Source organism: Primulina tabacum, chromosome 1 (assembly GCF_025594145.1).
Source record: "Primulina tabacum isolate GXHZ01 chromosome 1, ASM2559414v2, whole genome shotgun sequence".
In the NCBI taxonomy this organism is placed as follows: Eukaryota; Viridiplantae; Streptophyta; class Magnoliopsida; order Lamiales; family Gesneriaceae; genus Primulina; species Primulina tabacum.
The window spans coordinates 27,147,774-27,219,862 of record NC_134550.1 but is presented as its reverse complement, the minus strand read 5'-3'; the positions used below and the strand labels follow the sequence as shown (position 1 = coordinate 27,219,862).

Sequence of the window (72,089 nt, the reverse complement as noted above, 5' to 3'; positions counted from 1 at the left end):
TGTATATATTGTTTATATTTGGAATAAATTTCTCACCGGGTTATCCGGCTGTTGTTGTGTTTGTATGTGTGCATGACAACAGGTGGGACTGGATCAAGGTCAAGAAGAGCTTGAGAGATAGAGATTAGAGTGGAGATCCGGGCCTAGAAGTAGAATTGACTTTCAGCACTTGATATATAGTGGATGAACATTAGTTTGTTATGACTTTCTTTTGTACAAGACTTGTACTTTAGATCTTGTTGTAGATATTAAACTTGATCTTGTAATTTGAATGAGATGAGACCTAATTTATTTTAGATATTTGTACACTGGTTTATAAGGTGTTCAACATTTAAAAAAAAATTACGACGCAGATTATTTAAATTGATCCATTTAATCCTAATAATGATTGGAAGAATGAATTAGCGTTCGGGTCCCCACAGAATTAATTCACTAAAGGTAAATATTTTAACGTCATATGAATGTTTATTTATAAAACTATACGAGTGTCCAAATACATCTTGAATGTCAAGATCTAAAATTTTTTAAAACTTCCGTTGTGTTTGGATACGAGAAAATCGAGATCCAATTGAATAAATCATCTGTCTCATGATGAATCTGCAGGGATCCAGCTAGGATAACACTATACCGCATTTTCGTTGAATAAATGGTGAAACTGCAGACAAAAAAACTAGGTATAACATTACCCTTGCATTAAACTTTTGCAGCTTTATTCAGATGGAAGAGGGCCTACATGCATGCGTCTATCAACGTAACATCCATACCTTCATTCAGTCATTGGGACTATGTCGTACCATTCGATCGGATGCTCAATTAGTAGGACATGCATGTCAGCATGTGTTCGTTTTATAAGAAATTATTTACTAGTGCGTGATTTATAAATCATACCACTCTCTAGTCTTCCATTGAAAAGCCTAGCTAGTTACATGTATAGATACATTGGGACTCTCCGTTTAAACATGATTATGCACGAATCCCTTCATATATATTGGTATCCATGCTTGTGATTTATCATCAACGCGACGTCCACAACGTCAACACATGAATATGTAATGCGTTCTTCGATTTAAACTTTCCGTCTATAGATAAAAATACGGTAGAATACGAAGAACAAGAGAATCTTTCAACGCGGACGAACTAGCTGGGTTATCAACTTAGAGTTATACTATAGAACTGGGATCATTTTGAATAGCTGCATTAGTGTTAAAACAAATTCATTGATAGAAGCAAGGTAGGCTAAAATTAAACCACCATTTTCTATATATGCAAGTAAATAAACCCTTTTATAAGTAGCCCAGCCCAATTAGTACGGATCTTAAAATGGAAAAATAATCCAGCATCGTCTAGTTAATTATGTTAATTTTCAGCACATATATCAAAGGGATACTAATCGTCGGGCATAAAATTAAATACTTCGATGGCCTCCCACAAATTTGATCAGGCTTTGTAATCCTTTTATCACTTGATAAAAGAAAAGAGGAAGATTTTCACAACTAAAATTTCTTTCTTTATATATATAATTTTGATATAATGCATACCAACCGCGCACACTTATATGAATACCAATGATGTGTCACTCACTAATTAGATGTACAATTTTGATATGTTTTTATTACATCCATCATATGAGTCTAACCTCATCATGCTCATATAAATGTAATCGGTGGATGTATTGAGTTGACACTTACTTATTGGATGTGTTGAAGCATATCAAAGTTGTAGGTCCAATAAGTGAGTGACATCTTAATGATGCGCACAAAGATGAACACTGTTGGTGGACGACAACATAGAAAAATTGTGTATATATCAATAATGTTACCTTGCACAATAGTGTGTAGGGTAACATGACTAGTGTGCTAACATGACCATTGTGCAGGGTAACATGGGCGCTAGCTCGGTGTAAATATTTTTAGTAACTTTTTTTAAAAAAAATGTGAGATCCAAGTCTCACATTGCCATTTCACGATCTGAAGAGAATTGTGTAACGTACCGTATTTTTAAATTATTTTAAAATTTACGGAAAAAAATTTCTTAAATAAATAATAAACCTTCAAAATGCGTTAAAATAATATGCTCATCTAAAAGTATTTGAAATAAAAACAATTACAATCGAAGTTTGCAAAAAGGTAAACGTTTAAACATCATAAACAATCTCGTAAAAATCCGAATATTAGAATCAACATTCATAAATTCTTATAACATAGGGAGTCCTCGGGTTTAGCCTCCTGCGCAGTACAAGCCGGCTCATTGGTCTCCACCCCTCGTCTCCTCATACTCGTCCTCACCTGCATCGATCAAGTCTAGTGAGTCTAAAGACCCAACATGTATAAACTGGAAGTAAAAAGTAATACGTAATAAAACCACATGCATATTTAAAGTAGAACGTACATTCTTAAACTTGAACGTGATAACATAAACTTAGACGTGCCATCAACATAAAACTTTTTGTAAACATACTTGCATCTTACATACTTGAACATGCATAAATTCATCATTTTGCGTAGAGATATGTTTCAAAGCAAGTGACCCATACATAAATGTGTCTTATCAGACTAAATCAGAGTACTAGGCTGGCAGGGAAAATCCACTACCACATACATGAGATCTCAGGTCATGCTTCACCGGGTGGATTGGTCTTTGATCATGTTTTACCCCTTTCCAATCCTGATATAAACCTGGTCATGCTTTATCGGGGTGGAGAGGTCATCGGCCACGTTCACCGACTTCCAAACTCGTTCAATTGGTCACAAGACATTTAGCATACCTCAAAACATAAAATATTTTCTTTTGCACGTCGAACATACTTACATGGCGTTGAGAGATTCATTGAGTCTCGCTTGGGGCCACTGCTGCACATACTAACATGATTACATGAACTTAATTATTCCATAGCTTAGACGTAATACTCGTGCTCACCACCGAAAAGACAAATTACTTATGACGTTCTAAATCACTCGGGACTTGACCTCGTTTAATCAACATACTAAACCATGAAATCAACCTCCGAAACAAATCCTAAAATGATGTGTGAACATTTTCCAAAACATAGAAGACATGGGCCTAAAAGAGTGATTTAAAAGTCATGGACAAGCGCCTAGGCGTTAGGCACTAGCGTCGCGGAGGGAGCCATGCCGCAGGCCTAGTGCTGGTGCCGCAACGCTAGACTTGCACAGAACGGGCACTGCGGCGCTAACTCTGCGCAAACTCGACCCCAAAGAACAAAATTTGATGCAAACACTATGCCACATCCAATCGACTTAGACAAACACTTCAAGACTCATCCTAAGACACCGTGGCAATGATTCAACTCACACAAACGCCCCGAAACAATGAAACACGACCTGCAATGCAACACAACTAATGAACACGGCATTTTAACACCAAAACATTTCCTATGACTTCTAATGCAACCCAGTGCCAACCGACACGAAACGAAGCACCAAAAATCACCTCAACCTCATACTCAATATACTTAATCGCAAGAGTGATCACCCAAAGTTCCCCAATGAAGCCTGCAACAAATAAACTTCAAAAACACGTCAAGAACACACACTACTACAAATTTTCTATTCAACAACACACATACGTCAACGATTTTTCGCTAAAAACGTTGTTTTTTATTTTTTACAATGGTTTTTTTGAAAACCGTTGTTTTATGACATTTTTTAAAGCAAAATACAACGGTTTTTAGAAAACTGTTGTCTTTCTAGGGTCAAAGACAACGATTTTCTCTTTGAGCATTTTTTTATGGTCAACGACAACAGTTCTATTAACTGTTTTCGATTAGCGTGTTTTTTTGTACAACCGAAAACTGTTTTTAGAAAACCGTTGTCTTTGAGCATTTTTTTAGGGTCAACGACAATGATTTTTTAAACTGTTATCTAATAGCGTGTTTTTTTGGACAATCAACAACGGTTTTAGAAAACTATTCTCCATTAGCGTGTTTTTTGGACAAAGCACAACAGTTTTGTTAGAATTAAATTTGTTGTGGAGATGCTAGTAAAAACCAGTAGATGCTGGCTTAGTACAAAACCAGTAGATGTAAAATAGCAGAAAAACAGAAGCACTTGTATCGAGCTAAAGACCAGTAGCAGCACTTGTCAAGTACTGCTTCTTAACTAAAATCATAACTAGAAGGGATACAAAACTCGAAATATACACTAACAGAATTTTGCGTATCTCAAAGTCTTTAAATATTACCGTTTATCTATTAACGTGATACTAGCATTTATTGCTTCATTAAATGTCATTAAATGTTGTACGAAAACATTTAAGATGGTTTACCATTTTTAGTATGAACTGAGACTGATTGCTTTAATGTATTCTGCAGGGTCCATTTTCGGCAATAAAGCTGAACCACTGAAAAGTCAAAAAGAGCCGTTCAGATTTTAACGTTGGATAAAGTCTATATATATGGAGACGAAGCACTTTTCAAAAAAAATGAAGTGAAACGAATCTAAATCAAAGAATATCATTTGAGCATTGCTAGAACTTTCAGTCATCCCAAAAGCTCAACACTGAAAAAGCAGCACACGCTTCATTGCATACTCTTGATCATTGAGATCATATTGTGCTAGCTATTTTCGTTATATCTTCTCAAGCTATTCACTTCACTCTTTCATTGATAGAAGAATTTGTAACTGGAAAAGAGTCTTTTCCAGAACTTAAGATCATTCAAGAAGTTGAGTTGTAAAGCTAAGAGTTTCAATAGGCGAAGGGTAAGTCCTATTGAAGTGGGTGTGTACAATTGTTGTGCTGTATTCACCAAAGTCCTTTAGTGACACCTTCTGGAAACAGAAGAAGGGGAGACGTAGAAGATTCATCTTCGAACTTCCAGAAACAAACCTTGTGTTATCTACTGCTTTTCGGCTTTATCATTTTTCACCCACAAACCAACAGATCGTTTTCCGCACATTATCTTGTGATCTGCTAGTCTTTATACTTGAACAAGAATCGTTAAAATCTCTAACAGGATTTTAGCACATCATCCGAAAGAATTTAATAAGTTGGCCGTTGAGTTTATTCAACCCCCCCTTCTAAACTCAACCTGATCCTCAACAAGTGGTATCAGAGCAGAGTTATTCTTGTTCTGAAAAATATTTAATAGACATGGCTCATTTCAGCAAAGTTCCAATGTTCTCAAAAGAAGATTTCGATGATTGGAAAATCAGAATGCACGCTCATCTTGCGGCTCAAGATGATGACATGTGGTATGTCATCACTGATAGTCCATTAAAGATCTTAAAGCCAAATCCAGCTATTGCTATCACCAAAGGTGCACCTCAGATGCTTGAAAAACCAAGATATGAATGGACAAGTGAGGACAAGAAGAAAGCCAATCTTGACAACGTTGCGAAGGACATTTATACAAGACACTTTACAAAATACCTTCAGCAAAATCAAGATGTGCCATACTGCCAAGGAAATCTGGGAAAAATTAATTCAGATCTGTGAAGGAAACGAAAAAACAAAGGAAAACAAACTGTCTGTAGCCATGCAGAAGTTTGAGAATATGAAGATGAGGGCTGGAGAAACTATGAATAAATTTGATGAACAATTCAGCAGCCTCGTCAATGAACTCTCAGCTCTTGGGAAAGACTTTTGCAATTGAGAAATTGCATTAAAGGTAATGAGAGGCCTACCCAGAGAATGGGACGTCAAAACAATGGCAATGAGAGCTTCCAAGGATCTCAACAAGTTAGAACTACACGACTTGTTCTTGGATTTAAAGGCATATGAGTTTGAACTTGAAGTTCGAAGTGGAGAAGAGCCCTTAGCAAATCCACCAACCAAAGCTCTCGCAGCTACTGTTAACTCTACTACTATAGTTGCTCCAAGCTCATCTTCTGCTACTGCTTTAGAGAACACATCTGAGAGAAGTGCTGAACAAATAAGCAATGACGCAATGTCATTATTTGTTAAGAAGTTTTCCAGATTCATGAGAAAGAATCATAGAACATTTCAAAGTCTCAACCGCAATTTCAAAAAGGAATCATCACCTAGTGATATGGCATGCTTTAACTGTGGAAAAGTTGGACATTTTATTGCTGATTGTCCAAAACCAAAGAAGGATGACCAGAAGAAGAAGGGTGTCAAACGCAATGATAAAAAGACCAGAAGAGACAGAAAGGCAATGATTGCAGAAGAAAGTAAGTCCAAATGGGCAGACTCAAGTTCTGAATCTTCTGATTCTGAAAGCCATTCAAGTGAAAGTGATGAAGATGAGATCGAATGTCTGATGGCAAATACTGAGTCAACCTCGACATCCGGAGAGGTATTTGACTTTGACTCTGATGAATTTACACGCAATGATTTAGTCAAAGCATTACACGACATGGTAGAAGAGTATTCTAGACTTTCTCAATCATTCTAGGAAGTTAAAATTGAAAATCAGAACTTAAGAGATCAGAACAGTAAGTTAACTTGCTTGCAAGTAAACAGCTATAATGATCTACAAGTTGAGATGAGTAAATTAAAAACTGAGAATGAAAGAGTAATAGCAAATTACCAGACGATGCTTTCAGAAAATCAGAAGCTATCGCTACTGGTGAATGCTTGGAACAAGTCCTCTATTTCACTCGAAAAGATGCAAGAGTTACAAAAACAATCTGGAGACAGGAGTGGTCTCGGATTTTGTAATAATGAAGGCACTTCTGAAACGAATACTAAGCCAAAACTGGATATGTGCAAAGGGAAGTACATTCACTTTGTGAAATCCAGTGTGGTACAGAAACCAGAAGTACCTACTGCTTCAATTGAGAGGACTGTAAATCAGATGAACAACAGGATGCATTATGGTCTAGGTTATGTTAAACCTAAGGAAAGAGTTGACCAGAGTTCTGGATCCAGTAGAGGATTCAACCCAGGAAGAAAATTTTCTATGAAGGTTAACAGCTACCAGTACTACAATTCTAGACCTGTTCAAAAGAGATACAGGACAGACAATAGAAACAGAAGGGAAGAACAACTTTTTAAGATGCATAATGTGAGAAATAACATACCATTTTTTGCACACACCTCCATGTATACCCGAAGTACAAGAATTGTACAAATGTGGGTTCCAAAGGGACTAATAAGGCTTGGACCCAAATAGATTGGGTACCAGATAATAAAATTTGTGTTTGTAGGTACAGGTAAAGAAAACCAAGATCAGTAGCTCAACATGGTATTTGGACAGTGGATGTTCCAGACATATGACTGGACAGAAAAGTCTACTATCAGAAATAGTGAGTTGTGCTGGTCCAGAAATAACCTTTGAGGACAACTCAAAAGGTAGAACCATGGGTAAGGGTAAGATTATCCATGGTAACATCACTATTAAGGATGTGCTCTTAGTTGAAAATCTTTGTTATAACTTGATCAGTATTAGTCAATTATGTGATAGTGGTTTTTCAGTAGCATTCCAGAAGCACACTTGCACAGTCAAAAATGCTGATGACTTTACTGTTCTAACCGGAGTTAGAAAAGGCAACACCTATAAAATTTCATGGAACATAGATCATATCATTGCTCCTACATGTTTAGTTGCATCTCTAAGTGATAGACACTGGCTGTGGCACAAGAGATTGAATCATCTGAATTTCAAGTCTATCAACAATCTCAAAAAGCAGAACTTAGTCGACGGATTGCCAGACATAAAATTTGTTAAGAATCATGTATGTTCTGCATGTCAACTTGGTAAGCAAGTAAGATCTAGCTTCAAAAATAAAGGCAGCAAATCATCCTCAAGATGTTTAGAATTATTACATATGGACTTATTTGGTCCAATCCCTATCATAAGCTTAGGGGGAATGAGATACACCCTTATTGTTGTTGATGATTTCTCTAGATTTACTTGGGTAATTTTTCTTGCTGGAAAAGATCGAACCAGTAACCTCCTGATCAAACTTCTGAAAAAGATTCAAAATGAAAAATCAGTTTCTGTCATTAGAATCAGAAGTGATCGAGGTACTGAATTTACTAACAAGATTCTTGAGATATATCTAGATGAACAGGGCATTCATCATGAATATTCAGCTGCTAGGACGCCTCAACAAAATGGAGTAGCTGAGAGGAGAATAGAACACTTAAAGAAGCTGCTAGAACAATGCTAGTAGATGCAGACATCTCTCAGCGCTTCTGGGCAGAAGCTATTAATGCAGCTTGCTACACACAAAACAGAACGATGATCAACAACAGAAACAATCAGACTCCGTATGAAATATGGAAAGGAAGTAAACCGAACGTATCTTACTTTCATGTTTTCGGTTGTAGATGCTTTGTGCACAATAATGGCAAAAATCATTTAGCTGCTTTTGATTCAAAATCTGACACTGGTTTATTTCTTGGATATTCAGCAATTAGTAAGGCTTTTAGAATTTTCAATAATAAAACTCTTAATGTTGGAGAATCTATTCATGTTGTCTTTGATGAAGACAGCAGTGTTCCCGAGATTACTAACATATCTAATTTAAGTAAAAGATTAGACAGGGTTTATCTGGAATTAGACAGTGAAGATGATGCAGAAGCAAGTGTCAAGGATATTCAAAATCCAGAACCAGACATTCACATTCAAGAACCAGCAGCTGATACTCCAGAACCAGCAGCTGATACTCCAAAACAAGCAGCTGACATTCCAGAACCAGCAGTCGATACTCCAAAACAATCTACTGCCTTATATGAAGACAATCTAAATCCTTTTATTTGGAGAAAATCTCATCCTCCATCTTTGGTAATTGGAAATCCAGCAGCTCCACTAAGGACTAGAAGACAGATGATAAATGAATACATGCATGCTGCTTTTATTTCTCAAGATGAACCAAAGAAGATTCAAGAAGCTCTTCTGGATCCCAGTTGGATAGAAGCTATGCAAGAAGAGCTGAATCAATTTGAGAGGAATAAAGTTTGGTTTCTAGTACCTAGACCTTCTCACCAAGCTGTCATTGGAACTCGGTGGGTATTCAGAAACAAACTAAATGAGGAAGGAACAGTTGTAAGAAACAAAGCAAGACTGGTTGCACAAGGATTCAGACAAAAAGAAGGAATAGACTATGATGAAACCTTCGTACCAGTATCTAGGCTCGAAGCTATCAGAATATTCTTAGCCTTTGCTGCTTTCAAAAACTTCAAAGTATATCAAATGGATGTAAAAAGTGCGTTTCTTAATGGTCTACTACAAGAGGAAGTCTATGTTGAACAGCCTCCAGGTTTTTCTAATCATTTGTTACCAAATCATGTTTTTAAATTATATAAAGCATTGTATGGTCTGAAACAAGCACCTAGGGCTTGGTACGACACACTTTCACAATTTCTCATTAATCATGGTTTCACCGTTGGTACTGTAGATAAGACTTTGTTTACCTTAGCCAAAAACAAACAGATATTGTTAGTTCAGATTTATGTTGATGATATCATATTTGGGTCAACTAACCCCAAATTATGTGCAAAGTTTGCTAAGGTAATGCAGGACCAGTTCGAGATGAGCATGATGGGAGAATTAACATTTTTCTTAGGACTTCAAATCAAGCAACTTGATACTGGAATCTTCATAAACCAAACTAAGTATACAAAGGAACTACTGAAAAAGTTTGGGATGGAAACATGTTCTGCTGCTTCCACTCCTATGAGATCATCTACTAAACTTGATAAAGATGAAGGGAGAATTTCAGTAGAGGTAACTCAGTATCATGGTTTGATTGGTTCATTGTTATACCTTACTGCCAGTAGACCAGATATCATGTTTGCTGTTTGCATTTGTGCTAGATTTCAATCAAACCCTAAACAATCACATTGCATTGCTGGTAAAAGAATTTTAAAATATCTTAAGGGTACTCAAAATTTAGGCCTCTAGTATCCCAAGGACTCGTCGTTTAATCTTATTGGATACTCAGATGCTGATTATGCAGGATGTAAACTGGATAGAAAAAGCACAAGTGGTTTTTGTCAATTTCTTGGTGATAGGTTGATCTCCTGGTTTAGCAAAAAGCAGACTTCCATAGCCACGTCTACTGCAGAAGCTGAATATCTTGCTGCTGGAAGCTGTTGTTCTCAAATACTTTGGATACAGCAACAACTCAAAGACTATGGAGTTCAAGCCTCTGAATCACCAATATTTTGTGACAATACCAGTGCAATTGCTATATCACATAATCCAGTACTCTATTCCAGAACTAAGCACATTGATATCAGACATCATTTTATCAGAGATCATGTGCAAAAGAAGAACATTCGTCTGGAATACATTCTTACTGATCAGCAAGCAGCAGACATTTTTACAAAACCTCAGCCTGAGAATAAGTTTTCTTACTTTCGAAATACACTTGTATTAATAGATTTAACTTGATTATTTATCATCATCTGATATTATGGCTTAACTTTTCCTCTGTGATTATTCTGTTTTTAATTTTGCAGAAGATAAAAGCTGAACGATATAGATAATCAGTAGACATAAAATTTCATTAAAAATAATAGAAGCGGGGGCGTACATTTCTCACTTCTGTTTTAACGTAAACTCTCCAGAATGCCAACCAAGTGGTTAGCTCTCCAGTAGAGGTACGTAGAAACTCCTCTGAAAAAGCAATCTTTTTCAGAGTCTTTTGCTCCTTTAAGAGTATGAGAAGGTAGACGCCACCATCAGAGACGACGTCTGCACTATCAGCACTATGGCGACGTCGATAATATTTGTTCATCATTAACAACTCCTTGGTGGAAGATGCTCGCCCACTCTCGAAGGAGGACTTAAGCTCCTGGATTTTAGTCCAGGTAGCAAGTGTCTTCTTCAGCATTTCGTCTTCTATTGCTTTCTTTCTTGCAGCGGTCACCTCCCTCATAAACTCATCAGCCAAATCAGGACTATTATCTCTTGCCATTTCTCTTAAAGAATGATTATCTGGTTTACCACATGTTCATATTTATAGATGAAAATCAGGCACCGAAGCTCGAGAAAGTCTTGAGTACAGTAGATATATATATGAAACATCCCATATCAAGCTATCATCGGTTCAGTTACCAAGTATTTTCATTTAATAATTGCACTAATTTAGGTAGAACTTTATTCTGATCTTCTGTGATTTTGTGTCAGATGCAGAAGGTATTTTGTCTCATTAACAAAACAAGGCTTTCTTCAGTTTCTAGTAGAAGCTATCATAAGACGACTTACTTCCATCTGAACTTAATCATTTATTCATTTTATTCTTCTAACATTGAGTTGTTTGCAGAAAGGAATAAAGGAACATCAAGTACTTCAACTGAAATTTTATTAGAAATTTTCCAGTACATTAAACAAAGCGAAAGTTACAGAAATCTCAAGACAATCGAAACGTCTTAAGCTTATGTCTTCAGTAATATCAGCAGCTTGTAGTATTTTTTGCAAAGTACTTCAGCAGAAGAAGGAGAGTCTTTTTCGAAAAGAATCCAGCAAGCTTAGGTCTTGCAAAGAATCTAGCAAGCTTGGGTCTTGTCAGCACTAATGTATAATCAGATACTTTACATGGCATTATAGATGATATTAGCATTATCGATCCACCAGCACTCTCTTATTGCATTAGCATGCTTCTGGAAGGGATCGATGCTACATATCAATCTCAATGAAAGCAAACAATCTTTTTGATTGTTAATATTACAACTCCAGGAGTATGATCCAAGGATCATTATGTGCAGAATGACTTTTTCCAACATCTTCTTAGAAATCGCAGCAAGCTGTCTTCTGAACATTCTTGCTTCTGCTTCCGGATCAGTTGTTACCTCTTCTTTCATTTGATTTTTATGTTTACTTAACCTTGTTTAACCCTTGCAGGTATTTATAGTGATATTCAAAGGAGATAAGGATCCTTGCGACTGTTCAAATTCAACGGTTTAAATTGAAAGATTGCCAAGAATCGTTTAGTATTTAATATCCATTACTACTGCATTAATTGAGGGGGAACATCTTTATGGCATCTATATTAGAAACTGATTTGTCCTTTCGATAAAATAGTATACCTACCAGAAGTTGTTGAAGTGCTGCATTTGTTTCAGCATCTTATCCACTTCCAGTAGATATTATCATAAAATGACAAATCAGCTTTTGTTTATTTAGCAACCGCCTCGGACAGCCCGCCAATTTTTAAAATATTTTAAAATGAGTAGAGTAACTGACACTTTTGCCTCTCTCTCTTCTAACATATCGACACGTGTCCCTATGTTCACTGACGGCTGTATATTTTGCTTTAACCGTTCATTTTTTTTTACTACGCTTTACGAACTCAGATTATTTCCTTGTCTCTACTGCTTTTTCACATCTACTGCTAACATACTTCTATTCTCTTTCAAATTTAGAAACGGCCGCAGCATATACGTTGAATGCTTATCAGGTGAATTTTGCTTCTGTTCTCACTATTAAGGATGAGAATCTTGTCAAGATGTTCAAATCATTGGAAAAGTCTGGGCTTCGAATATTCTTGGAATCGCCTGCTGTTATCTACAAGTCTGTTCTTCTCGATTTCTATGCCAAAGCAGAAGTTGTGGAAGACAAGATTACCTATACACAGGGAGATGCATCGATCTCTATTGATGCTGCACTTCTGGGTTCCACTTTCTTCCTACCAATTTCTGGCCTTTCCGAGCTTTCGGATATCACAAAGGAAGAAATGTCTACTGCTTTAACCATCTTTTCAGCTACTGGTGAAGAGCTCTCACCTTCCTGCTTCAAGAAGCTACTGAAAATTGAGTACCAGGTACTCGCTGATATCGTGGCAAAAGCCTTGTTGGTTAAGGCTGGAACATTCGACAAACTGACCAAAGAAAAGGTTCAAGTGTTGGTGGCATCACTTCAGAAAAGAAAGTGGATTGGAGTCGCTTTCTGTTTCGAATTATGAAGGATATGATTCTAAGGAAAGGTACTGGATTTGCTGTGAAAATCAGTAAGATGTTGAAAGATGCTGGCTTTCCTGGCACAACAGAAGAGGATGGCTCTTCGGTCACCATGACTTATGCTGATAATGTGTTTGCCTTAAGGCCAAAGCCAACAGTTGGTGAATTTGTGGCCATAAAGAAGGAGATTGGGGAATCTCAGACTGAGGGGCAGAAGAAAATCAAAAGAAAAAGAGCTGTGGTTTTGTCTGATTCTGACAAAACGGAATCTGGAGAATCAGCAGCACCCACTCAACAAGCTTCACAGCCTCCCACCCTATCCAAGAAGAAGCCTCGCACCACCATCCGCATCAAGAAAATAGCAGCTCTTGCTGAATTAGAGAATGTTCCTCTTCGACAAGTTTTTCCACCGGTTGTCCCATCCACCAAAGCTAAAGCCGTTGAATCAGGGCCTTCAACTGCTCCAAGTTTCAGACCAACTTCTGGTGTGGTCATTAGAGAATCTGCTACTGGTTCTTCTGCTTTTAAACCAGTAGTCCCTGCTACTTCTGAAAAAGGGAAAGAAAAAATTACTGAGTTGTCTCAGTCACCGGTGGCAACATCAACCATTCAAACCGCAATTGATCTTCATCTGGAAGAAATTGATAATTCAACCAGAGAAGACATGAAATTCTTTGATGATTGGCTCAAGGTAAGAGTCTACCATCCAATCACTTTTTTGAAAACTACTAGTGTTTATACTCAAACTGTGAAAAATGAGAAAAAGGTTTTTGCTGTTGCCAACACACAAAATGTGATAGAAGCCATCAATCGCAGAAGCTACATTTTGGATAAAATCAAACAGCAGAAGATAGACACTATTCTAACAACGTTGAAGTCAAATTTTGACTCTATTGGTCCTACTGCTTTTCATGATCAGAATGTCATTCAAATTTTGTCGGAGCAGCTGACAATTCAATCTGAGCAAATTGTTACTAAGGAAAAGGCTTTTTCTCAGCCTCCAAAATTCAGTGTCACCACTGTCCCCACCATTTTAAAGACTCAGTCAGTTGAGGAACCGGCCAAAGCTTCTTCTGAAGTCAAGGTCTCTAGTACTCCTGCACCTCAAGAAGTTCCTACTCAATCATCCTCTCTGATTTTTGTTCATGATCTGGCATCGGTTGATGAGGTGATCAAATCGATTGTGCAGACACAAAGCAGCACAGGATGACACAATGCCCGTTACTTCTACATCTGCTGATCATCCTCCAGTCCAATCCATTCCAGAATCTGCTACTGCTACTGCAATTGCTGCTTCCAGTGCTACTGTTATAACTACTGCTTCATCGTCTCTTCCAGCACTTGAGCATTTATCAGAAGCTCACCAAGCTGAAATGGCAACTTTGTTGCATACTTCACCATCTACTGTTGAGCCACAAGCCATACCTGAACCTGCTGCTGATTTGCAGCAACCAGAAGAAAGGCCAACAGATCAATCTACTGCTTCAGAAGGACCTTCTGCTGAACCAGAACCAGCTGTTATCACTCAAGCAGAAGTTGCACAATCTACTGCTCTTATTATTCCTTCTCTGCAGTCTCCTGAGCGCATCGCCAGAATGAAAGACATTAAGCAACGATTGCTTGCAAGAACCCCTTCACCAGTTGTGGAACCATTTGATTTAGAGTTTCAGATCGATAATCTACAAAAGGAGCTACAGAATCTTTCTGATATAGTCAAGCGGCTATCTCGTGAGAATGCCGTAGAAATCAATGGTGCTCAGTTTTTCCGAGACCATATGTCCAAGGAAATACATAAAACGGCGGAATCTATGCATAAAATGAATGCTGAAATCATTGTTTTCGACAAGCTATATCCAGAAGTTCCAGTCAGCTCATGATTGCTCAATCTGACATACTTACCCGGTTCACCGAGCATTATGGCTTTTTTCGCTCAATCTCCACCACCATGGACCTAATGGATGCCAAGATCGATTCTCAATCTCAATCTCTCACCGCTCTAAATGATCGAGTTTCTAATCAGGCTCCATATCTGGAGATGTTGACTAATGGCATTCACAACTTATCTGGGCAAATGGATTACTTAATTGCTAGGGTCAGTGCCGATGATGCCAAAAAGGGGGAAGAAGATAGAACTGGAGATAGAACTGGAGCGAGTAGCAGCAGACCTCATTCTTCTGGAAGGGATCAAAATCCAGATGAAGCTACTTTCAGAGATATTGGAACAAATTAGTTTTATTTTCTTGTCTTAACTAATTTGTGCTTTACGTGATTTTTCTGGATAATAACTGTTTTTATCTGCTTCGTAATCTGTTTTATATATTCATCTTAACGTCTAAGGAACATCTAGGTTTTGGCATCACCACAAAGGGGGAAATTGTTAGACTTAAATTTGTTGTGGAGATGCTAATAAAGTGGAGATGCTAGTAAAAACCAGTAGATGCTGGCTTAGTACAAAACCAGTAGATGTAAAATAGCAGAAAAACAGAAGCACTTGTATCGAGCTAAAGACCAGTAGCAGCACTTGTCAAGTACTGCTTCTTAGCTAAAATCATAACTAGAAGGGATACAAAACTCAAAATATACACTAACAGAATTTTGCGTATCTCAAAGTCTTTAAATATTACCGTTTATCTATTAACGTGATACTAGCATTTATTGCTTCATTAAATGTCATTAAATGTTGTACGAAAACATTTAAGACGGTTTACCATTTTTAGTATGAACTGAGACTGATTGCTTTAATATATTCTGCAGGGTCCATTTTCGGAAATAAAGGTGAACCACTGAAAAGTCAAAAAGAGCCGTTCAGATTTTAACGTTGGATAAAGTCAATATATATGGAGACGAAGCACTTTTAAAAAAAAATGAAGTGAAACGAATCTAAATCAAAGAATATCATTTGAGCATTGCTAGAACTTTCAGTCATCCCAAAAGCTCAACACTGAAAAAGCAGCACACGCTTCATTGCATACTCTTGATCATTGAGATCATATTGTGCTAGCTATTTTCGTTATATCTTCTCAAGCTATTCACTTCACTATTTCATTGATAGAAGAATTTGTAACTGGAAAAGAGTCTTTTCCAGAACTTAAGATCATTCAAGAAGTTGAGTTGTAAAACTAAGAGTTTCAATAGGCGAAGGGTAAGTCCTATTGAAGTGGGTGTGTATAATTGTTGTGCTGTATTCACCAAAGTCCTTTAGTGATACCTTCTGGAAACAGAAGAAGGGGAGACGTAGAAGATTAATCTTCGAACTTCCAGAAACAAACCTTGTGCTATCTACTGCTTTTCGGCTTTATCATTTTTCACCCACTAACCAACAGATCGTTTTCCGCACATTATCTTGTGATCTGCTGGTCTTTATACCTGAACAAGAATCGTTAAAATGTCTAACAGGATTTTAGCACATCATCATTCGAAAGAATTTAATAAGTTGGCCGTTGAGTTTATTCAACCCCCCCTTCTAAACTCAACCCGATCCTCAACAAGTTTTATTAAACTCTTGCTAGATTTCGCGACGGTTTCTTAAAACCGTCGCATTGCTTAAATTTAACGACGGTTTTTTCAAAACCGTCACTAGCGACGGTTTTAAGCTAAACCGTCTCATATTTTAAATTAGCGACGGTTTATCCAAAACCGGATGAACCGTCGCTATAAAATTTAAATTAGTGACGGTTTATTAATAACCGTCGCTAAAAGCGACACTTTTTAATTAACTGTGGCTATTAGCGACAGTGTATGAATTATCGACAGTTTATAAAATTACCTTTGCTTAATCAAAAAGCTTCGCAACTTCTCTATAAATACCAACTTTCCCACTCCATTTTCTTCACATCACTTCACAACACTTGAAATTTTTCTCTTACACGATTTTAATTTCGATTTAGGGTAAATCTTTTTACTTCGCTTTATTGTAAATTTCTAAGTGTTAGTAAAGATCATGAATGTTGCTAGATTTATTAAATTATTAAAAGTAATTTTTTTATTTTACTGAACCAATTAGCGACATACATCATTACAAACTGTCGCTAAATTAGCGACTGACTTTATGGAAAATCCGTCGCTAATTTTAGCGACGGTTAAATCCGTCGCTAATGTAAAAAATCCGTCGCAAATGTTAGCAACGACAACGGATAAACGCACTTTCAACAACACCCTCAGTTACAACAGTTTTTGAATTGCCCACGACAACGGATTAAAAAATGTACCTTTTGAGAAAATCACAGTTTGAGCAGTCTCACAAAAACGATAATAACTCACTCATTCCTTATCCAAAAATTACAAATTTACTGTCAAATCGAAAGTATCGAAAAGTACTACGTTTTATTTGTTGAATTTTTTTCAGAAAATCAATTGATTTTTCACAGAAATCGAAATGACAGCAAACACGTTTTGAGATCTAAATTTTTTTATCTAAAAATCATTTCAAACGTTTTTACCCAAACTTTTCACAACATACATAATAAACATTACAACACATAATATAAAGACATCGATGCAGAAACAATAGAAAATAAATGCTTTTGCGTCTACACGCTCGAAGATTGCGAATACCGGCGCAGTGGAATACGGGGAACAATCGGGTGATGTTTGCTGCGCGATTTCTTGAAGAAAATTGACCGAAAATCTACTGAGAATTCGTAGGGGAAGGGGATGAGGTGGTGGCTGCTGAAGAATCAAAAGAACCCTAGCTCTCCCTCAAAGAAATGAGTGTGTGTGTGTAGTGTGTGCTGAGTGTGTGTATAATGTAAGGGGTGTGTGTGTTAATTAGGAGAAATTGTTTAATTAAATAATTAATCATGTTAATTAAAATGTTAAACTAATTACAAGTTAATAAAAATTATAATCCAATATTAACTCTTCTAAAATCCCCTAATTTAAATAAATACTCAAGAAACAAATCTTTAAAAGTTTAAAATCTTCAACTAGTCAATTTAGCATTTTGAAAGCCTTAAAATCTTAAAACCACCTAACAATTATTAGGCTCTAAAAATGCTAAAAACTAAATAAATCATTTAAAATACTAAATTCTTGAGTGTAAATAAAATACTACATTTTTATAAATCATCTAAATCGTCACCGGTCTCTTTTTCCGATCCCACATCGGATATTCGTCTGAAACAAAACTCAAGAAAACATTTTATCGTGCATCCAATAAAAATATAATATTTAAAATAATGCAAATTTCAATAATCATGTACTGCTAAAAATAATTTTTAATTTAAATAAATAAGTTAACAATTTAATAAATGCATGGGCTTTACGTGTTCTGATTTTGGGCTCTACAGATTGTTTGTGCGCTTCTAGGACGACAGAGCACCAGACTACCTAGCCTACGCACGGCATTCCCTGGACGGCAGAACCCTGGACGCCTGCTCTCTGTCGTGCGCTTCCTAGAGGACCCACTCATCGGCCATATTATTTTTCGGTATTTCCACATATGTTGTCTCAATATAATATATAGCACTCACTTTTCTCCAAATATGATATAGCACTTGTAATGCCCGAGATTTAATCAATATAATCAGAAGTGGATTAATTGATAGAATTGAGGTTATAGCTACTTAAATGAAGGAGCCGAGCGCCAACGTTCAACAATAACATGTTTCGGGCAGAAGATGCAGCGCCCGGGCGGTAGTTTGTGACCGCCCGAGCGCCAATGTGCAATAGGAAAATGTTGGACAGAAAGTTCGGCGCCCGGGCGGTAGTTTCTGACCGCCCGAGCGCCATTGTATAATGCAAAAGGGAAGAACATCTCGCGCCCGGGCGGTAAGTCTCGACCGACCGAGCGCCAACCGAGATGCAAGAAAAGTGTGACACGTATAATTTATATGCATGAGATATATATATATAAGGTTCCTTCTTCAGAATTTATCAAGAAGAGTCGAGGATTTTCTCTAAGAAATCCTTACGCCTTTTAGCGTATAGATTTGTGATTTGTGAACGATCCGTCCGTCCGATTTTGAATCCGACTTCAGTACTTTGTTCCTATCGACGCAGGCTTCAATTGGGCATAAGTTTTACCACGTTTTGACAAGTCTTGAAATTATGATACTGCCATAATCAGATATAATCCATATAGGTTGTTATTGCGATATCAGACATTGTATAATCGAAGTCAGATCGAAGAACAAATTGTGTATATAATTGTTATGATTTTCTGAAATGATATGACTGAGATTGTACAGATTTGAGATTATAATCTGTTATTGCTGGGATTATGCGTTGTATCGATATCGATCATGTCTCGTGATATTATATCTGTGATATTGAAATTGATGGGGTTATTGAGACTGTATTATTATGTCGTTAAAACACCAGTAGATTGATTTGGATCAGATTCAGCATTGATTGAAATTGTATCGTTGTATAAGTGACATTGATCAGAATATGTCTTGATTTGATATTGATCAGAACAGGTTTTGAATTGAGTTGTAAATTGATACGGTATATTCGATATTGGCATTTCAGATTGGATATGGATAGATTTGACTTCGAGACTTCGACTTCGTCAGACCGAGAAGAGAAAGGTATAAATTAATGTTGAGTTGGGATTGCACAACTCGAGTGAGGTTTGGCTCAAGTTTCCCTAAATCACATACTTTACCTTATTGTATTGATTTGATTGACGTACTTGTTCTCTTGATTTATAGACAGCACGTATTAGACGAGTAATCTGGTGACAGAAGTGCCTGATAGTGGTGGGATCGCCACGGGCACAATGCACGATGTCACAAGATAGTGTATTGGCGATAGGATCACAGTCCATGACGGTTAGGTCAGGACACTAGATGTTTGGTTATATCGACTTGGATAGAACTGGAGTCTTTTCTATTACTGTTGGTCAATATAGGAATACCACATCTGGAAACCGAGATCCCTAGACTAGGATTGAGTCTGGTCTTAAATGTGGATTCATGAGTCTAATTGACAGTTTATATTGAGTTACATTGATTATGTTTCTGAATATGGTACATGATGAATTATGTTCCTGATGATGGTACATGTTTAGAATAGGATTTATTCTTGATATAGATTTATATTCTGATTTGAATACATGGTTGAAATATCTGTTATATGCTTTTATATTGTTTTATGATTGCATGTATACATGATTTATACTGAGAATGTAATTCTCACCGGAATTATCCGACTGTTGTCTTGTTTGTATGTGTGCATGGCAACAGGTGGGATAGGATCAGGGTCAAGAAGAGAACGAGGCTGGACTAGATAGCGTGGAGATCCGGGCTTCGAAGCAACTTAGGATTCAGCATTGTCATATAGTTGAACCTAGTTGAATTTTTTTAGACAATACAAGATTTGTATGTTTAAGTTTAATATGTAATTTGAATTGAATTACATTACGTTTCCGCTTGGTATTTTAAAAAAAAAATAAATTTAGACCCTGTTTATTATAATTATTTGAATTATTTCTAAAGACGATTAAGGAATGAATTAGCGTCCGGATCCCCACAACAGGTGGTATCAGAGCATTAGGTTCCAGAACAGTAGGTTCTAGAACTGTAGGTTCTTGAGATTGAGATAGAAGAGAGTGAGCGGGGTAAACTGAGTTTTCTTTCCTGCATGTGATTGCTAGCATGTGATTTACTTATAATGTGAAATTACATTGTGTATGCTAGCATGCTATTATGTTTACTGCTTTTAAATACATGTTACCTGAATATCTGAATTGATTTGGTAATATGTCATATTTGAAAATGAATCAGAACCAATTCTTGATCAGAGGTAAGCTGATCAGGAAGGGACTGAGATGGATTTATCTCCTGTGATTGCTAACCCTTGTGGTGATCAGATATACCTCCTCGAAGAATTCCGGAAAGGGGTAGTACTTCGACTGATCAGATAGATGTATTAGAAACTCCGATGGAAACACAGTTGAAACAGTTTCAGTCATTTCAGCCGCCGATTCTGAGGGGTGTTGAGACGTCTGAAGATTGTGAGAATTGGTTAGATGACATAGAAATACTGTTTGATTTACTAGATTATCCAGATGAACAGAGAATCAAACTGGTGCCCAACCAGTTACGAGAGGCCGTCAGGAGTTGGTGAATTACAATCCAAGGAGTATTAGAACGGCGTGGTACTGTGATCACATCGAAAGTCTTTAAAGCTGAATTCTATCGAAGATTTTTCTCAGTTTCGTACCGGGAGGACAAAAAAAAGCAGAGTTTGAGAATTTGAGACAAGGCCAACTGAATATTGAAGAATATGTTGCTAAATTCTCTACTCTACTGCGTTTTGTTCCTCAGATAGCTGGGAATGATGAAGCTGTAACTGAGCAGTTCATCAAAGGATTGAATTCAGAGATAATTGCATTGATAAATATGCAGCAACCCTACCATTTTGCTGATGCTTTGAGTAAGGCAAAAAGAGCTGAGGCGAGTCTAATTAGACAACAAGAAAGGTTGTGTGCAATGCAACCCCAGACACAACAATTCCCTCTTCGATTGGATAGTGGCAGTACGAGTGGGAAGCAAGATTTGCTGAAAGCTCGAAAGAAACAGTTCAAAAAGTTAAGGAGCGGTTCATCTAGCTCCAGTGGTTCTAGCCCGAGTTATACAGGAGTTTATTGCAGGACTTTCGGAGGGAGACATCCCATGGAGCAGTGCCAGGGAGTGACTGGTAGGTGCAATATCTGTAAACAGCAGGGACACTTTGCTAGAGTTTGTCCACAGAAAGGTTCCCGAAGATTTCAGGGAGCAGAATCATCTGTGGTAGTGATCGAGGAACAGACCCAGGACACACGCAATGACATAGTGGCAGGTACTGTTCTTTTATGATTATGTTGCATATGTATTGATATATACTAATGCATTCCCTACGATTATCTTTGACTGAGTTGTATTGATATATGTTGTACCTGCTGGGTCTGTATTACTGTAGTATGGATTTTTGTCCCTTTTGGGGAGAGGAATTGATATCAGTGAATTCTGTGATATATTGTGTACTGCAGTAAAAAGGGAATGAGACTGAGTCAACTTGTATTGTACTGGTGTTATCTGATTCTGAGTACATTATTGATATTGATATGCTAACAAGTACAGAACTATTATAGATTCTTGCCAGGAGATGGTAAGATTCGGATCTGAAATGGCCGATGAATGAATGATATACGGTAAGGATTCTCGACTTTGAATTCCTTGATATCCGTATTATGTATGATTCGATGATTATCGAAAAGAATGGAGTAATTTCTTATGTATTCAGTTGATTACTGAAGTTGAGCCTATCTGGGAATGATTTGTCAGTAGCAGGAGAGTTGCTATAGTCGTTCCAGATGAAATTCCGGATTTGTCTTATATCAGGGAGAGCGACTTCAGCCTTGATCTGATATCAGATATGGATTTTATTTTAGACTTCTGTACAGAATGATCTTGATTGAATTGAAAGAATTGAAATGTCAGTTAGAAGATTTACTGCCTGAAGAGTTAGAGTTACATCTGATTATGTGTTTCTCTGGGAAATACTTCAGTTCGGTGTATGGGTTGATAAATCCTGTGTTCCGAAGTGTTCTGATGACCTTATTCTCGTTTTATCTATGATATTTTGATATATTCGCAGCGTATGATGATTGAATCGAACAGTTGAAATTTGTATTGAATATTCTGGGAACTAAGATTGTTGTATACAGAATTGTTCGGCTATGAATCCAGATTGCAACAGATTGTATTCAGAGTCTGTGATATCTGAAGATAGTATACTGATTAATTGTAGCACAGTTGAGACAATGATCAGTGGCTGAAAACGACATTAATAATGGCATAACTTCAGAACGTTCAAGCCGGCTCAGAGCTGATGTTGAAAATTACAGCAGTTCCGAAATTTGATCAGATTGTTCAGAACTTGATTTCGATAGTCAGAACAGTGTGTCAATCAGAATACCAGGTAGGTAATGCTTTATTTTATATAATTAGCTGATTTGTTTGTGCCAGATATTTCGAATTTGAAATAACAGGTATTGTTAGAGGCACACAGTAGTAGATTCAGTATGATTCTGTAGCAGGAAATGTGTGATAATTCGAACGGACAGTTTTGATGTAATTAAACGAAATCAGTTATGTCAGAATTTGTATTGAAATGTCTAAATAACTGACAGATGAAGACAGGAAGATAGAAACCAGGAGATTGAATATACAGATTATCGATTCCTAAATAGAGATAGGAGTATAACTCTATGGATCTGGTGATAGACTTACCGAAATTGTGCCAAGAATGTACCAGGATGTGGTTATGATTGAACGATTGTTCAAATCTGCATATGTATATCGTACCGGATGACGTACAGATACCACTAGATTACTGAGATTTCTGTCAGAAAAGTGATCAGAATATACAGAATGCCGAAATTTGATTATAGTAGACCGTGACTTCGATTGAATTGCACATTTAGCAGAGTGTACAGCGAGAGTTGGGTACGAAGTTACATCTGAATACCATATATCATCCACGGACTGATGGATAGTCGGAGTAGACTATCCAGACACTGGAAGATATGCGTAGAGCTGTAGTGCTTGATTCTAGCACTAAGTGGCAGGATTCATTGCCATGTGGTTAGTTTTGTACGACCACGACCATCCGACGAGTATAGAGATGGCACCATTTGAGACATGGTACGGTAAGAAGCATGGATCTCCTCTTGATTGGAGATAATATCTCTGAGGTTCCTGAGTTTGGACCTGATATGATCAGAGATATGACTGGAAAAGTTAAGCTAATTTAGAAGAAAATGAAGACAGCTCAGAAGCGACAGATTAAATATGCCAACATCAGGCGACGACCGTTGGTATTTGAGGCAGAAGACTGAATATTGAATTAACTGGAATTAAACGTATCGATAACCGCTGTTGATGTTGAATTGTTATGAGCTGTTGATTGGTATATAGTGATGTTGTATAGCCAGTATTCTGAGATCGATTCTATCAGAATTACTTCAAGTTGTATTAGGATATTATACTTCTTGAATTATTGTTCTAGATTTGGAATCAGAATTAGCAGAAGAAAGATAATTCAGAATGAAGACTATTCCGTTGTTGAAAGTTCAATGGAGTGGTTAGGGTATTGAAGAAGCTATTTGAAAAATAGAATCTGAGATGAGATAAAGATTCTGGAATTGGTTCATTAAGGTGAGTCTTATATTCCATTTCTGTATATCTCATTCTTGTATTTGATTGGCTATCTGATTTGATTACCTGTGATTTCGAGGACGAAATCGGATCTTAGCGGGGGAGAAATGTAATGCCCGAGATTTAATCAATATAATCAGAAGTGGATTAATTGACAGAATTGAGGTTATAGCTACTTAAATGAAGGAGCCGAGCGCCAACGTTCAACAATAACATGTTTCGGGCAGAAGATGCAGCGCCCGGGCGGTAGTTTGTGACCGCCCGAGCGCCAATGTGCAATAGGAAAATGTTGGACAGAAAGTTCGGCGCCCGGGCGGTAGTTTCTGACCGCCCGAGCGCCATTGTATAATGCGAGAGGGAAGAACATCTCGCCCCCGGGCGGTAAGTCTCGACCGCCTGAGCGCCGACCGAGATGCAAGAAAAGTGTGACACGTATACTTTACATGCATGAGATATACATATAAGGTTCCTTCTTCAGAATTTATCAAGAAGAGTCAAGGATTTTCTCTAAGAAATCCTTACGCCTTTTAGCGTATAGATTTGTGATTTGTGAACGATCCGCCCGTCCGATTTTGAATCCAACTTCAGTACTGTGTTCCTATCGATGCAGGCTTCAATTGGGCGTAAGTTTTACTACGTTTTGACATGTCTTGAAATTTTGATACTGCCAGAATCAGATATAATCCATATAGGTTGTTATTGCGATATCAGACATTGTATAATCGAAGTCAGATCGAAAAAACAGATTGTGTATATAATTGTTATGATTTTCTGAAATGATATGACTGAGATTGTATAGATTTGAGATTATAATCTGTTATTGCTGGGATTATGCGTTGTATCGATATCGATCATGTCTCGTGATATTATATCTGTGATATTTAAATTGACGGGGTTATTGAGACTGTATTATTATGTCGTTAAAACACCAGTAGATTGATTTGGATCAGATTCAGTATTGATTGAGATTGTATCGTTGTATCAGTGACATTGATCAGAATATGTCTTGATTTGATATTGATCAGAACAGGTTTTGAATTGAGTTGTAAATTGATACGGTATATTCGATATTGGCATTTCAGATTGGATATGGATAGATTTGACTTCGAGACTTAGACTTCGTCAGACCGAGAAGAGAAAGATATAAATTAATGTTGAGTTGGGATTGCACAACTCGAGTGAGGTTTGGCTCAAGTTTCCCTAAATCACATACTTTACCTTATTGTATTGATTTGATTGACGTACTTGTTCTCTTGATTTATAGACAGCAGGTATTAGACGAGTAATCTTGTGACAGAAGTGCCTGATAGTGGTGGGATCGCCACGGGCACATTGCACGATGTCACAAGATAGTGTATTAGCGATAGAACCACAGTCCATGACGGTTAGGTCAGGACACTAGATGTTTGGTTATATCGACTTCGATAGAACTGGAGTCTTTTCTATTACTGTTGGTCGATATAGGAATACCGACATCTTTATATCTGTGTGTTATGGTTATATCGACGTGGATAGAACTGGAGTCTTTTCTATTACTGTTGGTCAATATAGGAATACCACATCTGGAAACCAGGATCCCTAGACTAGGATTGAGTCTGGTCTTAAATGTGGAGTCATGAGTCTAATTGACAGTTTATATTGAGTTACATTTATTATGTTCTTGAATATGGTACATGATGAATTATGTTCCTGATGATGGTACATGTTTAGAATAGGATTTATTCTTGATATGGATTTATATTCCTATTTGAATACATGTTAGAAATATCTGTTATATGCTTTTATATTGTTTTTATGATTGCATGTATACATGATTTATACTGAGAATGTAATTCTCACCGGAGTTATCCGGCTGTTGTCTTGTTTGTATGTGTACATGGAAACAGGTGGGATAGGATTAGGGTCAAGAAGAGAACGAGGCTGGACTAGATAGCGTGGAGATCCGGGCTTCGAAGCAACTTAGGATTCATCATTGTCATATAGTTGAACCTAGTTGAATTCTTGTAGACAATACAAGATTTGTATGTTTATGTTTAATATGTAATTTGAATTGAATTACATTACGTTTCCGCTTGGTATTTTAAAAAAAAAAATTTAGACCCTGTTTATTATAATTGTTTGAATTATTCCTAAAGACGATTAAGGAATGAATTAGCGTCCGGGTCCCCACAGCATTCGTCATGAACACTTTTTAACTTTTGACATGGAGAGTAAGGGGTTTTTTTCAAAGATATTTCTTTGTTTGAAGAAATTTCTGGATTTCGAGATTTGTTGGATTCGTAGAAAATATTAGATCTTAGGAAGGTATCTTGGATCTTAGAATTTTTGAAAATTGTTATGTACCAGCAAATGCAGTCACTTGAAGTTTATAAATTGAGTTGACTTCCTCAGTAATCCTGTCAAGAAATACGAGCAAAAATCCTAGTTTTGATGGCAGTGAGATTCCATCGAACACTCACAAATGATGCTGCCACGATCTTTTAGAGTGTGCAAGCTCGCCATGTTTCCGGGCCCAAGATTTCATGTATTCAACTGTTCATTCAAAAAAATACTAAATTTTCTGGTACAAAACATCCCATGCTTAATTAGATGCACCAGAAAGAATTCATCCAACTTTTTTGGATAATTGAGTCGAGTAAGTGCGATGAATTATTGGGCAAGTGAAACCAATGAAAACAACTGAAAGATTCACAAAAAACACAATCGAGGTTTTGTCCACCATATTTAGCTCCCCCAAGCAAGAAAGGAACGACCGAAATTAGCAAAAAAATAACGCAATTTAACTCATTCTCATATACATTTTTACAAAGTTGAAAACATCAGATACTCACTTTGAGGTCATGGCTAGTTCTTCTGAGAACACTTCTCTTGTTTTTTAGATAGAATTTGCAGCATGAAGTATTTGTTGGATCTGGGTTTTCTACACGCCCAAATGCAGCGTAAGTTTTAAAAATTTTATTTATTTTGACAATTAAATATGTTTGGCTTTGGGCGCTTGTATGATTTTAACAAAAACATTCATAGGGTGCTCCAACTAATCCGGTATAGGCGGATCTTACTCTTGATAAATCCCTACGAACGATCTTCAAATCTCCTTTGTATATTCTTCTAATCAGGTCCACGACCAGATTACTTATTCCTCTTCCAACTTGCACTAGAAAGTATAAAAGAATTTTTCGTTGGAGATTAAAAATCGAGAGGCGGCATAAATCAAAACTTCTTTGATGTGGCCGAAATTTGAGAGAGAGAAGAGACTGATTTTCGAAAATCACCATGGAGAGGGAGGCTAGGGTTTTTTCAAAAATTGTTAATGAATTCCTTTTAACATTAAGCCTAATACACATATATATAAGCTTATGGCCCATTAATTAAATTTAATACTTAATGGGCTCAATCAATTAATTATTCTAGTCCAACTAGTTTAATTGATTAATTAATCTTTTAAAGTCCAATTAAGAACCTTAATAATATGTATATTGGTCTTGTACTCCTACAAGCCCATTATACATATATCCATTAAATTTAATTTAAATCCCTTATAAATTCAACACTTGAATTTAATATTTAAATTATAAATTCAACTTCTTGAATTTATCATCTCCAAAATTTAATATTTAATGAACCCAACTTTTGAGTTTAATAAATTAAATTATCAAATTTTATAAATTCAACTCCTTGAATTTATTCTCTCCAAATTTCATAAATTCAACTTCTTGAATTTACTATCTCATAAATTCAACTGCTTGAATTTATTTTCTCAAAATTCAATTATTATAAATTCAACTACTTGAATTACTATATCATAATATAAATTCAACTCCTTGAATTTATTCTCTCAACGGAGACAAAATAATCCAGTACTTGTGTGATCCTCAATGGTTCAGGGATACAGCTAGCCGTGGGTTCACATCTCCATGTGATTCAGAATAACATTTATTTTTATTCGGGTTTACCCTAGTTAACGACATTCTTTTCATCAACTCTTTGATCAAGAATGTAAAAACTCATTTCTGATTGCACCCATCGGATCAAGGTAAGAGCGTCTAGTAGCATCGTCCCATGATCCCCTAGGTATCACTGATAGTGCCTGCAAGAACCAGTCGATTATGATAAGCGTACAGTACGGTCCCTTCATCTCATATATCCCGATCGAATCTGCAACCATTGGTTCATCGAGGGTTGCATATTAATTCGATAACTATGTGATAACTATAATAGTGGCATCGCGTGTACTATTGGAGAATTCCTTCTCCAACGTACATCTCATACTCTGGCCAGAGATTCCATGCACAATTATTTCATCAGATCACACAGGATATCCACACCCGTAGGTGAGATATGAATCCCCGACTACAATGCACTGGCTCCTATATGTGTCGCAACTGTACCCAACCTCGCCACTTGATGACTCTCCTGTAGCCGGTAAACGAGTCAAAGCACAGCCCTAGCATATAGAGCCTCAGTGTTGTCCCGGGTCGTAAGGACTAATGGTGTACAATCATAACCATGGACATATCCTCTCGATGAATGATAACCACTTGGAAAGTCCGAGGGAGGGTTGTTCGGTATAATCATCATATGACTACCCATCTGTATGTTTGGACATCTCCATTCCCTTACCAAGAAACGCAGTACACAACATCACAGATGCTAGTCTTGAGCTCAAGCGAACTTTATCCATGTTTTAGGTGGCTTAATCGACTAGGAACGAATTTAGATCATACAGTGTTTACAAACGAGTTTCAACATCGAATTACGATTCATTTGTATTAAAGTATAATCAATGTCTTTATCTATGTTTGATAACATGGGTATACAGATAAAGAAATAACAAACCATGAAATAATGAATTATATTAAAATAAATATTGTTAATTAAAACTGAGTCAATAAAATCTTTAGCCAACAGTTGGCTTGCAGGGCATCTACTCTAACAGTATTAGTCTACCAAGTTCCACTATATCTTCTTCTTTTGAGTTGAAATTACGCTTCATATCATTGGCATCCCTAGGATATCCTCACCAAAGGAAATATAATTAACACATAGAAAAAGATACTACAAAATATATGTTTTCACAATATAGGGGATAAGTACGTTGTTTTCGTTGGACGTGAACGAGGTGTTTATGACACATTTGTAGAAGCATCTTCTATACGCCCCGAGACCGAGGTGTAGATGACATCCGATATTGTTTAACAATTTTATGAAAAACAATAAGTCTCGTAGCAAATTGTCAAGTCAATCTAATTAATGAAAAACATTGTATTTACATATGTGAAATACTAACAATGCGGAAGTTGTTCTTACAAAGAAAAGTACAAAATGTGGAAGCTAACAAACTAAAACTTGAAATCAGGGACTTGGTCTTCATAACTTTGGATTTCTTCATTAGCCCCAAAATTGATCTTGTTCTGTCTCTTCCACCTATTCTTCATTATTATCTCAGGAGGAATGTCAAGGGTTTAGTATTTTGTGTAAAACTCAGCTAGTGGCAGTCGATTGAATAACATAATAACAATTTATACATGTACAAACCTTTAAAGTGATCATTTTTCAGACAAAAAGTCAAAAAATGGAACAGACAAAGTTCAGAACTTATATCGAATCATACGATCAGATCATAACAAATAGAACGATCAAATCAGAATCACATACTGAACACAGATCTTATAATAATGACAACGGGCTATCCTTGATCTTGGACTCTTTCTATGGTATTTTCCCATAGACAGCTTCTCTTTGGGGACTTTTCCCTCACATGCTTTCCCGATGTGCCAATATTCGAATCATAACAGATTTATCACTTGGAACGAAGGAGGCAGATCGAATGTATCAAATCGGAATAAAATGAAGGAAACAGATAATAACTTAGCTAAAGATGCATAACAAAACAAATATTAATGCATAAAAAAGCAAAACATATAGTAATCGATCGAATTTTATATCATATATCATAATTTAAAACAATATATAGTCCCACTTACAGTTGTTTTGAACGTGCAGTAAAAACTTGATCGAAACATGGATGGATCCTTGGAAAATTCCGGACAGAACTCGACAAGGGTTAGGACGGTACTTGAAAGTGATTTTTGAGCAAAAAACAACTTATAATGTTGAGTATATGTTGCACGATCCTTGCTGGAACTCATGAATGACAGCTACACAATCGAACTAACAGTTCGAATTTTCTTGGACTTTGGGTGAACCATGGCCGTACTTGGGGGATGCTTGAGCGAGATATAAAAAATTCCTTGAGCTAGTATTTGGGTGTGATCCACTCACGTTGTTTTCGGCCGGAAATTTGGAATCGAGGCAGTAGAATGGCTCCTAAAAATCTTCTTGGATGGACGGTTGAAACGCCAGGACGAGGGTCAATTTTCTTGGCTTCCCTGACTCGAAATCTAGCGAGTTTTCAGGTGCTATTTTTTAACAGCACTTTGAACAAGTTCTAAAAAATCATTGGAAGGGTAAAGCTTCATAGCGTTAGCTAGGAGCTGCTCGAAAACAGATTGGATTCACTCAAGAATGGTGGCTTTTTTTGCATGAAAAGGGCCAAGATTTGGTGAGGTTTTGGGGGGATTTTGTGCAACATTTCGTCATCAAATGATGGCCTATTTATAGAGGCTAAAGTTTTGTTAATTTGCCCAATTAAGTTTACAACTTGGAGCCCAAGTATTGCCATAATTATGGTCAAATTTCATCCATTATCAAATGCCAATTTTGGTTTACTCAAAAGCTATTTTCTGTACAATAAACATGTCTAGTCCCCTAGCTCTTCCCTAGTTATAATTTTTTTTTTATTTAGGACATGATAAGGGAGCTTCTTTGAGGTAAAGTTTCGAGTTCATGAGCGAGGGGTTTTCTTCTCCAAGTGACAACACTTCGGTCCTTGCAGTTTTGCATTGCATCAATTTCTTTTAAGTCAACTCCTCAAGGTTTTTGATGTGATTTGCTTCAAAAATCCGAGTCCTCACATCTCCTAAAGATAACAGATATAAGAGTGTTGGCAACCAGTCTTTCAAAAATATAAAAGATGCAGAGAAAACTTATTATGCATATATGGTGAAACAGTCTGAGGAGAGCTGAAACATCTACTCGTTTAAAAAGTGCGGATTTTTTTTTTAAATAACTCTCATTTTGAAAATAACCATTTAATTAAAATCGCATGCATGAACTCCTACATAAAAACATCATTTAAAAATCATCACAAGTAATTCCCAATAAAATATTCCGTAGTAAAGACGAGTAAAATCCTAACAACAACTGTAAAATAAAACAGCGTTTAAACTCATCGTATCCTCTCCAAAACCAAAAATCATAATGTGCGGAAAAACCATAGGCCCTCGGGTCATGTCGCCCACTTGGTCCGCTGACTCAGAGTCCAGCACCTCCAGTCTCCTCGACATCGAACTCACCTGGATCACACACGCCTAGTGAGTCTAAAGACTCAACACATCTGTACCAGTAATAATAAGAACATATACCTAACACACAGCAGTGAAAAATATTATACTCAACATAACTTTCATGAACTTAAAAGCGTAACGTGAACGTGTCGTGGAAAATCGTATCGTGTCAAATCATGTCATTTCATGTCATAATGTACGTATCAAAACAGCTCATCAAATCAGCATAAACTTAAATATTTTCTTTTAATTGAATTCAGTTCATTAGTTGTGATTTTCGTATCAGCTCTGTCGATGAATCCATCTATAAAACCGTGGTACCCGGCGGCAGGGAACATCAGCGACAACATTACCCGCCCACTTAGCCTGGGCCTCAGCTCATCATATCTCATGTCATCGTATACATATATATCGTCAGTCACGATCAATTCTCATTCTTCGAAAATATCATCATTTTCATCACTTATAAAAACATGCATATGCAGAACTTTTTCTTTAAACCAATCATGCAACGTATTTATCATAATTGCGTAAAAATCATGAAATGATGTATGAACATTTAAAATATCATATATTTGTGCTCAGGGTGCTGCCAGGACCAAAACCTCACCCCGAGTGCAAAATGACCATTTTGCCCTTGGGGACCCAAAAATTATCGTTTTACCCCCAGACCTCTAAAATTGACCCGAAGCTTACCAAAATCCTTAAAATGTCCCAAACCATTTTTATAAACATTCCTAGACGTAAACTCGAGCCAAAATAAGAACTTAACCGATTCGTTTTAAAACCTGGACCGGGGTCCCGGTTTTAATCCGAATCGACTCAAAGCTTAACCGAAATTTTCCCTACATCTTACCAAACTTAATACCCTTAAATGACAGCCTTAAAATCTTCAAATATGCCCCTCAACTCTCGGCCCTTCCTTAAGAACACGGCTGTAAATTGACATGCCCACTTCTAGGCCCTAAATTTGCACCTCCTACCTGAGGCACGCCTCCAGCTCACTACCAGCCAACCCAGCCCTGAACCGACCACTCCTAGACATTGACCCCACCCTATTGGACAGGTCTATCAACAGCCACCATCCCCATGCAGCCTCCCCCAACGGTCACGACCGCTAGGAACCCAGATTTCCCCCACCCCCTGACCGCATCTCCCTCGGCTTCACGGTTACCATCGGCTTCTGGGCTGGTCCAATGGCGTTTGAACCATTCAAGAACCTTTCTCAGACCAGCCAAGGTCTATTCCATGGTATGGATCGCCCTTTACATCGCTGGACCCGGCCCCAAACACGCGATCCCCTCAAACCCGATCTTCTAATGCCTCCACGGTTCATGACTAGCACCCGTCCCCCCTAGATCTCGAATCCAGCCTATAGATCATGACTTACCCGACCAAGAACGGTCCCTAACACAAGCACACGATAGTCCCCCTTGCACAAGTCAGAATGAACGTGAGTATCATGCACGCTAATAGACAAGTTTCATGAAAATTAATCGAAAACGTAGCTACTGGATAGATCGAGTGATGAACATGCATAAACATGAATTTTCAGTGCATATAGGGCGTGAATGATGAGAAGTAAGAAATACAAGCGTGCCTTATGATGAAAAAATCACGAGGAGAATGAAGAGGAATGCGCCGGAGAGAATTAGATGGAAGAAAAATCAAAAACCATGGCCTTTAGCTGATGATTTCTCTGAAACCGAGGGTATTCTGATAGGGAGAGGGGTGAGTGTCGGCTGTGGAGTGGTAGGTTTATGTTAAATGGTGTTTAGGAGTTTCATTAAATAATAAACAAATTGTTAATGGGCCCTAAATCATGTAAATAAAAGATTAAAAAGGTATTTATGCCCAACAGCTTAAAAGTAGGCCCGATAAATCCAAACACACTTCCGAAAAATATTTCGTATTGGAAAGATTTTGAAAATATTATCCAAACCCTCAAAAAGTCCACCAATTCGATAAGATTTGTGCACCGATAAAAATAAAATCCAGCGGGTAAAAATATCCAAAAATTCCAAATTTTTGAAAAATGCACTTAAAAACGTTTTAAATTAATTTATAAAAATAAATCGTATAATAAAAATATTTTTTTTTGAAAATTCTCTGGTCTCCGATCCTCGCTCGAGCGTGAAATGTATCTAGAAACCCTAATTCATGAAATTTTAAAATTTCATGAGTAAAATCCTATCATTGATGAATTATGCATAAAATGCATAAAAATAACTAAACACATAATTAAAATAAAAATCCTAGATTGCATGCACTTAGGTTATGCAAATTATATTCCTGAACCTTACAACTCTCCCCCTTTTAAATAAAATTTCGTCCTCGAAATTTAGAACGTACCAAATAACTCTGGGTAGCAACTCCTTATCTCGGTCTCGGTCTCCGAAGTAGCCTCCTCCTCAGAATGATTCAGCCACTTGACCTTGACAATCTGGATCACCTTGTTCCGGAGTCTATTTTCATGTCTGTCCAGAATCTGCGTAGGTCTCTCCTCAAAAGATAGGTGCGGTGTCAGCTGAAGTGGCTCATAATTAAGCACATGTGAAGGATTCGACATGTACTTTCGCAGCATGGAGACATGAAACACGTTATGAACTCACGCAATATTCGGCGATAACGTAATTCTGTATGCGAGTGTCCCAACTCTCTCTAGGATCTCAAATGGCCCGATGAATCTAGGGCTGAGCTTGCCTTTCTTCCCGAACCTTATCACACCCTTCATAGGTGCACAAGAAATTCAACATTTAACAACACTCAAAAGACAACGGTTTTAGCAGAAAACGTTGTCTTTTTACTTTTAACAACGGTTTTAACGAAAACCTTTGTCTTTGTGAATTTTTTCCTTGCCAAAGACAACTTAAAAACCGTTGTCTTTTATGGATCAACGACAATGGTTTTAGCAAACCGTTGTCTATGGACGTGCTTTTTGGGTGCAAAGACAACGGTTTTCAAAAACGTTGTTGTTGTAATGGTTTTTTATTTAGCTAAGACAACGGTTTTTGTTAAAACCGTTGTCTTTTATTGGTTACGACAATGCTTTAAAAACTGTTGTCTATGAGCAGGTATTTTTGTAACTACGAGAACGGTTATTAATAACCGTTGTCTATGAGCGCGTTTTTATGTAGCTAAAACAACGGTTTTTATAAACCGTTGTCTATTAACGTCAGTGAAAGACAACGGTTTTTTTAGTATCTACTACAACGATTAAAAAAAACGTTGTCTATGTACATTTTTAGGGTCTAAGACAACGGTTTAAAAAAAACCGTTGTCGTATTACTAAAAAAATAACTTTCAAAGCAACACTCTAAATCTTTTAACAACAGTGTTTAAAAAGCTGTTGTTAAAAAAACATTTAATCCCAATTTATCCCCCACACAGTACTTCTCGCATCACACACACACTTTACACTTAACTAAAATCGATAAGTCGCGACAACAGACACACACCAAACCACGTCGCCCTCCTTTTTCCCCCAGCCAAATCAAAGCCGTCACCCGTCCGTTCGTCGACACCGAGGACCGGCGAAGGTAGCCCAGGTCCGGTCGACCTTGATTGCAACGGTAATCGGGAGTTTTGAGCAAGGCAAGGTCGTGAATCATAGTCCTATTCTGCGCGCGATTTGTCATCCGTTTGGGTAAGAATTTTACTCGATTATTTGGTTCATTTGAGGTTGTTTGAGATGTATTATAGTAGTTTTAAGTAGTTGCTAGATCTGGCACTGGATAAGAACAGGGCGAAGAGTGTGAAGGTGTCGTGCGCGTCAGTTGGAGTTGCTTTTGTTGTGATTTCTTATGTTATGAGTATGCTCTTTATTCGCATTAAGATCCCGGTGTACTTTCACTGATTACTTGATTATTCTTTACAGTTTTATTATAAGAAAAATTAGCTTATGTTAATTTTGGTGTTTTATAATGTAATGCGCTGAGAATTGAATGATTGTGGAACCCTTTTGTTTTCACTGTTATTTCTTAGCTGTATTACGATTTAGAAGTAAAGGAAAGGCCTAATGGAAATTCAGTAGCTACATTGTCCATCTTCTAGGCTCTTCTCAATTCAGTGCTGATTCTTGATTTTATTATCAATTATGTTCCTCCTTGAAAGTTTTGAATGGTTGGGAACCTGTGTGTGATTTTCCTTTTACTTCTTAAAGTAAAGTTAGTACAAATCTTGTCATCGGTGCACATTATTTTATTTGTGGTTGTTGCTTGTCATTGAAAGAAAATGATTTGTATTTGAAGTAGAAATGATTAATGTGGTTCTTTTGTGTAATGTAGATTAAATGCAGTTCGTGTTTGTTTGAAAGTGAGCACCTTAGTCTGTGTGATAGACCTTCCATTTAAGAAAAAATATGAGGATTTGTAAGAAGTTGCTAGAATATCTTGTTTTAGCAGAAAGCTTACAAGATTTTTTAAATTAAATTTTAGACATGTAAGATTGAAGTGAAACAAAAGATGCCAAAAATATATTTTTGATGGATAATTAGTGGCCCTTCTCATTTTGCACTACATAAGGTCTTCGTTAATCACAATTTATAATATTCAAAATTTATTATGCAATATTTTCAAAAAAGAAAATCATGCATTGACGAGATTATTAAAAAATATTTTATCTGAAATGTTTTATTTTTTTAAAAAAATTTATACGAATTTAGGGATTATATTTGATGTATTTTCTTATTAGAAATGCAATCTCTACAAAAGGAGACTAAGATCAAAAGGCAAAATGATACCAGCATCACCTCGGTTTATAACCTCATTTTTTTCCTTTGTTATTCAGAACAGGCTTTTATAAAGTGCTGAAACCTACTGGATTTGTTCATGAGAATGTTTTACAATTGCGAGAAAATTTACCTGTTGCAGGTCTTGCAGGAATGTGAACTACTTCCAGCGCCTTTAGGTGTATGCTGATCTGGGAAGTTCGCAGGAGTCTTACTAGCCTACTTTGGGTAAGGAGTAGCTACATGAATTCAACCATTAACCAACTTATATAATATAAATATAAAGTTTAAAATGATTTTTGGTGTTTTTAACAAAATTCTCTTTATGTATACATGTGTGTGTATATATATTAAAAAGATAGGCTATTAATAAAAGATTTTTTTATATTATTTAAAATTGTTTTGAAGGGGTTGAGCTCATTGTTAGGTGAGTAGTTGTACCAAGAATGGACAAAGAATGGATGTCAAAAGATAGGCTATCACATGAATTTGATGTTGGAGTAGAGTCTTTCTTGCAGTTTGCACTAAAAAATGCTATCCATTCTGATGCAATACCTTGTCCATGTGCAAGATGTGGTAATCTAAGGAAGAAAAATGTTGAAACTATCAGGGCAAATTTGTATTGTAATGGTATGGATTTCACATATCATACATGGATATGGCATGAAGAAAGATCTACGAAAGGGAACTCAATGAATGATGATGATCGAGTAGGACAAGATGAACACAAATCATTTAGTGAGGAACCTATAGATATGGTGCATTGTGTATATGAAAGTTATGCTGAGAATCCAAGCCAATTCAATAAGCTACTTGAAGATGCAGATAAACCTTTATATCTTGGATGTGCTAAATTCAAAAAGTTATCTGCAGTTGTGAAATTATTTAACTTGAAGGCAAAATATAGTTGGAGTGATAAAAGTTTCACTGATCTACTTATTTTGTTTGGAGAAATGCTTCCAGATCACAATGAATTGCCTTCATCTTTGTATGTTGCAAAGAAAAGCTTACGCGCATTAGGGATGGAATATGTGAAAATTCATGCTTGTCCTAATGATTGTATCTTATACCGGAAGGAGTACGAAAATTTTGCGAATTGCCGTACTTGCGGGACGTCAAGGTGGAAGTTGGGCAACAAATCGATGGTAAAGGAAGGAATTCCTACAAAGGTCTTGTGATATTTCCCACCTATTCCAAGATTTCAAAGAATGTTTCGGAATAAGGCGATATCTAAGGAGTTAACTTGGCATGCTGATAAAAGAATTCGTGATGGATACTTGCGTCATCCAGCTGATTCGCCCTCTTGGAAATTAGTTGATCGCATGTGGCCAGATTTTGCTTATGAGCCAAAAAATCTTTGATTGGCTATATCAACAAACAGGATCAATCCTCATAGTTTGATGAGTTCTGCATATAGTTGTTGGCCTGTTTTAATGATCACATACAATCTTTCACCATGGTTGTGTATGAAGAGAAAATTTGTGATGCTCACTTTGTTGATATCTGGTCCTAGACAGCTGGGTAATGATATTGATGTTTACTTAGCACCTATTATTGACGACTTAAAATGCTTATGGGATAAAGGTGTTGAAGCATATGATGCATATCGAGAAGAAAGTTTCTCTATTAGAGCTGTTCTACTATGGACAATCAATGATTTTCCTTATATGGGAACATGTCAGGATGTGTTGTGAAAGGATATCATGCATGTCCTATTTGTGCAGAAGAAACATATTCGACAAGGTTGAAGCTGTAGAACCCGTAACTTAGACTACGTATAAACCATGCATAATTCTAGTATTTAAATTAAAATGATTTTTGTTGTATGAGTATTTAAAGTTAATTATTTTATTATTTCATGCAGTAGTTTGATTTTTACCATTTCAGTTATTTCAGTGAGGCCGGACTGGAGTTGGAGCTTTGAGATAGAATTTAAGATTTAGAAAACATTTCCGGAATTTATTTTAGCTAGCAAGCAAGTTCATTTAAGTTAATAAGGAGGTTTGGGGATTTAATTTAATTACTTGAGGTGAGTAGGAAATAAGTTCATTTAAGTTCCATTAATTAAGGGTTTAATTAACTAAATTAATTAAAGGATTAGTGAGGCTTTTAAGGGTTATTGATTTACTAGATAATCAACATTTTCCCCTCCATTTATTAGTGAATTTTCGGCCACCTTAGATGTCTAGACCATTGCCTTGCCAACTCATCACCCTTTTGACCCATTCCTTGTTGTGTTAGCATGCAAATCTTTTTAATTAATAGTCAACCTTATTTAATTAATTAATGAGCATTATATTAGTCTAGATTAGCAAGGATTATCGGCCAACCCTTTCTAGATCCATCCAAGAAGACTTGATAGCAACTAGAATTCAAAATTCAAAAAGAGTAGACTTGGTCTTGATATCTTTCCCTATATTTTTCACCCATTCTCCTCACTCTTTTAGCCACTATTATTCCCCCCTCCATCACCGAAATTCAGAGTGTTTTTGAGAAGAAAAATCGTGGCTAGCACTAGAGAAAAGAAAAGAGAAAATCGAGCAAGCTAGGGAGATTAGAAAGCGCTCCACCTCCTCCGCGCCGGATCGTCTCTTCTTTTCGTTTTTCTTTCAAACGAAACCAGGCATGCATATATTCTTCCTTGACTCTTCAATCAAGTCCTAATATCAATTATTTTCATCACATGATCATGTTTTATTAAGCAAAAACCGAAATACCCCAGCATTTTCAGAAAACTTCACATGCAGAATTTTCGAATTTCATGATGCAGCTTCACGGTTTTTGCTTGTTTTTGTACCTTCAGGTGGTTGGCTCGATTCCAGGCTCCCAAGGCAACATCTAGACATGCTCTAGGATGGATTAGGATCACTTTAGTCCATTGTTTCAGCCCCCATGCTTGCTGGAAATTCGAAAATGACAGCAACTCCATTTGTGTCCAATTGTGTTAGAAAATCTGATGTTGCGGTCATAAGGGAATAGATCAGATCTTGGCTGCCCTAGGGGCCTATAGCCATGATTAGATCACTTCCGTAGCATTTCTAAGACGTGACTAAGTCGCCCTTTTGGTGGCTTGGTCCATGGCTAATCGGTTTTTACATAAAACGTTAGAACAACCCCTCCCCCACATTCGGCTTCTTCATTTTTACAGCATAGATGCGTTCGATTTGGTTGGTTTGGTGTGGATCTTGGTTGGCCTATGGCCCTTAGCCATGGTTCATACCATGCCCCAAGATTTTTAGATCGTGCCATGGTCAATCAAATGGCCACTGGAACGAGACGAGACAACAAGCGAAGCACAACACCCGTCACGCGCGCAAAGGTGCTCTCGGGTGAATCTTTTCTGTTGAATGCTGGAATGGTGAGGATTGTGGTTAGCCTAGGGCCCCTAGCCATGGTTCAAATCATTCCTTGGGATGTTGGTAAGAGGTTTTGGTCGGTGGTGCAAGCCCCAATGGCCATTAGCCTCGCAAAACGACGCAAGCAAACCAAGCACGGTTGCTGTATTTTTGGGACAGCAACTTGCTGTGTCGGTTCGGTGGCTCGTTCGAGTTCTCGGTTGGCTTTTAGCCTATGGCCTTGGACTGGACAGTGCCTCATTGAGTTAGAAAGGTCATGTTTTCGACCGTTTGTAATTCGGATCATTTTTGAGGTCGTACGAGAATTTACGGTGCGATGTGCCAAATTGACTCTCGAAAGAGCGTTTCTTGTTTTGGCCTCCATTCACCTAGAATTCGACTTGCATCATTTGAGGAGCATTAAGTCATCATTTTAAACGTATTTTAATCATGACTATATGATGTTTAAGTGTTGGCTCGGGTTGGTTCGGAGTCATGATTAAATACGAAGTCGCCCGGTGAAATTGTCACATTTTAGAATGTTATTGCATAGTTTGGTCCCATAAATCTATTGCATATTTTTCATGACATATTTAGGTTGCAGCGAGCCTGGGAGCGATCCAATCCAAGCAGTAAATTATTTCAGGATATTTAATTGTGCCATTTAATTATATTACGTGCATAAATATATAAAATGTTCATTTATGAGATTATGCGATATTGCTTGTGGCATTACACTATCATGGGATTATTGCTAAATCCGGTCGCCAGTTACCGGTCAGTTGAGTTTGTTTCACCCAGTATACTGTGGCTACAGTCTGATCAGACGTTTACTATTTTATCCGATCGCCAGTTACCGGTCATGGGAGCATTTTATTATCCGGTCGCCAGTTACCGGTCAGTTTCAGTGCAGGGGCCACTTGCGTATACCATAATCTCACCAGGAAAATTTTTACAGGCTATTTCAGTACAGGGCTCCAAGGAGCAAACATTTTTACCATGATATTTTCAGTTCAGTTATGCACGTATTATAATTAATCATGACACGACACTTTTACGATATGCCTCATGACACGACATTTTTATTCCATGAAATTTTACTATAGTATTTACTCGTTATTTACGATATATGCATGTTGAGTCTTTAAACTCACTAGACTTGATTGTTGTAGGTTCTGATGATGTCGGGGCCGAGGGCGGGGACCAGTGAGCAGGCTCGAGTCGGCAGTAGTAGGACCCGAGGACCTCAGTTCAGCATTTATTTTTAATTGATGGCTCAAACATTTTAATTATTGTTGTAAAAACTTTTTACTGTTATTTCAAAAATGTTAATTCTTCCGCTGCCACATTGAATATCAAACTTTATTTATAAGTCCATTTATGAAGGAGGCAATTTTAATTATTTAAAAAGAAAAATTTTAGATTTTCCGCAAATTTTCAAGTAAGGATTTTAGGCCTTTACAGATGATATCAGAGCGGTGGTTCTGTATAGGGTTGTACTACTACTGACCACGAGAAGCTCATGAAGTCACGTCTTCGGTCTGTAAGTTTATATTTACGCATTTTCTTGAAAGCATGAATTATTTTCTTAACGGCATGATTTCATGAAGCATTTTATGTCCAGATTCATTTTATTTGTTCAGTATTTAAATTTAAATAAATTATGGGATTATGCATGTTAGTTACGTATGGGTTATGTATGGAACAGTATGCCCCCTAGACGCATCCTTGATCGCCCTACTGAGGATGAGCCTCGCCGAGAGGGCAGAGAGGAGCCGAGGCAGGAGAGAGACTTACCACCTCCACCTCCACCTCCACCGGACATGAATGCCCAGATGTTAGCTGGGATGACTCAGTTCTTCGCACAGTTTGCGGGGAACAATGCTGTGGCGACCAGGCCGACAGGGCCCGAGGCTGTCTACGAAAGATTCATGAAGATGCGTCCGAAAGGGTTTTCTGGGACATCTGACCCCATGATTGCTGAGGGCTGGATCAAGTCCCTCGAGGTTATCTTCGAGTTCATGGAGCTTGGAGATGCAGACAGAGTCCGATGTGCCACATACTTATTCGGAGGAGATGCCCGCTTATGGTGGGAAGGAGCATCGGTAGCCCTGAACATGGCTACGCTGAGTTGGGTACGCTTCACGGAGGTGTTCTACTCCAAATACTTTGCTGAGGAAGTGCGCACCAGGTTGACCACTGAGTTTATGAGCTTGAGGCAAGGAGATATGACTGTTACTGAGTTCATCCGTAAGTTCGAGAGGGTTTGTCATTCTGTACCCCTGATCGCAAACGATGCTAGAGCCAAGATGATGCATTTTCTGGTGGGTCTACGGCCGATCTTGCGCCGTGATGTTAAGGGTGTCTGACCCTACTTCTTATGAGGTCGCTGTCTCCAAAGCCCTAGCCGCAGAGCAGGATCAGCGTGATATCGAGAGAGATCGCTTGGGAAAGCAAACAGCCCAGGTACCGCACCGCCCTCCTCCTCAGCAGCAGAACAAGAGGCCTTTTCACGGACCGCCTAGAAACAGAGGCCAGCAGCAGCAGCGGGGACGCCCAACCTCGAGGGCTCCTGAGCGCCCAGTCTGTCCTAAGTGTTCACGTCGCCATCCTGGAGCATGTTTGTACGGCTCAGGAAAGTGTTATAGGTGTGGTAGTCCAGACCACTTATTTCTGCAGTGCCCTCAAAGGAACCTGCCTAGCCAGGGCAGAGTGTTTGCCCTCCATGTGACGGAGAAGAACCCCGATACTATGCTGATGACAGGTACCTTAAGCTTTGAGTCTGCATTTGGAACTTAATGTTTTGGGTTAATATTTTGAACATAGAATTGCGTTAGGATTGCATGCTCTACTTTGTAATATTTTGGAAATTTAAGTTAGAAGAACTTCAACCTTTGCATGTCTATAATTTTAGTCTTTGTAACTATTGGGTTCAACTTAGAGTTCCGATCTTTCAGGGAGAATTTTTATATCCGGTTTCGCAACGAAGGCCTTGATAGATTCAGGGGCCACTCACTCATTCATTTCAGATTTCTTTGCTAATTTCCTCAAAGTTAAGACCATTGGGCTAGATATAGCCTATTTCGTAGTACTGCCGTCTGGCGAGGAGATGGCAGCCACCAGTGTGATCCGAGACATAGATCTTGAGCTCCATGGCAACCTTGTTTATGCGGATCTGATCGTACTGCCGATGCCAGAGTTTGGCATTATACTAGGGATGGATTGGCTACTGCGGAACAGAGTTTTGATTGACTTTCAGCGAAGATCTGTTCTAGTCCGACCGCCTGGAATGACGCAGTTCTTATTTGAGCCAGACAGGTACTTTCCTCTACCACGTATTATTCCGTATGTTCAGGCTAGGAAGCTCATGCATAGAGGGTGTCGGGCGTTTCTAGCAACCTTTGTATCTGTCCCCGAGGCACCCAGTCAGTCAGCCTCAGATGTTCCAATTGTTAGAGACTTCTTAGACGTTTTTCCTGAGGACGTCTCTGGAATGCCACTTGAGAGAGAGGTGGAGTTTTCCATAGAGCTTATGCCAGGTACGGCTCCGATCTCAAAAGCACCGCACCGACTTGCACCGACAGAGATGGCAGAGCTTAAGAAGCAGATTCAGGAACTTCTTGACAAGGAGTTCATTCGCCCTAGTTTCTCACCTTGGGGCGCGCCAGTCTTGTTTGTTAAGAAGAAAGATGGCACGATGAGGCTTTGTATTGACTATCGGGAGTTGAACAGGGTTACAGTGAAGAATAAATACCCACTTCCGAGGATTGAGGATCTGTTTGACTAGTTGCAGGGAGCTTCGATTTTCTCTAAGATAGATCTGCATTCCGGTTATCACCAGTTGAAGGTGAGAGATGCTGATGTTTCAAAGACAACTTTCAGGACTCGTTATGGTCACTACGAGTTTCTTGTGATGCCGTTCGGTTTGACGAATGCGCCAGCAATCTTCATGGATCTCATGAATCGCGTATTTCAGCCATACCTCGACCAGTTTGTGATAGTATTCATAGATGACATTCTCGTCTACTCTAAGAATCGGTAGGATCACAGCAGGCATCTGGCCACAGTGTTGCAGACATTGCAAAAGCACAAACTATTCGCAAAGTTCAGTAAATGCGAATTCTGGTTAGAGAAGTTGGCGTTCTTAGGCCACATTGTTTCCAGCAGTGGTATTGAGGTAGACCAAGTGAAAGTTGCAGCAGTTAGAGATTGGGTTGTGCCGCAGAATGCATCAGAGATCCGCAGTTTTCTTGGCTTAGTAGGATATTATCGGCAGTTCATTAAGGGATTCTCTTCGATTGCAGTTCCACTCACAGCACTGACCAAGAAGAATGTGAAATTTTTTTGGAGCGAGGAGTGCCAGAAGAGCTTCGATACTTTGAAGCAAGCTCTTATCTCAGCACCAGTTTTGGCCGTGCCGTCTGAGTCCGGTGAATTTGTTCTGTATATCGATGCTTCGAAGCTCGGTCTTGGCGCAGTATTGATGCAGCATGGGAAGGTGATAGCTTATGCTTCTAGACAGTTGAAGACTCATGAGAAGAACTACCCTACCCATGATCTAGAGTTGGCCGCAGTAGTTTTTGCCTTGAAGATTTGGTGGCATTATCTGTATGGAGAGAAGTGCCAGATCTTTACCGACCACAAGAGCCTCAAGTATTTCTTTACGCACAAGGAGCTGAACATGCATCAGAGGCGTTGGTTGGAGCTTGTGAAGGATTATGACTGTGACATTAGCTACCACCCGGGTAAAGCTAATGTAGTTGCGGATGCATTGAGCAGAAAAGTCGCAGTGATGGCTCATTTGACAGTGTCGAGACCTCTTCAGATTGAGATGCAGAGGTTTGATCTTGAGACTTATCCTCAAGGTAGAGTTCCCCATCTATCTACCTTGACCATTCAGTCTTCTCTTCTGGACCGTATTCGCAGTGGTCAGTCATCAGATGAGCAGTTAGCAAAGTGGAAGCAGAGGGATGAGGCCAAGGGCAGTGTCTTGTATTCAGTCAGTGATGGTATTGTGAGATACCGAGACAAGATATGGGTTCCTAGCAGTGATTCTATCCGAGCAGATATCTTATCAGAAGCCCATACGTCGCCATACTCTATTCATCCAGGGAGTACGAAGATGTACAAGGATCTGCAGCTATTGTATTGGTGGCCAGGGATGAAGAAGGATATCAGGCGATTTGTGTCCGAGTGTCTGACTTGTTAATTAGTGAAATCGGAGCATCAGAGACCAGCAGGTTTGCTCAAGCCTCTCCCTATTCCCGAGTGGAAGTGGGAGAATGTTACTATGGACTTTGTGACCGGATTGCCGAGGTCAGCCAGAGGATCGAATGATATCTGGGTGATTGTAGATCGTCTTACCAAGTCAGCGCACTTCTTGCCTATTAAGACGACTTTCACCATGGTTCAGTATGCAGAGCTGTATATCCGATAGATAGTCCGACTCTATGGTATTCCAGTTTCTATCGTATCTGACAGAGATCCTAGATTCACTTCCTCATTTTGGAAGAGTTTGCATTCGAGTATGGGTACGAAGTTGCTGTTTAGCACAGCTTTCCATCCGCAGACAGATGGGCAGTCAGAGCGAGTCATTCAGATTTTAGAGGATCTTCTCCGTGCTTGCGACATTGATTTCTCAGGGAGTTGGGAGTCGAACTTGCCTTTGGTTGAGTTCACCTACAACAGCAGCTTCCAGTCTTCCATTGGTATGGCTCCGTATGAAGCACTATATGGCCGCAAGTGTAGATCTCCTGTTCATTGGGATGAAGTAGGAGAGAGAGCAGAGTTGGGTCCAGATATTATTCAGCAGACTGTCGATGTAGTAGCCCGGATCTGTGATAGGATGAGGACTGCTCTGAGTCGACAGAAGTGTTATGCCGATCAGCGGAGGAGAGATTTAGAGTTTGCTGTCGGCGACCATGTCTTTGTGAAGGTGGCACCTATGAAGGGTGTCATGAGATTTGGCAAGAAAGGGAAGCTCAGTCCGAGATACATTGGACCATATGAGATCCTCGACAGAGTTGGGACGCTAGCTTATCGTGTGGCTCTTCCGCCGAATGTGGCCGGAGTACACAATGTGTTCCACGTCTCCATGCTGAGGAAGTACATGGCGAACCCTTCGCATGTCCTGAACTTTGAGCCGTTGCAGCTTACTCCGAACCTATCTTATGAGGAGAGGCCAGTGCAGATCCTAGACAGGCAGGAGAAGAAGCTTCGGAACAAGCTGGTTAAGCGAGTCAAAGTTAGATGGCTCAACCATTCAGAGGAGGAAGCTACATGGGAGTCTGAGTCGGAGATGAGAGATCGTTACCCCGAGTTATTCGGTGAGTTTTAATTTCGAGGACGAAATTTCTTTTAAGGGGGGAAGGATTGTAGAACCCGTAACTTAGACTACGTATAAACCATGCATAATTCTAGTATTTAAATTAAAATGATTTTTGTTGCATGAGTATTTAAAGTTAATTATTTTATTATTTCATGCAATAGTTTGATTTTTACCATTCAGTTATTTCAGTGAGGCCGGACTGGAGTTGGAGCTTTGAGATAGAATTTAAGATTTAGAAAACATTTCCGGAATTTATTTTAGCTAGCAAGTAAGTTCATTTAAGTTAATAAGGAGGTTTGGGGATTTAATTTAATTACTTGAGGTGAGTAGGAAATAAGTTCATTTAAGTTCCATTAATTAAGGGTTTAATTCACTAAATTAATTAAAGGATTAGTGAGGCTTTTAAGGGTTATTGATTTACTAGATAATCAACATTTTCCTTCCATTTATTAGTGAATTTTCGGCCATCTTAGATGTCTAGACCATTGCCTTGCCAACTCATCACCCTTTTGACCCATTCCTTGTTGTGTTAGCATGCTAATCTTTTTAATTACTAGTCAACCTTATTTAATTAATTAATGAGCATTATATTAGTCTAGATTAGCAAGGATTATCGGCCAACCCTTTCTAGATCCATCCAAGAAGACTTGATAGCAACTAGAATTCAAAATTCAAAAAGAGTAGACTTGGTCTTGATATCTTTCCCTATATTTTGCACCCATTCTCCTCACTCTTTTATCCACTATTATTCCCCCCTCCATCACCGAAATTAATAGTGTTTTTGAGAAGAAAAATCGTGGCTAGAACTAGAGAAAAGAAGAGAGAAAATCGAGCAAGCTAGGGAGATTAGAAAGCGCTCCACCTCCTCCGCGCCGGATCGTCTCTTCTTTTCGTTTATCTTTCAAACGAAACCAGGCATGCATATATTCTTCCTTGACTCTTCAATCAAGTCCTAATATCAATTATTTTCGTTACATGATCATGTTTTATTAAGCAAAAACCGAAATACCACAGCATTTTCAGAAAACTTCACATGCAGAATTTTCGAATTTCATGATGCAGCTTCACGGTTTTTGCTTGTTTTTGTACCTTCAGGTGGTTGGCTCGATTCCAGGCTCCCAAGGCAACATCTAGACATGTTCAAGGATGGATTAGGATCACTTTAGTCCATTGTTTCAGCCCCCATGCTTGCTGGAAATTCGAAAATGACAGCAACTCCATTTGTGTCCAATTGTGTTCGAAAATCTGATGTTGCGGTCATAAGGGAATAGATCGGATCTTGGCTGCCTTAGTGGCCTATAGCCATGATTAGATCACTTCCCTAGCATGTCTAAGACGTGACTAAGTCGCCCTTTTGGTGGCTTGGTCCTTGGCTAATCGGTTTTTACATAAAACGCTAGAACAGCCCCTCCCCCACATTCGGCTTCTTCATTTTTACAGCATAGATGCGTTCGATTTGGTTGGTTTGGTGTGGATCTTGGTTGGCCTATGGCCCTTAGCCATGATTCATACCATGCCCCAACATGTCTAGATCATGCCATGGTCAATCAAATGGCCACTGGAACGAGACGAGACAACAAGCGAAGCACAACACCCCTCACGCGCACAAAGGTGCTCTCGGGTGAATCTTTTCGGTTGGTTGCTGGAATGGTGAGCATTGTGGCTGGCCTAGGGCCCCTAGACATGGTTCAAATCATTCCTTGGGATGTTTGTAAGAGGTTTTGGTCGGTGGTGCAAGCCCCAATGGCCATTAGCCTCGCAAAACGACGCAAGCAAATCAAGCACGGTTGCTGTATTTTTGGGACAGCAACTTGCTGTGTCGGTTCGGTGGCTTGTTCGAGTTCTCGGTTGGCTTTTAGCCTATGGCCTTGGACTGGACAGTGCCTCATTGAGTTAGGAAGGTCATGTTTTTGACCGTTTGTAATTCGGTTCATTTTTGAGGTCGTACGAGAATTTACGGTGCGATGTGCCAAATTGACTCTCGAAAGAGCGTTTCTTGTTTTGGCCTCCATTCACCTAGAATTCGACTTGCATCATTTGAGGAGCATTAAGTCATCATTTTAAACGTATTTTATTCATGACTATCTAATGTTTAAGTGTTGGCTCGGGTTGGTTCGGAGTCATGATTAAATACGAAGTCGTCCGGTGAAATTGTCACATTTTAGAATGTTATTGCATAGTTTGGTCCCATAAATCTATTGCGTATTTTTCATGACATATTTAGGTTGCAGCGAGCCTGGGAGCGATCCAATCCAAGCAGTAAATTATTTCAGGATATTTAATTGTGCCATTTAATTATATTACGTGCATAAATATATAAAATGTTCATTTTTGAGATTATGCGATATTGCTTGGGGCCATTACACTATCATGAGATTATTGCTAAATCCGGTCGCCAGTTATCGGTCAGTTGAGTTTGTTTCACCCAGTATACTGTGGCTACAGTCTGATTAGACGTTTACTATTTTATCCGGTCGCCAGTTACCGGTCTGTTTCAGTGCAGGGGCCACTTTCGTATACCATAATCTCACCAGGAAAATTTTTACAGGCTATTTCAGTACAGGGCTCCAAGGAGCAAACATTTTTACCATGATATTTTCAGTTCAGTTATGCACGTATTATAATTAATCATGACACGACACTTTTACGATATGCCTCATGACACGACATTTTTATTCCATGAAATTTTACTATAGTATTTACTCGTTATTTACGATATATGAATGTTGAGTCTTTAGACTCACTAGACTTGATTGTTGTAGGTTCTGATGATGCCCGGGCCGAGGGCAGGGACCAGCAAGCAGGCTCGAGTCGGCAGTAGTAGGACCCGAGGACCTCAGTTCAGCATTTATTTTTAATTGATGGCTTAAACATTTTAATTATTGTTGGAAAAATTTTTTACTGTTATTTCAAAAATGTTAATTCTTCCGCTGCCACATTGAACATCAAACTTTATTTATAAGTTCATTTATGAAGGAGGCAATATTAATTATTTAAAAAGAAAAATTTTAAATTTTTCGCAAATTTCCAAGTAAGGATTTTAGGCCTTTACAGAAGCATTGTAGAAAAATGTCATATACAGGCCATATAAGGTTTATACATTCAAGTCATCCTTATCGAAGACAAAAGAAGGCATTTAATGGGAAGCAAGAATTTAACCTCGCACCAAAACCATTGAGTGGCAATGAAATTTTAGAAAGAGTTCAAAAAATTAATTATCATTGTGGAAAATTAAGCGGAAAGCTTCAGTCAAAGAACGATGACGGGATTAAATGCTGGAAAAAGAAATCAATATTCTTTGAACTTGAGTATTGGAAAGATCTACATGTTCGACATGTTCTTGACGTGATGCACATTGAAAATTTTTTTTGTGAAAGTCTCATTGGTACATTCCAGGAAAAACAAAGGATGGAGTAGCAGCAAGATTAGATCTTTTGGAAATGAATATAAGGACTGAATTGGCACCAAGGATTGGGGAGAACAATACGTTTTTGCCAGCAGCATGTTACACAATAAGTAAGGATGAGAAAAGAAGTATTTGCAATTCTTTTTCGGGAGTAAAGGTACCTGTAGGTTACTCATCCAATGTTAGAAACCTTGTGTCGATGAAGGATTTGAAACTTGTTGGCCTGAAGTCACATGACTATCACACTTTAATGCAACAACTGCTTCCAGTGGCCATCCGCAGTGTCTTGCCAAAACATGTCAGAGATACTATCACCCGACTGTGTTTTTTCTTCAATGTGTTATATAGTAAAGTGATAGACGTCTTACAGTTGGATGACTTGCAAAGAGAGATTGTGTTGATAGTGTGTTCACTTGAAAAGTACTTTCCCCCTTAATTTTTTTATATAATGATTCATTTAACTGTTCATCTTGTGCGGGAGGTCAAATTGTGTGGACCGGTTTGGTATAGGCACATGTACCCATTTGAAAGATTCATGAAGATTTTGAAAGGTTATGTGTGCAATCGCAATCGGCCTGAAGGGTGTATAGCCGAATGTTACATTGCTGAAGAGGCTGTCGAATTTTGCTCATATTATCTATCTAATGTCAACACAATTGGGATACCATCAAGGCATCGAGAAATAGAACTTACTAAGCCTTTATCGGGAGCAGTTGTGCAATACACTAGTCATGATGAGCTGCAACAAGCACATCGTTATGTATTGACAAATGATGTTGAGATTAATCCTTATGTCGAGTAAGATCTCCAACACATGGTGGATTTGAGATTAATCCTTATTCTATTGATTTATCTATTAGAAAATATTTCATTAGGCAACACATGGTGGATTTGAAATCAAGATTTTCTCATAAATCCAAGTCCAAAAAGTTGTTACAAGATGAGCATAACCAAACGTTTACTAACTGGTTGCGTGATACTGTAAGTTCCAAAATACTAGATATTAACATGCATGCAACTCTTGGTATCTTACGTAAAATCTAAATTTATGGCATTGTGAAATATAGGTTGCACATTTCGTTGATTATTCCACCCATCAAATATCAGAAAAATTGAAGTGGATGGTGCGTGGACCTAGCAACAAAGTGTTAAAGTATTCTAGTTATCTGATTGGTGGGGTTACATATGCTACAAAAGAACGTGATGATATACGAGTTACTAAAAACTCTGGAGTAAGCTTAGTCGCAAAGACAATGCAAGTTGCCAGTGCAAATGATAAAAACCCAATTGTTTCAGACATGGTTTTTTATGGAGTTATTGAAGAAATATGGTAACTCGATTACCACAAATTTCAAATTCCAATGTTCAAATGTAATTGGGTGGAGAATAATAATGGTATTAAAGTAGATGATCTTGGTTTCACATTGGTAAATTTGAGAAGAATTGGATTCAAATCCGACTCTTTTATCTTGGGAAGTCAAGAAAAGCAAGTATTTTACATTGAAGATCCTGAATAGAGTATTGTACTTGCAACTCCTACTAGAGAGTCATTTGAACACGTTAATGGTGATGAATTGGAAGACACTTTAATTCACTATCAATCTTTTACCAGAGGGTAACCATCAATGGGTGTTGACGGAGCATACACTACAACAAAAACGGCATACGACAACGGATAAAATCCGTTATCGTAGCCTTTTTAAAACTGTTGTAACTGAGGGTGTCGTTGAAAGTCCGTTCAACGACAACGGTTTTTACCCGTTGTGGTAGATGGAATTTGCGACGGTTTTCAAAAACCATTGCTAATTAAAGTAGCGACGGTTTTATTCACAACCGTCGCTACTTAGCGAAGGTTTAATAAACCGCCGCTAAAATTAGCGACGGTCAGCATATAATAACCGTCGCTAATTTTAGCGACGGTCTTTAATCATACTTTTCGTCGCTAAGTTGTTTCGAAAAATAAAAAAAATTCTTTTAATAATTTAATAAATCTTAAAGAAACTAACAATCGAAACTAAAATCGTGTAAGAGAGAAAAATTTTAAGTGTTGTGAAGTAGTAAAATCGTGTAAGAGAGATAAATTTTAAGTGTCATGAAGTAGTAGTGAGAAAAATTTTATGAAGTAGTGAGCAAAATTTTATGTGTTATGAAGTAGTGAGCAAAATTTTAAGTGTTGTGCGAAGTGATAAAATTATTTAAGAGAGAAAAAATTTTAAGTGTTGTGGAAGAAAATGGACCGAAAATGGAGATATTTATAGAGAATTTGCTCGGTATTTGGTTAAACCGTCGCTTATTTCAAATTTTGCAACTGTTTTAGAAAAACCGTCGTTAAATGTAACGGCGGTTTTAAAAAACCTTCGCATGTTTTGATTATGCGACAGTTTGGATAGAAACCGTCGCTCAAATGTAGCGACGGGTGATGCCACACTGTCGCTAAGTTTAGCGACGGGGGTTGTAAAAAAGTCGCTAATTTTAAACATGCGACAAATTTACTTAAAACTGTTGCTATCCGTAGCGATGGTTTATCTAAAACCGTTGCAATAATTAGCGAAGGTTTGCCTAAAACCATCGCTAATTTGAAATTAGCGATAGTTTTAAAAAAACCATCGCTAAAGTTAGCGACGGAAATCCGTCGCTAAATATGGCAACGATTTCCAAAACCGTTTTTGTTTGTCCAAAACCACGCCAATCGACAACGGTTTTAAAAAACCGTTGTCGATTGTCCAAAAAAACATGCTAAATGAAAAAACTGTTGTCATTTGTCAAAAAACACGCTAATCGACAAAGGTTTTAAAAAACCGTTGTCGATTGTTCAAAAAAACATGCCAAAAGACAACAGTTCATAGAACCGTTGTCTTTTTTCCTAAAAAAACTCTGGAAGACAACGGTTTTCTAAAAACCATTGTCGTTGACACCCTAAAAGACAACGGTTTTTACAAAATCGCTGTCAAAATGCACCTACGACAACGATTTTCACTAGAACCGTTGTTAAAAACTATACGACAACGGTTTTTCAAAAAAACCGTTGTCGCAGGTGCATTGTTGTTGGGCGTTTTTCTTGTAATGATATGACAATGAACCATCATGCCTTCGTGAAGATTGTGATGGGACTTGGGTCGACAATGCTTAACCAAAGATATTTTACTTTTGAAGATGTATTTGTAGACAATATTGATATGTATTTTTCTTTTGAATAGGAGTTTGTAGACAATATTGAAGTTATACTTTTATTTATCTTTGTATCAGTTGAATTTTTATTGAAGTTGAATTTCTTATCCTATTTTTTGTTGTATATATTGTGTATTTATTTCTATATTGATATGTTTTTTTTCAGTTTTTTGTTGAACAGGTTAAATCTGGACTCTATGACATCCTTTAGAAAGCTTAAAATTGGGTCTCATGATGATACAATTCATGAATCAAGCAAGAGATTAGGACAGCCTGCATTGATTGGGAATGGCAAAGGAAAAATTGCATCTACTTCTACCGACAAGAGTTTTGATGGAAAGGAAATGTTGGGATCTACAGGCACTGAAACAACAAGAACATCTAGAGGTCGTAAACATCTAGATAAGCTTTCTAGGCAGAGGGTTCAGAGAATTCGAAAGGAGGTAAGATTCAATCTACTTGGACAACCAGTAGGAGAAGCTGCTGCTGAAATGCAGAGTTATATTGGTGTGCTTGCTCGAGAAAAAATTAAGATAACTTATAAGACATGGAAGCAAGTTCCTATTGAAGTGAAAGAACTGATATGGGAATCAGTTAATGTAAGTTCAATTTTTTTTTCACAATTAATAGTCATATTGTTCATATATATCTTATGTTATCTAATTCTTTTTAATGTATTTCCAATTTTGATGTTTTACAGTTGACGTTTGATGTTCCCTACTGGAAAAGGGATTTTTAAGTTCGGCAAATAATAAGTGGCGTCAATTTATATCTCATCTCACTCAAACGTTCATTCGAACAAGGTTGATAAACCAGAGGAGTTGGATCAACCACCTACTGGCTATGGTCTTGCACGAGATGACTGGATTTCTTTTTTCATGAATCGCATTTCTGATAAATTCAATGTAAGTATCTTTTTTTGTTTTTTGAAAATATGTCCACCATGTAGTATTTGACGAATTAATTTTTTTTTTATATGTGTAATTCTTCACTTGAGTAGGAACTAAGTGATCAACAAAAGGAAAGAAGGAAGAAGAACATATACCCTCATCGCCTTGCGCGTATGGGATACACACGATTTGCTGAAGAAATAGTAAATATATTTCAACATTTGTGCTGTCCAAGAAATGATTGTTTCTTTCCTTCGCATGAAAACTTGTAACATGGGTGGCTGTTTTTTTCCCTAGCATGTGATATATGTCATTGCATTTGCTGTTTTTTTCAACATTTAACCTATTTGACAAATATTATTAGATTGTTCTTGTATGTAGGCAAGTGAATTGTGTGACGATGATGATATCAACAGAGCTATTATTTGGAAAATAGGGCGAGTGAATAAAGAAGGGGATTTTGATGGCCAGGAGTTGCAAATAACAGTAGAAAAGATTGTGAGCAAACTATACATAAAAATCAATTAGTTTATTTTAATAAAACCTTTTGAAGTAATTAATATTTTCAAGTGGATGACAGGATAATTACATACAACAAAAGCGTGAGGGGAAACTTGAAATAAAAGGGACAAAAAAGGATATTCTCACGAAAACACTCAATTCAGATGAACATGGTGGACGTGTGAGAGCTGTTGGAGGCCACATCACTCCAACATTATATTTCAATGTTGGTAGAAGTTGGAAGATTGAGGATGTTGACAGAGAGCTAATGATTGAGCAAAAGAAAGAGTTGATAGAGGCTAGAAAATTAATTCAAGAGCAAGATACACACATTCAAAAACTTGAAGAAATTGTCTACAAAAAGGGTGCATGGGACAGTGAGATTGATGACAAAGGAATTTGCTCGGTAAAATTGCATCAAGTGAATGAAAGTGAAATGAAAATCGACAAGTTTTTCCCCAGTTATGAAGTTTTGAATGATGTAGAAATGAAAGTTGTGGAAAAATCTGTTGCTTTACAGGTATATAATTTGTTGTGGTTATATAGTACTTAATATTTTTTAACTAAAGAGTTAGTACAATTCATTGACATAACTATTTGTCTTTTAGGGGAAACCAGTTATTTTGAAATTGGATTCTAGCACAGACGATGTTGCATATGGAACAGTTGTTGAGGTCAATGGAGCTAATAACTTGCTTCACGGTGTTCCATTACCTCAAAATTGCATGCGTGTATCCATTGATGAAGCAATGCAAAAATCAGCACTTTTTCCAGTTCCGATTCCCAATGAATGTGAAAATGCTACGACAAGAGGTACACGTATGCTTATATTTCAAAGTAAATGTCTGTCAAATTCTCCTGTATTGAACCTATCTAACATGTTTACAATACAATTATCAGAAGCGTCAAAGGAACAAAACTGTCAGTGTCGAAAGAAACCAGACTTTGTCATCAAATGTGCCAAGAGCAGTGCGCATGGTGCATTGCCATTGTAAGAGAGCCCTTGAAAATGGAAGGAAATTATTATTTCTTTTAGATCATGAAGTATTTGCAGATAATTATGAAGTTAACTTGCACTTTGAGGACATCAATCCTTTGTATCACTTGGAACCAATTTCAGGAAATTGTGTAGTTGTCTACATTTGATAAGTCTTCGATTAACTTAAAGTTAGTTTGTTCTTTTCTTATATTATTATGTAAAACGAATATAATTTTTTAGTTTAGTATGTAGTGTAGTTTTGATTGTCTTTTACTTGAAATGACATGCATCTTTATAAAAAGATAGTGAAAGAAAACAAGATTGACAAATTCAGATTCGTTAACCCACACAGCATCCCAAATTTGCAAAAAAATACACACGAAAAAACAGGTAAAACTGAAAGGTTGAACAAGAGGGTTAGTTCTATAGCAGATAGGCTAAGTGGTGCAGCAATGGATCAATTGGTTTTGGTTCCAAGTTGTTGTGGGTAAGTAAGATCCTAATATAATTTTCAATTGTTTTTTTAGTGAATTGCATATACTTATTATGTTCGTGTGTAGTTTTCATTGGACTCTCACTGTCATCGAATCTTATAAGGAGATTGTTTATTTGGTGGATTCCCTAAGTCATCGCTTGGAAATATGTTGTGGAAATGTGAGTTCATATTCCATTTTAATGATGAATTTCATTTAATTAAAAAACAATCATATATCAACTATGTTCAATGTTAATGAAAGGGCGTTGACATTGTTTAACTCAACTAAGGGAAGGAAATGAAGAAAATGTGTACAATGGGAAGTCGTAAAGGTATGTGCATTTCTCATTCGAGGTAATTTTTTAATGTGTATATTTGTCATTAACAATTTGACATTTTTTAACATAGGCTCCTAAGCAACCAAATGCGAAACAATGTGGTTATTACGTGATGAGATTCATGGGGCAGATTACTGAAGAAGTTGCAACTCTTGAGGGGGATTCACTACGATCAATAGTAATATTATCTTGTTTATCTAAAATAATTACAAGTTATCTAGCTACTTATCATTTTGAAAATTCATTAAGTTGTGTTTCTTTCTAATATACTTTTTGTGTGTGTTCGTAGTTCACAAAAACAGAGTATTCTATGGAGGATGAGGTGCACACCGAGCTGGCCGAATGCATACAGGATCATATTTATGAATAGGTAGGTCATGAGTTCATCTTATTTGAAAAAATACAGCTCATATTGAACGGATTTGGACATTATTGTTATACTTTTTAACATGTTTACGGGCTGTTTCAGAAATAGTCATTTTGCACATTTGTTGGTTCATGACATGTGGATCAAGAATACAAATGATACTGGATTGACATGTGATTTTTTGTTGCACGTTTGTTGGTTCATGACATGTGGATCTCTTCATTGCTTTCGGGATATGTTGAAAGAATGCGATTGTGGGGACCCGAACCTAATTCGTCTTCTTAATCATCATTAGGATCAATTAATTAATCTGGGTCTAAATTTTTTTTTAATACACAAGTTCGGAACATAATATAATCAATCTGATATACATATCAACAATAAAGTACATGTCTTGTACAAAATACATTTTTCTCAACTAAAGTTCAACAACTACATCAAGTGCTGAAAATCAATTCTATTTCTAAGTCCAGATCTCCACGCTAATCTTGAATCTCTCATCCTCTTCTTGACCCTTATCCTGTCCCACCTGTTGTCATGCACACATACAAACACAACAACAGCCGGATAACTCCGGTGAGAAATATATTCCCAGTATAAACCTTGTGTACATCCAATCATATAAACAGATATAAAAGCATGAAACAGATATCAATAACATGTATCAAAATCGGAAAAACCTGAATCGATATAAAGCTTAAATAAACTCTGGACTCGTCATCTCAAACTCGACTCATCTCTAATATAGGGATCTCAGTTCCTGGTCATTGGCACAATATATCGAATCTCCGCAATAGAAGTCGATATGCTCCTACGCCACATCAATATAAACCAACATCCAGTGTCTTGACACATCCGCCAAAGATTTGGCACCTCCGCCAATGACTAGGCACATCCGCCCAGGACTCAATACATGCTTTGCTATAAATCAATAGACTAAGCATATCAATCTCATGAATTACAAATATCAATGCAATAAAGTAAAGTATGTGTTTTTGGAAATCTCAAGTCAAATCAAATTTGAGTCGTATCTTCCCGGTTCAACATTGATTTATACCTTTCTCTTGTCGATCTGACGAAGTCGAAGTCTCGAATTCAAATCTGTCAATACTCAATCTGGCACTGACAATATTGAGGAGTACAATATCAATATACAACCCAATCAATACTGGATATAATCAGAACTCAATCTAATTCTGTTTCAACGGTATAACGGCACAATCTCAATATACCCAGCAATACAGATATCAACAGATATCAATCTCAACAACTCATAATCGATAACAACACAAATCTAATATCAAATCTGTATAATATCAATCAAATCAATTCTGAAAATGATAACAATTTCATACGGTATCCGTTTTTCGATCCGATTTCGATTATACGATCACAACAATCTCAGGAACAGATAATATCAGTCATATCAGGATTTCTTCCATATCATATTTTCAAATCATATCAAAACATTAGAAAACGTACGTCCAGTTGAAGTTCTTGTCGAGAGGAATATGGTACTGAGGTCGGATTGAAAATCGGACGAACAGATTTTGCGTAAATCCCAAATTCCTTGTTTGAAGAAACTTAAGCCTTCTCATAGAAATTCTCTCGTTTCTTCCAACTGAATCTAAAGGCATTGCATGATTTATATATATATCATGCATGGCAAGGATAGGTGGCTTCATCTATGTGCAGCACGTCTCGCGCGTATGCGCGACCTCTCTCGGCGCATAAGTGTAAAGGGCCTAAAACTCCTTTCTTGAAAATTTGCGGAAAATTAAAAATTTTTCTTTTTTTTTTTTTAGAACTTAAATGGCCTCATTCATAAAATCGACTGATGAATCAAGTTCAATGTTTAAAACAATAGCAGCGGAAGAAAATAAAGTTTTGCCAACAATAACAATTTAAAAATTATCCAACGACTGATAAAAATTGTTTGCGGAATAAAATAACAACTGCTGCACTGAGTTCCTCGGGTGCCACTACTGCCGACCCAAGCTGGCTCACTGGTCCCCACCCTCGGCCCTGGCCTCATCAGTACCTACAACAATCAAGTCTAGTGAGCCTAAAGACTCAGCATGCATAAATCGCATCTAACGAGTAAAAATCGGAATTAAAATATGCATGGGATAAAATATCATGTCCTGAGCCATGATGAAAATGATCTGTACTGAGCAATTATATTACGTGCATAACTGAACTGATAATCACAGTAAAAATGTTTGCTCCTTGGAGCCTGTACTGAAATAACTGGTAAAATTTTCTGTTGAGATTATGTTTTACGCCTGTGGCCACTGCACTAAGCTGAACTGATCGGTAACTGGCTACCGGGGAGGCTGAAACTGAACTGAGCTGGCCGGTCACTGGCGACCAGGTGGTACCATACTGAACTGATCGGTCACTGGCGACCGTATAAAATAACACTCCCACATAGTGAATGAACCACAAGCCATATCGCATAAATCTCAAAAATAAGTATTTTTTGTTTTCATGCACGTAAAATAATTAACTGGCCTAATGAAAATGTCCCGAAATTTTACCACTTGGATTGGATTGGATCGTCCCCAGGCTCGCTGCAACCTAACTGTGCCATGAAAAATATGCAATAGCTTAAACTTGACCAACTATGCAATTTACGTTCAAAAGATGCGACTATGACGCCTAATGACTTCGCATTTAATCATGACTCCGAGCCAACCTGAACCGACACCGAACCGACGTATAGTCATGATTAAAATACGCTGAAAAATTATAAAATAATGCTCCTAAAATGATAGGGTCGAAATCTAGGTGGAATGGATGCCAAAACACGAAACGCTCTTTCGAGAGTCAATTTGGCACATTGCACCGTAAATTCTCGTACGACCTCGAAAATGATCCGAATGACAAACGGTCAAAAACATGACCTTCCCAACTCAATGAGGCACTGTCCAGTCCAAGGCCATGGGCTAAAAGCCAACCAAGAACTCAAACGAGCCTTCTAAACGACACAGAAACTTGCTGTAATTTCCAGCAGCTGCGCACCCGTGCGTCTTGTGTTGGTTTCGAGTCTATCGGCCATTGGGGCGTGAACCACCAAACAGAGACTCTTACCAACATCCCAAGGAATGATTTGAACCATGGCTAAGGGCCCTAGGCCAGCCACAATCCGCATCACACCAAAACTCAACCGAAGGGTCCAACCGAGAGCAACGTGCATGCGTGTGTAGTGTTTATGCTATGATCGATGTCTCGTGTCGTTCCAATGGCCATTTGATTGACCATGGCACGATCTAGACATCTAGGAGCATGATATGAACCGTGGCTAAGGGCCATAGGCCAACCGAGATCCACACCAAGCAACCACAAACCGAAACCATATGCTGAACAAATGAAGAAGCCGAATGGGGAAAGGGGCTGTTGTGATGTTTTTATTAAAAACCGATGAGCCATGGACCAAGCCACCAAAAGGGCAACTTAGTCACGTCTTAGACATGCTAGGGGAGTTATCCAACCATGGCTAAGAGCCCTTAGGGCAGCCAAGATCAGATCCAACCCCTTGACACAAAAACTGAAATTTCGAAACACAAATCTGCGCCTATGGGAACTTGCTGTCATTCTGAATTTCCAGCAAGCATGGGGCTGGTTTGAATGGACCAACATGGTCCCAATGCATCCTACTACATGTATATAAGCCGCCTTGGGAGCCTGGGGTCGAACCACAACCTGAAACCATCAAAACTAAAAGAAAACGTGAAGCTGCCATGAAGAGCCGAAATTCTGCATGTGTTGTTTCAAAATGTTTGGACATGGATCTCGTATTTTTGCTTGAATAAACATGATCATGTACTGAAAAATAAATGATAATATGACTTGATTGAGGTTTAGAAAGAATCTAGACATGCCTGGTTATCGTTTGAAATGAAAACGAAAAGAAGAGACGAGACGGCGCGGAGGAGACGGAGTGGCTTGCTTCTCTACCTTTCTTGGCTCTCGATTTCTTGCCTTACTCCCTAGCTATGGCTCACGACTTTTACCTCTGAAAAGGGGTCTTATTTTCGGTGGAGGTGGAGGGGGAGTGATGGTTATGAAGGTGAGGAGAAGGGTGCACAATAATAGGATCATATCAAGACCAAGTCTTCCCAAATTTGAATTTTGAATTATGGTTTGATATCAAATGAGTTGGTGGATGCTTCTAGGAGGTAGTGGCCGAATTCTCTCTTGATTCTAGACTAGGATATGTCCACTAATTAATTAATTAAGGGTGGTCATTAAATGGAAAGATTAACATGCTAATAGATGGCAAGGAAAGGGTCAAAAGTGAGTTGGCATAACATAGTTGACACACTAATGGGGTGGCCGAAATTTGCTAAAAAAAAGAAGGGGAGATGTTGATTATCTAGTCAACTAATAATCCTTAGAAGCATTACTAATCTTTTAATTAATTTAGTGAGCTAACCCCTTAATTAAGTAACTTAAATGAGCTCATTTCTTAATCACCTCAAATAATTAAATTAAATCCTCAAACCTCCCTTTCTAACTTAAATGAACTTACTTGCTAGCTAAATTAACTTCTGGAAATATTTCTCGAATCTTAAATTCTATTTCAAAACTCCGACTCCGGTCCGGCCTCACTGAAATAACTGAAATGCTAAAAATCAAACTACTGAACTGAAATAATGAATAATTAACTTCAAATAAATGCATTTAAAATAATCATGCAATGAAGTCAATTAAATTTAAAAATCTAGAATCATGCATGGCTTATACGTCTACTGATTTACGGGTTCTACAATCCTTCCCCCCTTAAAAGAAATTTCGTCCTCGAAATTAGAACTCACCGAATAACTCGGGGTAACGCTCCCTCATCTCTGACTCAGACTCCCACGTAGCTTCCTCCTCAGAATGGTTGAGCCATTTGACTTTGACTCGCTTAACAAGCTTGTTCCGAAGTTTCTTCTCCTGTCTGTCTAGGATCTACACGGGTCTCTCCTCATACGATAAGTTCGGAGTAAGCTGCAACGGCTCGAAATTCAGCACATGCGAAGGATTTGCCATATACTTACTCAGCATGGAGACGTGGAACACATTGTGTACTCCGGCCAGATTCGACGGAAGAGCCACACGATACGCTAGCGTCCCAACTCTGTCGAGGATCTCAAACGGTCCAATGAATCTCGGACTGAGCTTCCCTTTCTTGCCAAATCTCATGACACCCTTCATAGGTGCCACTTTCACGAAGACATGATCGCCCACTGCAAACTCTAAGTCTCTCCTCCGCTTATCGGCATAACTCTTCTGTCGGCTCTGAGCAGTCCTCATCCTATCACGGATCTTGACTACTACATCTGCTGCCTGCTGAACAATCTCTGGACCCAACTCTGCTCTCTCTCCTACTTCATCCCAATGAACAGGAGATCTACACTTGCGGCCATACAGCGCTTCATACGGAGCCATACCAATAGAAGACTGGAAGCTGTTGTTGTAGGTGAACTCAACCAGTGGCAAGTTCGACTCCCAACTCCCTGAGAAATCAATGACGCAAGCGCGAAGAAGATCCTCCAAAATATGAATAACTCACTCCGACTGCCCATCTGTCTGCGGATGGAAAGCTGTGCTAAACAGCAACTTCGTACCCAAAGTCGAATGCAAGCTCTTCCAAAATGAAGAAGTGAATCTGGGATCTCTGTCGGATACGATCGAAACCGGAATACTATGAAGTCGGACTATCTCTCGGATATACAGCTCTGCATACTGAACCATGGTGAAAGTCGTCTTAATGGGCAAGAAGTGCGCTGATTTGGTAAGACGATCTACAATCACCCAGATAGCATTCGATCCTCTGGCTGAACTCGGCAATCCGGTCACAAAATCCATGGTAATGTTCTCCTACTTCCACTCGGGAATAAGGAGAGGCTTGAGCAAACCTGCTGGTCTCTGATGATCGGCCTTCACTAACTGGCAAGTCAGGCACTCGGATACAAAACGCCTGATGTCCTTCTTCATCACTGGCCACCAATACAATAGCTGCAGATCTTTGTACATCTTCGTACTCCCAGGGTGAATGGAGTACGGGGACGTATGGGCCTCTGATAAGATGTCTGCTCGGATAGAATCACTGCTAGGAACCCATATCCTATCTCGGTATCTCACAATACCGTCGCTGACTGTATACAAAACACTGCCCTTGGCTTCATCTCTCTTCTTCCACTGGGCCAACTGCTCATCTGCTGCCTGATCGCTGCGAATACGGTCAATAAGAGAGGACTGGATAGTCAAGGTAGATAAACGAGGAACTCTACCTCGCGGATAAGTCTCAAGATCGAACTTCTGCCTCTCAATCTGAAGAGTTTTCTGAATCGTCAAGTGAGCCATCACTGCGACTTTCCTGCTCAAAGCATCCGCAACTACATTAGCTTTACCCGGGTGGTAGCTAATGTCACAATCGTAGTCTTTCACAAGCTCCAACCAACGCCTCTGACGCATGTTCAGCTCCTTCTGCGTAAAGAAATACTTGAGGCTCTTGTGGTCGGTAAAGATCTGACACTTCTCTCCATACAGATAGTGCCTCCAAATCTTCAAAGCAAAAACTACGGCCGCTAACTCTAGATCATGGGTAGGGTAATTCTTCTCATGAATTTTCAGCTGTCGAGAAGCATACGCTATCACTCTCCCATGCTGCATCAAAACTGCACCTAAACCAAGCTTCGAAGCATCGGTATAAAGGACAAACTCGCCGGATCCTGACGGAACAGCCAAAACGGGTGCTGAGATAAGAGCTTGCTTCAAAGTATCGAAGCTCTTCTGACACTCCTCACTCCACACAAACATCACATTTTCCTTTGTCAGTGCTGTGAGTGGAACGGCAATGGATGAGAATCCCTGAATGAACTTCCTGTAATATCCATCTAGCCCAAGAAAACTGCGGATCTCCGATACATTCTGAGGCACAACCCAATCTCTGACTGCTGCAACTTTCGCCGGGTCTACCTCAATGCCACTGCTAGAAACAATGTGGCCCAAGAACGCCACCTTCTCTAACCAGAATTCGCACTTACTGAACTTTGCGAATAGTTTGTGTTTCTGCAATGTCTACAACACTGTGGTCAGATGCCTGCTGTGCTCCTCCCGACTCTTGGAGTAGACGAGAATGTCATCTATGAACACTATCACAAACTGGTCGAGGTACGGCTGAAATACGCGATTCATTAGATCCATGAAGATCGCTGGCGCATTTGTCAGACCGAACGGCATCACTAGGAACTCGTAGTGGCCATAACGAGTCCTGAAAGCTGTCTTCGAGACATCAGCATCTCTCACCCTCAACTGGTGATAACCGGAACGCAGATCTATCTTGGAGAAAATCGAAGCTCCCTGCAACTGGTCAAACAGATCCTCAATCCTCGGCAGTGGGTATTTATTCTTCACTGTAACCCTGTTCAACTCCCTGTAGTCAATGCAAAGCCTCATCGAGCCATCCTTCTTTTTCACAAATAAGACCGGCGCGCCCCATGGAGAAAAGCTCGGGCGAATGAACTTCTTGTTGAGAAGTTCCTGAATCTGCTTCATAAGCTCTGCCATCTCTGTCGGTGCTAGTCGGTATGGCGCTTTGGATATCGGAGCCGTACCTGGCATAAGCTCAATGGAAAACTCCACCTCTCTCTCTGGTGGCATACCAGAGACGTCTTCGGGAAAAACGTCTAAGAAATCTCTGACAATCGGAACATCTGAGGCTGACTGGCTGGGTTCCTCGGGGACAGAAAAAAAGGTCGCTAGAAATGCCCGACACCCTCTATGCATGAGTTTCCTAGCCTGAACATAAGGAATAATGCGCGGTAACAGAAAGTACCTATCCGGCTCAAATAAGAACTGCTCCATTCCAGGCGGTCGAACAAGAACAGATCTCCGCTGGAAGTCTATCAACACTCTGTTCCTCAATAGCCAGTCCATCCCTAGGATGATGTCAAATTCCGGCATCGGTAGCACGATCAAATCCGCATAAACAATATTACCGTGCAGCTCAAGGTCTATATCTCGGATAACATTGGTAGTTGCCATCTCCTCGCCTGACGGCAACACTACTGAAAAGGCTGTATCTAGCCCAATGGTCTGGATCTTGAGGAAGTTTGCAAAGACCTCCGAAATAAACGAGTGAGTGGCCCTTGAATCTATCAAGGCCTTGGTAGCGGAACCAGATATAAAAATTCTCCCTGAAAGATCGGAACTCTAAGTTGAATCCCACTACAAGATCTAAACTTATAGACATGCAAAGGTCAAGGTTCCTCTAGCTTAATTCCCCCGAAAAAAAATCTGAGTAGAGCGTGCAATCCTATAACAGTTCTAAGTTCACATCTAAATCCCGATTCCCAAAACACGGAAATTCAAATAATAACTTAAAGTTTAAAGGTACCTGTCAACAACATAGTCTCCGGGTTGGTTTCCGCGGCATGGAGAGCAAAAACTCTGCCTTGGGTAGGCAGATTACTCTGAGGGCACTGCAGCAACATGTGGTCTGGACTGCCACACTTAAAACACTTTCCTGAGCCAGCCATACATGCTCCAGGATGGCGACGTGAGCATCTAGGACAGACTGGGTGCTCCTGAGTCCTCGGGGCTGGGCGTCCCCGCTGCTGCTGCTGCTGGCCTCGGTTCCTGGGCGGTCCATGAAAAGGCCTCTTATTCTGCTGGTGATGCTGATGAGGAGGAGGGCGGTGCGATGCCTGGACTGGGCGCTTGCCCTGGCGATCCCTCTCGATATCCCGCAGATCTTGCTCTGCGGCTAAGGCCTTGGAGACGGCAATCTCATCAGTAGCATGGTCAGATACCCTAACATCCCGGCGCAAGATTGGCCGTAAACCCACCAGGAAGTGCATCCGCTTGGCTCTGGCATCATTAGCGATCAGGGGCACAAAGTGACAGCCCCTCTCGAACTTACGGATAAACTCCGTAACCGTCATATCCCCCTGTCTCAGGCTCATGAACTCGGTGGTCAGCCTGGTGCGAACCTCCTCAGCAAAATACTTGGAGTAGAAAACCTCCGTAAAGCGGGTCCAAGAAAGTGTAGCCAAGGTCAGGGCTACCGAAACTCCTTCCCACCATAAGCGGGCGTCTCCAGTGAACAGGTAGGTGGCACATCGGACTCGGTCTGCGTCCCCCAGCTCCATAAACTCAAAGATGACCTCGAGGGATTTGATCCATCCCTCGGCAACCATGGGGTTAGATGTCCCAGAGAATTCCTTCGGGCGCATCTTCATGAATCGTTCATAAACAGCCTCGGGTTCTGTCGGCCTGGCTGCGGCTGCGGCTACGGCTGCGGCATTGCCCCCCGCAAATTGTGCGAAGAACTGTGCCATCCCAGCTAACATCTGGGCACTCATGTCCGGTGGTGGCGGTGGAGGAGGTGGTAGGTCTCCCTCCGGTCTATGCTCCTCTCTGTCCTCTCGGCGAGGCTCCACCTCTCTGTTGCGCTCTAAAATGTGTCTAGGGGGCATAATGTTCCAACATAACCCATACGTAACTAACATGCATAATTCCATAATTTATTTTAAATGAACCCTGAAATACTAAAAATCTGGAAGCATGCTGACAAACTAATTCATGCTTTAACTAAAATGCTGAACAAAATGCTGAACTGAAAAACTTACAGACCGAAGACGTGGCTTCGTGAGCTTCTCGCGGTCAGTAGTAGTGAAACCCTATACAGAACCTGGCTCTGATACCAACTGTAAAGGGCCTAAAACTCCTTTCTTGAAAATTTGCGGAAAATTAAAAATTTTTCTTTTTTTATTTTTAGAACTTAAATGGCCTCATTCATAAAATCGACTGATGAATCAAGTTTAATGTTTAAAATAATAGCAGCGGAAGAAAATAAAGTTTTGCCAACAATAACAATTTAAAAATTATCCAACGACTGATAAAAATTGTTTGCGGAATAAAATAACAACTGCTGCACTGAGGTCCTCGGGTGCCACTACTGCCGACCCAAGCTGGCTCACTGGTCCCCGCCCTCGGCCCTGGCGTCGTCAGTACCTACAACAATCTAGTCTAGTGAGCCTAAAGACTCAGCATGCATAAATCGCATCTAACGAGTAAAAATCGGAATTAAAATATGCATGGGATAAAATATCATGTCCTGAGGCATGCTGAAAATGATCTGTACTGAGCAATTATAATACGTGCATAACTGAACTGATAATCATAGTAAAAATGTTTGCTTCTTGGAGCCTGTACTGAAATAACTGGTAAAATTTTTTGTTGAGATTATGTTTTACGCCTGTGGCCACTGCACTAAGCTGAACTGATCGGTAACTGGCTACCAGGGAGGCTAAAACTGAACTGAGCTGGCCGGTCACTGGCGACCGGGTGGTACCATACTGAACTGATCGGTCACTGGCGACCGTATAAAATAACACTCCCACATAGTGAATGAACCACAAGCCATATCGCATAAATCTCAAAAATAAGTATTTTTTGTTTTCATGCACGTAAAATAATTAACTGGCCTAATGAAAATGTCCCGAAATTTTACCAACTGGATTGGATTGGATCGTCCCCAGGCTCGCTGCAACCTAACTGTGCCATGAAAAATATGCAATAGCTTAAACTTGACCAACTATGCAATTTACGTTCAAAAGATGCGACTATGAAGCCTAATGACTTCGCATTTAATCATGACTCCGAGCCAACCTGAACCGACACCGAACCGACGTATAGTCATGATTAAAATACGCTGAAAAATTATAAAATAATGCTCCTAAAATGATAGGGTCGAAATCTAGGTGGAATGGATGCCAAAACACGAAACGCTCTTTCGAGAGTCAATTTGGCACATTGCACCGTAAATTCTCGTACGACCTCGAAAATGATCCGAATGACAAACGGTCAAAAACATGACCTTCCCAACTCAATGAGGCACTGTCCAGTCTAAGGCCATGGGCTAAAAGCCAACCAAGAACTCAAACGAGCCTTCTAAACGACACAGCAACTTGCTGTAATTTCCAGCAGCTGCGCACCCGTGCGTCTTGTGTTGGTTTCGAGTCTATCGGCCATTGGGGCGTGAACCACCAACCAGAGACTCTTACCAACATCCCAAGGAATGATTTGAACCATGGCTAAGGGCCCTAGGCCAGCCACAATCCGCATCACACCAAAACTCAACCGAAGGGTCCAACCGAGAGCAACGTGCATGCGTGTGTAGTGTTTATGCTATGATCGATGTCTCGTGTCGTTCCAATGGCCATTTGATTGACCATGGCACGATCTAGACATCTAGGAGCATGATATGAACCGTGGCTAAGGGCCATAGGCCAACCGAGATCCACACCAAGCAACCACAAACCGAAACCATATGCTGAACAAATGAAGAAGCCGAATGGGGAAAGGGGCTGTTGTGATGTTTTTATTAAAAACCGATGAGCCATGGACCAAGCCACCAAAAGGGCAACTTAGTCACGTCTTAGACATGCTAGGGGAGTGATCCAACCATGGCTAAGAGCCCTTAGGGCAGCCAAGATCAGATCCAACCCCTTGACACAAAAACTGAAATTTCGAAACACAAATCTGCGCCTATGGGAACTTGCTGTCATTCTGAATTTCCAGCAAGCATGGGGCTGGTTTGAATGGACCAACATGGTCCCAATGCATCCTACTACATGTATATAAGCCGCCTTGGGAGCCTGGGGTCGAACCACAACCTGAAACCATCAAAACTAAAAGAAAACGTGAAGCTGCCATGAAGAGCCGAAATTCTGCATGTGTTGTTTCAAAATGTTTGGACATGGATCTCGTATTTTTGCTTGAATAAACATGATCATGTACTGAAAAATAAATGATAATATGACTTGATTGAGGTTTAGAAAGAATCTAGACATGCCTGGTTATCGTTTGAAATGAAAACGAAAAGAAGAGACGAGACGGCGCGGAGGAGACGGAGTGGCTTGCTTCTCTACCTTTCTTGGCTCTCGATTTCTTGCCTTACTCCCTAGCTATGGCTCACGACTTTTACCTCTGTAAAGGGGTCTTATTTTCGGTGGAGGTGGAGGGGGAGTGATGGTTATGAAGGTGAGGAGAAGGATGCACAATAATAGGATCATATCAAGACCAAGTCTTCCCAAATTTGAATTTTGAATTATGGTTTGATATCAAATGAGTTGGTGGATGCTTCTAGGAGGTAGTGGCCGAATTCTCTCTTGATTCTAGACTAGGATATGTCCACTAATTAATTAATTAAGGGTGGTCATTAAATTGAAAGATTAACATGCTAATAGATGGCAAGGAAAGGGTCAAAAGTGAGTTGGCATAACATAGTTGACACACTAATGGGGTGGCCGAAATTTGCTAAAAAAAAGAAGGGGAGATGTTGATTATCTAGTCAACTAATAATCCTTAGAAGCCTTACTAATCCTTTAATTAATTTAGTGAGCTAACCCCTTAATTAAGTAACTTAAATGAACTCATTTCTTAATCACCTCAAATAATTAAATTAAATCCTCAAACCTCCCTTTCTAACTTAAATGAACTTACTTGCTAGCTAAATTAACTTCTGGAAATATTTCTCGAATCTTAAATTCTATCTCAAAACTCCGACTCCGGTCCGGCCTCACTGAAATAACTGAAATGCTAAAAATCAAACTACTGAACTGAAATAATGAATAATTAACTTCAAATAAATGCATTTAAAATAATCATGCAATGAAGTCAATTAAATTTAAAAATCTAGAATTATGCATGGCTTATACGTCTACTGATTTACGGGTTCTACAATCCTTCCCCCTTTAAAAGAAATTTCGTCCTCGAAATTAGAACTCACCGAATAACTCGAGGTAACGCTCCCTCATCTCTGACTCAGACTCCCACGTAGCTTCCTCCTCAGAATGGTTGAGCCATTTGACTTTGACTCGCTTAACAAGCTTGTTCCGAAGTTTCTTCTCCTGTCTGTCTAGGATCTGCACGGGTCTCTCCTCATACGATAAGTTCGGAGTAAGCTGCAACGGCTCGAAATTCAGCACATGCGAAGGATTTGCCATATACTTCCTCAGCATGGAGACGTGGAACACATTGTGTACTCCGGCCAGATTCGGCGGAAGAGCCACACGATACGCTAGCGTCCCAACTCTGTCGAGGATCTCAAACGGTCCAATGAATCTCGGACTGAGCTTCCCTTTCTTGCCAAATCTCATGACACCCTTCATAGGTGCCACTTTCACGAAGACATGATCGCCCACTGCAAACTCTAAGTCTCTCCTCCTGCTTATCGGCATAACTCTTCTGTCGGCTCTGAGCAGTCCTCATCCTATCACGGATCTTGACTACTACATCTGCTGCCTGCTGAACAATCTCTGGACCCAACTCTGCTCTCTCTCCTACTTCATCCCAATGAACAGGAGATCTACACTTGCGGCCATACAGCGCTTCATACGGAGCCATACCAATAGAAGACTGGAAGCTGTTGTTGTAGGTGAACTCAACCAGTGGCAAGTTCGACTCCCAACTCCCTGAGAAATCAATGACGCAAGCGCGAAGAAGATCCTCCAAAATATGAATAACTCGCTCCGACTGCCCATCTGTCTGCGGATGGAAAGCTGTGCTAAACAGCAACTTCGCACCCAAAGTCGAATGCAAGCTCTTCCAAAATGAAGAAGTGAATCTGGGATCTCTATCGGATACGATCGAAACCGGAATACTATGAAGTCGGACTATCTCTCGGATATACAGCTCTGCATACTGAACCATGGTGAAAGTCGTCTTAATGGGCAAGAAGTGCGCTGATTTGGTAAGACGATCTACAATCACCCAGATAGCATTCGATCCTCTGGCTGAACTCGGCAATCCGGTCACAAAATCCATGGTAATGTTCTCCTACTTCCACTCGGGAATAAGGAGAGGCTTGAGCAAACCTGCTGGTCTCTGATGCTCGGCCTTCACTAACTGGCAAGTCAGGCACTCGGATACAAAACGCCTGATGTCCTTCTTCATCCCTGGCCACCAATACAATAGCTGCAGATCTTTGTACATCTTCGTACTCCCAGGGTGAATGGAGTACGGGGACGTATGGGCCTCTGATAAGATGTCTGCTCGGATAGAATCACTGCTAGGAACCCATATCCTATCTCGGTATCTCACAATACCGTCGCTGACTGTATACAAAACACTGCCCTTGGCTTCATCACTCTTCTTCCACTGTGCCAACTGCTCATCTGCTGCCTGCTCGCTGCGAATACGGTCAATAAGAGAGGACTGGATAGTCAAGGTAGATAAACGAGGAACTCTACCTCGCGGATAAGTCTCAAGATCGAACTTCTGCCTCTCAATCTGAAGAGGTTTCTGAATCGTCAAGTGAGCCATCACTGCGACTTTCCTGCTCAAAGCATCCGCAACTACATTAGCTTTACCCGGGTGGTAGCTAATGTCACAATCGTAGTCTTTCACAAGCTCCAACCAACGCCTCTGACGCATGTTCAGCTCCTTCTGCGTAAAGAAATACTTGAGGCTCTTGTGGTCGGTAAAGATCTGACACTTCTCTCCATACAGATAGTGCCTCCAAATCTTCAAAGCAAAAACTACGGCCGCTAACTCTAGATCATGGGTAGGGTAATTCTTCTCATGAATTTTCAGCTGTCGAGAAGCATACGCTATCACTCTCCCATGCTGCATCAAAACTGCACCTAAACCAAGCTTCGAAGCATCGGTATAAAGGACAAACTCGCCGGATCCTGACGGAACAGCCAAAACGGGTGCTGAGATAAGAGCTTGCTTCAAAGTATCGAAGCTCTTCTGACACTCCTCACTCCACACAAACTTCACATTTTCCTTTGTCAGTGCTGTGAGTGGAACGGCAATGGATGAGAATCCCTGAATGAACTTCCTGTAATATCCATCTAGCCCAAGAAAACTGCGGATCTCCGATACATTCTGAGGCACAACCCAATCTCTGACTGCTGCAACTTTCGCCGGGTCTACCTCAATGCCACTGCTAGAAACAATGTGGCCCAAGAACGCCACCTTCTCTAACCAGAATTCGCACTTACATAACTTTGCGAATAGTTTGTGTTTCTGCAATGTCTACAACACTGTGGTCAGATGCCTGCTGTGCTCCTCCCGACTCTTGGAGTAGACGAGAATGTCATCTATGAACACTATCACAAACTGGTCGAGGTACGGCTGAAATACGCGATTCATTAGATCCATGAAGATCGCTGGCGCATTCGTCAGACCGAACGGCATCACTAGGAACTCGTAGTGGCCATAACGAGTCCTGAAAGCTGTCTTCGAGATATCAGCATCTCTCACCCTCAACTGGTGATAACCGGAACGCAGATCTATCTTGGAGAAAATCGAAGCTCCCTGCAACTGGTCAAACAGATCCTCAATCCTCGGCAGTGGGTATTTATTCTTCACTGTAACCCTGTTCAACTCCCTGTAGTCAATGCAAAGCCTCATCGAGCCATCCTTCTTTTTCACAAATAAGACCGGCGCGCCCCATGGAGAAAAGCTCGGGCGAATGAACTTCTTGTTGAGAAGTTCCTGAATCTGCTTCTTAAGCTCTGCCATCTCTGTCGGTGCTAGTCGGTATGGCGCTTTGGATATCGGAGCCGTACCTGGCATAAGCTCAATGGAAAACTCCACCTCTCTCTCGGGTGGCATACCAGAGACGTCTTCGGGAAAAACGTCTAAGAAATCTCTGACAATCGGAACATCCGAGGCTGACTGACTGGGTTCCTCGGGGACAGATAAAAAGGTCGCTAGAAATGCCCGACACCCTCTATGCATGAGTTTCCTAGCCTGAACATAAGGAATAATGCGCGGTAACAGAAAGTACCTGTCCGGCTCAAATAAGAACTGCTCCATTCCAGGCGGTCGAACAAGAACAGATCTCCGCTGGAAGTCTATCAACACTCTGTTCCTCAATAGCCAGTCCATCCCTAGGATGATGTCAAATTCCGGCATCGGTAGCACGATCAAATCCGCATAAACAATATTACCGTGCAGCTCAAGGTCTATATCTCGGATAACATTGGTAGTTGCCATCTCCTCGCCTGACGGCAACACTACTGAAAAGGCTGTATCTAGCCCAATGGTCTGGATCTTGAGGAAGTTTGCAAAGACCTCCGAAATAAACGAGTGAGTGGCCCTTGAATCTATCAAGGCCTTGGTAGCGGAACCAGATATAAAAATTCTCCTTGAAAGATCGGAACTCTAAGTTGAATCCCACTACAAG

At 39.2% G+C, this 72,089-nt stretch overlaps 1 protein-coding gene and 2 long non-coding RNA genes across 3 annotated transcripts; all 3 read left to right on the top strand.

Annotated features, from left to right (window-relative positions):
- Positions 1-34,849: 34,849 nt before the first annotated feature.
- On the top strand, positions 34,850-52,937 carry LOC142543288 (uncharacterized). The gene is made up of 3 exons (XR_012819719.1): positions 34,850-35,024; positions 36,250-36,335; positions 52,556-52,937. It is a non-coding gene; the product is annotated as an uncharacterized LOC142543288 (long non-coding RNA).
- A 215-nt stretch (positions 52,938-53,152) lies between these two features.
- On the top strand, positions 53,153-54,730 carry LOC142520824 (uncharacterized). The gene is made up of 6 exons (XM_075623980.1): positions 53,153-53,249; positions 53,345-53,437; positions 53,616-53,732; positions 53,815-54,255; positions 54,344-54,548; positions 54,636-54,730. The coding sequence occupies exons 1-6, from the start codon at positions 53,223-53,225 to the stop codon at positions 54,728-54,730; spliced, it is 978 nt and encodes a 325-aa protein (XP_075480095.1). The 5' UTR covers positions 53,153-53,222.
- A 682-nt stretch (positions 54,731-55,412) lies between these two features.
- Positions 55,413-55,982, top strand: LOC142543292 (uncharacterized). Its single transcript, XR_012819720.1, has 3 exons — positions 55,413-55,521; positions 55,598-55,705; positions 55,817-55,982. It is a non-coding gene; the product is annotated as an uncharacterized LOC142543292 (long non-coding RNA).
- The last annotated feature ends 16,107 nt before the right edge of the window (positions 55,983-72,089 follow it).

Excerpts from the sequence above, each read along its gene's own strand:
- LOC142520824 (XM_075623980.1), top strand. The coding sequence starts at position 53,223 with ATGAATCGCATTTCTGATAAATTCAAT. Across the intron at positions 53,438-53,615 it reads CACGATTTGCTGAAGAAATA|GCAAGTGAATTGTGTGACGA; the intron begins GTAAATATATTT and ends TCTTGTATGTAG. Across the intron at positions 54,549-54,635 it reads TGAAAATGCTACGACAAGAG|AAGCGTCAAAGGAACAAAAC; the intron begins GTACACGTATGC and ends TACAATTATCAG.